We start from the raw sequence: 72,089 nt of genomic DNA, 5'->3' as shown, positions 1-72,089 counted from the left end.
CTGCTAGTCTAGGGTATTACCTTGTTAAGTTACAGTAGATAGGGTTTTGGTTTAAAACCTAAGTCCCCGATTGTGATTTAGCTTGTCACTTATCCTTATTGTTATTGATGTGATTTAGGAACCTGTAATTTGCCGAGCAGTTGTTCCACTCAGGTTGACCGGCACACCTGAATTTGAAATTGAGATAAGATTAGTATAATGTCATGCATATGTTATTACATGTTTACCGTACATGTTGTTTAAGCCTGTTAGATTACATTGATAGCAGTAATAGTATACGTAGAGTTGTACTGATTACTGATAAATGTATGTTGGCGGAAATACTGATCAATGATGTCACATCAATATGGCTAGAGTATATTGAGTATAGGCCGACATTATGGTCGATAGTATTGTCGTATGAACGTTCTAGACTCAGTACCGTGTGATACACGGGATAGGGTAATGATTGGGTGTATGGGCGCCAGGTTATAACCCAGGATATTAGTCTGTTTTATGTTATGCTTTTCTTACTGAGTCCGTCGACTCACAATGCTATTTCCATGTGTAGGGAAGGGCAAGGCTAAAGCTGGGGAGTCGTGAGATTGAGCAAGTGAAGATTGTACATGTCGGGGCGGTTAGGCCTGGAGCGTACGATCTTTAAGACATCAAGGCTTTTTGCTGTATAGTCGCTAGACGACAAAACTTTTGTTTATGAATAGCAAACTTTTGTAAATGTATTCTATAACGAGATCTCGAAATTTTATAAATGTATTACTTTAAGTTTCTAATTAAATAAGAAAATTTTAATTAATCATGTTTTTCGTTAATCTCGTTGATTAGCAACAAGCTACACAGTATATTAAAAATCACGCTAACACGTCTAAATTAGTTAGGGTGTTACAAATATGGTTAAAAATATTTATAATATTTTAAATTTAAATTTCTTTATATAAATTATTTACATAATTTTTTTAATTTTAATTCAAAGTTAAACTAATAAATTTAAAAATATGATTAAAAATATCTATAATATTTTAATTATTTTAAATTAAAATTAAAATTTCTTTATATAAAATATTTACATAATTTTAATTTTTAAATATATATATATAAAATTAACAAAGAATATTATATTAATTAATAGGATATTATGTTAAAATTAACGTAAAAATCTAAAAGGTATCGTTAAACCAAAAATTTCGTTACACAGTCACACTTTATATAGAATAGATGTGTATCCACCTTGCACTTGCTCTACAACCTTAATTCTATCACTTAATAAACTATTCAGCCAATGAATTTTTTTGTTGTAATATTATAATTTTACAATTGGTTATATATTGCAATAGTAAAATTTATAATTAAAATTGTAATTTTTCAATTTATTTTGCGAAACAAACTATTATTAATTAAGTTACTTGTGTTTGGCCTTGAATTGGAAGTGAGAAAAAGTAATAAAATTTTTACCCCTTTAGGGTGGCACTCAATTTTTCTTTTAGATAAAGTCTTATTATGCGCCCTTTTTCAAATACTCATTACCTTCCTTTTTCTCCAAATATAATTCATTAACATGTCATTGTAATTATACATTTGTATAACTTTGGCCGGAAAAAGTTGGAAAATAGCTAGTCATTTTAGCAATATTTTGGGGTTTTTGTAGCCATAAGTTTGTTATATTATTAATTAAAGTGTAAATTACAATTTCCTATTATAATGTATTAGTCAACTTTCATAGCTAAATTACGTGTTGGAGTATTTTTTTTTTTTAATTTTTTTTTATAGTTGTATTTATTATAGTTACGGTATCATCCCTGTAAATTTTTGAAATTTTTTGAATAGTTTATCAATCCAAAAATAGAGTTCTTAATATTCAAGTTTACTACGCGCTTTTAAAAAATTTCAAACTTATTTTTCACACTATAATCTATTCGAAAATTTTCAAAAATTTACAAGAATGATGTTGTAAGTATAACAAATACCGCCATAAAAAAATTGAAAAAAATATTCCAACAAGTGTTTTCGAACACGAAAATTAATTAAGAAAAATTGTAATAAAAAATTATAATTAACACTCTTCTTAATTATTTATCTTCTTCAAAATAAAACTCAATAATTATCATATTTATAAAGAAATAAATTACCACTGAGAATGCATTAATATCCAGCTAATACAAATTTACCATAATGGAAGAGAAGAATTGACTTGAGAAATAAAAACTCTCGAATTAAGAATTAAGTGTATGTTTGGCATCATAACTAAAAAAATTATTTTTTGTTTTTAAAAATAAAAAATTATTTTTTGAAAACAATTAGGCATGTTTCACCTTGCTTTTTGAAAACAGTTTTCAAAAAATAAATTAACAAAAAACAAGAATTTCGAAAACAATAAAATGTTGTTTTCTGTATTAAAAAATAATTCACTTTTGATCAATATTGTTTTTAGAAAACACTAATCAAATGTCACTTGTGTTTTGAAAACTTCAAAAACTAGTTTTTGTTCTCATTTTTTTAAACATTTTTTTTTAAAACAAAAAACCAAAAACAAGAGAACATACTCGTTTAGTACCTTATATTTTTATAAAAAAAATATATTTGGTACCTTGAGTTTTTAATAATACTTAATTGATACCTAATTTGGAATTCATAAGAATTCATAAAATTTTTTACTATTGATTGTATTGATAAAATTTTATTAAAAAAAATTAAATTTAAAGTACTAAATATGTATGATTTTAAAATACAAGTACCAAATAAGCATCGTTCCTATAGACACCCCAAAAACAATACCAAGCATGTTCTTCTAAGTCTCTGACCAGTGATAGAGATTGAACAACTCACTGAACTCTATGACTTTTGAGTTATGAACAGAAGTTATCAGAGGAAAAAACAATTCAAACAGTGACCAAAATTTATATGTGGCGTTAGGCTTCTTACCTATTCGTTGAAAAGTATTCTCAGCTATGACTTTTCTTTTCCTCTTCTCCTTGCTCCATTTGCATTCGAAACTGCTGGTAATTAAAAACATATAAATAGCGAGCTTTTCTTTGCTTTATATTATATTTAATTATTTATATATTGATCAAAATGTACATTCTACACCACTATATAGTGTAGCTTATATATTTTTGCAAGCTAGAAGAGGGCAAAAAGGAATCAATATAACATATACACTAAAAAAAACACATACATGTAGATGAAAATGTAAGAAATAAGATATAGAGAATGTTCGTGTTAATTAACAACTGAATTTTTGTTTCTGGTGTTGTTTCAGAACCCACACTTAACATAAATCCAACACCACTGGCTGTCTTTGCAGAGCGGGAAAACGTTCAAGAGCGATAACCCGAATAAAACTCAACTCAAATAAAAAAAATTAGTACATTATATATAAATATTTACACAAAATAGTACCACCCTCCACTCATAACATCTTAATTAATTAATTAATTAATTATTATTATTTCCTTTATCAGGCCACGCGGTAGTGGAGTAACATTGTATATATATATACATGCATTAAAGAAAGAAAGTAAGAAACTAACAAACAACTTGAGAGTTCAGTCAATTTATTTAAAAAAATAAATAAAAAAAAAACGTTATAACTGTGACCCAAAACACAAAAGCAAGGTATACAAAAGAAAAGGAAGGAAGGAAGAATTTGATTTGATGTACCCAAAATCAAATCCAAAAAAACACTAAAATTGGGTCCCTCACTTTTGTGTCTTTATCCAAAACTTTCTTTTTTTCTTGTCCCTGTTCTATTTTCCCGGGTCTTCTCTTCTCTTCTTGGTCTGATCTCTCTTTTCTCACACCAGCTTAATTTTCCCGTTATATATTATTATCAGTGTTATAACTATGTCTTCATCTTCATCGTCATCATCGTTATCCTCGTCGTTCAGAGGAGGAAACAATAATAATAATAATGGGAATGCTGGTGCAAGTGGTAGAAGCACAGGTGGTGGTAGTTCGAGTAGGCGAAGGGATAGAGGCTATGAAGGACCCTCTTCGTCACAGCGGCGTGAGCCCACGAACGAGGACTGGCCCGGCCATTTCGTTGAAGCTCTCGTCACCCGAGTCGCTATTGAGGCTTCTCGTTCCACTGGTCGCCGTGCTGCTGCTCCTGCTCTCGCCACTCTCTTCCAGGTGCGTTACATTTTATTGCTATTTTCTCTCTCACTCTTTCGTTTTTCATACCATTATATCGAATTGAGGTTTGAATTTTATGATTAATTTTTTTTTGGATGTTTTACTTTGGTTACTGAAGTAACAGAGTAAATTTAATGTGTGTGTATATTATTGCGTATATAATGGAGTCTGAGGATCTTAGAAGGGGGACTGTTATTTTGAAAGCAACTGTTGTTCTGTTTTTTTGTTGTGATAGGTCATATTCTTTAGTTATCAAATTTTAAAAATGTCACTTTCTCAGGATGTAGGTCTCTTCTATTTTAGGGGAAGAAAATATATTTTAGTTCCCTTTCTCAAAGTTTAAAAATGTCTATTTCGGAACCCTTTTCATTTCCATAGATCTTTTGAAAAGGGTTCTTTTGGCCTTTTAATTTTCTTTTCCCTTTATTGGCATGTATCTTTTGTAGCCTCTAATATTCCCCTACTTTTTGACTCAACTTTCTTAGCTTTCTAGAAAACCAAATATAGGGATATCATTGTTTTTGTTTTTACTTCTTATTAATTCTCAGATTCATATACAAAACGTTTGATGTGCAACGAAAATAAACCCTGAAAGCTTGTTTAAAAATAAACAGTGCCCAATTTAAGGATAGACATGATCAGTTTGCATCTTTCTAACCGCGTGTAAAACCATTTCTAAATTATAAACTAAATAAATGTTCAAGTGTCAGATCAATGTTTTTGACAGTTTTCCATAATATAATGGAGTCATACCCGTAAATAAATTCCCTTTTTATTTATTTAGTATACATATTGCCTATATAATACAATGAAATTTTAAGGCTAGTTTCTTCTAGTATATATATACTTGTACCAAGACAATAATATATAATGTACAGTAAAGTAACACATCTGCAGTTGCTTCCCCTTGTAACCCCCCAAAAATAAAAAAAAAAACTGCAGTTGCTTTCTTAGACAAACTATAAAGCATGTTTGATAGCATATGATAACAAAGCCTATTAATTATGTAATACTTTGATAGAACCTGTTAATAAAATATAAAATGAAAAAAAAAAAAAAAACATTCATATATAGATCCCTAAAGTATTAGTGCTAACAAATTTTTTTTTTTTTTTTTTGGCTTAACCAGTGCTAACAAATTCTTGAATCCTGGGATTCCAACAAGTGGACCTACATCGAAATAAAAAAATATTAAAGATAAATTATAAAAACTATTACATTTTTTTTTTTTTTTGAACATACTAAAAACTATTACATTAAATCACAAAAATTGCTCAAATAACAACATGTAGGCCAGTGATAATTCATATATACCCAAAAAATATATTACTTTATAAATACTTATTGAACAGGGTTAAAAAAAAGTGTACTGAAATGAAAAGAAGGTTGGGTTTGAGATTTTGAGCAGTTATTAATGGGTATCAGTCAAAAGGCAGCATGTGCTGGCTAAAAAGCACATGGAGCCCAATGCCTGCTTCATAAACTGATGTCTCTTTGTCAGTTGTCACCTCAAAGAGATCTGGTCATCTCTTTTGCAGCATCACTCATCCGGCGACTTCTATTTTGTTTTCTTCTGATATTCTTCTTCTTCCTCCTCCCTCTTCCAAAAAAAAAAAAAAAAAAAAAAAAAAAAAAAAAAAAAACCAAATTACACTGTTTTGTCTGTCCATTAATTTACTGCCCACTTCAAATTGTTTTCTTTCTCAATGCAATTGTTTGGTTTTCATAGTAAAACTTGTATCAGTTAAAGTTACAGTCAAATAAAACCCTTGCTTTGCATTTATATCATAAGAGAACCGACTTATTTGAAACTTTGTGTTTATATTAGATGGATATATGTGCATGTATAATATAGAAGGCTGAAGTAGAGTAATTACTATAAGCAAGAGTCAAAATTAACAAGCATATATAGATGAGGAAAAAAGGTAGGAGAGGAGTAGGCATTTTTGAGAATAAAAGATTCGTTGTTTTTAACGAGACAGGCCTTTGGCGTGCCCTTTCTTGGAAATGGAAGAAGAAAATGTGTGGGGAAGCACGCTTTGTACACCTATATTTATATGGAATTTACAAATTATATATTTGTGTGCTTCATATATATATGATTAATTGTATGGACCACATTCAATAACTATTAGTTCTAGACAACTTGTCCTCTTCCTTCTTTATATATATTTTCTCGCCTAATTAATAAGCTTTCTCTTCTTTTCAACTGCCAAAAGATTAGCCAATTAACCCACCCGTTCCCATGGAGAGAGAGCGGGTTGTTCATTCTGAAAAGAAAAATCCCGATTGAATTATTTGTAAAAATTATTTAGTCTTTTAACAGTTTCTTTTTATTTGAAAAGATTTTAACAACCACTAATCTACACACAAGTGGACCGTGGAAAACCTCAACTCGTTATTTACAACAATTTGTGATTTAGAAGTGTTCTATTGTGAGATTTCCATTTAAGAGTTCAGTGTTAAATTAGTTTTACAGAAAAGAATCGAAGAAAAATAATATAAATATAGTCTTTGCATACATTCTTTGGTGGTCCTATAGCTACAGGTGTTATCGTCGTATAGGGTAACTTGTCTGTACTTAGTATGTACCTTGCGATGGAACACTTGGAAAGGCTATTTACGATGCGAACATGCAACAAAGTGGACTTTTATTTTTATTTTTCTTTATTATATTTTTTGGGCAATATCCTAAGTTTTTATTTTCAATTTTCATTCAGAGGAAATCATAAGTTATAGAGTAGTGGATGATTATTGATGATTTATTAATTATTCAAGGGTCTAGTTTTCAACCGAATAAAAAATTGAAAAGAATTTCAGTTAAAGCAAAAAAAAAAAAAAAAAAAAAATAGCACTCCCAAGAGCTCCTGTATAATACTAATATATTAGATTTTTACAAAACTTTTACAGTATCAACGTATAAAAATAATAAAAAATTTATTTATTTTTATTTTTGATTTCTTTTACATGTTATTTAAAAAAAAAAAAAATTGGAGGGGCCACGTACGGCACCCCTAGCTCTGTCATTTTAATATTACTTTAACATATATAATGTACATATTATTTTTCATATGTTATAATTACTATATAGAGAATCCGATTTTTTTTATTTTAGGTTGTTCTATAAATTCTAATTATTATTATTCGATATAACTAATTGACTTTGGAGAAGATATTATTATTATTATCAAAATATGTAAAAAAATATTATTAAAATAAGAAATAATATTTTAGAATAGAATATTTAATTAATTTGAAGAAGTTGAGTAATGCATGGTTTGTAAAAATTCGATATATTTTAAAATATAAAGAAGAAAAGTCGTTGGTCTAGAAACTTTAGGGTTCGGATCAACGTCTTAGTGTCTTTTTTTTTTTTTTTGTTAAAAAACGTCTTAATGTCATCCCTACCAAACTTAATTTACTGTGTTCTGTGTTGTAATAAATACGTGATCAAATGATAAAGCAGCTGGAAAGATATATATAGTTTTAGTACATTCATATTTATATGGAGCATTCCTATAAGGTACCAGTGGTACTTAACATCTTCTCGACATGTTGCATTGTGATTGGCTAGCGATATTTCTTAAAAGTTATGGTATTAAATTATATGAGATTCAATATTTAATTGAACTAATAGCGATATTAACACATAAAAAATTGCTATTACTATCACCAGTGCCGTTTAGTATTTATCTTTTATATATTTGTTTGTTATCTATATAGCGTGGACTACTGACATGCTTCTTACAACTACCTATAACACTGCCCATCTTTTCCCTATTCCTCTGTCCCTCGTTGCTGACATAAGCAGGTGAAAACAGGGTTATATATATGAATATTGGTCATGCTTTCTTTTTAGAGCTAATTCGTACTACCCTATGCAGCTATACTACACACTACACTGTTCCCTAGTCCCTGGTTTTCTCTGCTACTTCTTCTAATCTATTTAGCTTTTGATCTGTCTCACACTCATTATGGCTACGCTTTCAATGTTAAAATGTATGCAGTACAGATCTGTATTGTATCTGTATCACATTGAATTTTTTAAAGCCATTGGTTTCGCATGCATGGTCTTTCACTTTTAGGATTTTTCTGTACCTTCGGTTTTTATTTTTGCTAAATAATCCAAGTTCACGGTAACGAGTATATATTTATGTTATGGGTATATCTACAATTATGTATTTATGTTACGTTAAGATGCATTGCATGGTACTATACATTTATTAAAATTAACAATGTATTATATAATATATTAGAATTCTCTTTATATTTCGTACGTACTATCACCTACGGATATATTTTTTCATTCGTTATTTAGGATTTTAATTTGCTCCTGGAACCATATTCTGTCTCGTAAAGTGATTAAAAAAATACGTATTTTCAAAAGATTATTAAATTAGCAATCAATTAATAATTAAAAAAGATAACATAAAATTAAATTAATTTTTTTTTAATTATTTTTTCAAATTAACTATACATTGATGTGGTAATTCTATAAAGAGTATTTATATTTGCTACGTGTAAGAAGCACCATATTAAATAGGTCATAATTAGAAGGCAAAAATCTTTTTCTAAGTAAGCTTTATTTATTTATTTTTTTGCAAAGTAAGCTTTGTGAATTATTCTTTTGTAGTCAATTAAGAATAGAGAAACGAGCTTGGTCTTACTAATTGAGTAAATACTTTCTATTTGTTATGATTAAATTTATTAAAGAAAAAACCTGATCATCACAAAAAGTATTTTATATCATATATCTGAATATAACATAACAATTACGATTTTTTTCATAACACAATTTGGTTAAAATAAGAAACAATTAGTTTAAAATGAAAAATGTTGATATGATAAATGGTTATTGAAAAAAAAATATATTGGAATTGCACTCTTTCAAAAAATTCCAAATTCATTAATTCAATGATGTGACCCAGAAGGAATATCCTAAACAAATACAATCCAACATTTCTTTTTTGAAAGCAATACAATTCAACGGTGTCTTCTTTATCACTTCTGTAAAAATAAATTATTTTGTTTATTTTCTTTTCTTTCATTATTCAATTTTACATGGGATAGAAATGAAAACTTGGCAACTTGTTTTTTCTTTTGCTGTACCAGGTGTGCCCCAGGTGGCGTGAAGCCTCCGGGTCGGACCATCTGTGGCATCGTCTAACTCGCCGCATCTGGGGTCGTTCCTACCTTCTCCAGAACACATGGCGTGACGAGTACATCTATTGGCATCGGACGGCAGAGAACTTTCGGTTGGCTCAGTACTCCCACACCATCCTCCCGTTCGACCCTAACGAAGAAGATGGCCCAGCCAACAGCCTCAACTGCCGATGCCTCACTCTCTCAGACACCCACCTCGCTTGCGGTTTCTCTGATGGATCCGTTCGTCTCTTCCACCTCCCCACGCGCAACCATGTCAGCACATTCCGTCCCCGCACCAGAGCTATCCTGGGACCATTCTCACACGCTATCACAGGTATCATTATCACAAACAACCGTCGCCTAGTCTTTGGGACTCTTGTTGGAGACATCCACGTGGCGCTCATCAACGACCCCTCACATACTCGTCGAGTTTTCGAGGGCAATGCGGTCGACGATGGTGTTTTGGTTGATTTCAGTGGCTGCGGTCGCTGGTGGGTGGGCCTATACGCGGGCGTACCAGACCGAGCCTTCCACATCTGGGACAGCAACACAGAGGAACTTGTTTCAGTTGGTGGGGCGTTGACGAACCCAGACTCAGTCAGGGGTTGGCAAATGCTGATTGAGGCGAGTAACGATGTGTTGGGTCGAGTCAGAGTGACGAGTCAACAATCAGCGGTGGCATGCACAGATACGAGGGCCACGGTGTTAGATTTGAGGAATCATGGGTTGGTCCTTGGTGAGGAGGAGTACGAGGGTGGTTTGATGGTGACATCGATGGACGTGAGTAACTCTACGTATATTATAGTAGACAGACAGGGGAATGCTAGTGTGCGTCGGGCGAGCACGTTAGAGGAATTGTGCAACTTTAGTGTGAGGCGTGGGGCATGGCGCAGGGAGAGAGGGTTGGTCGGGTGCATGAATCGTGGGTTCGCGCTAATGTGCACCGGGAGTGTGATTAGGGTGTGGGAGATAGAGGAGGGCCACCACATTTACAGATTGGCGGACCAGATTGGGGAGGTCAATGTTATGGCGGCTGACGAACGATATGTCATTGCATGCTCCGACGATAATACGTTGCATCTTTGGGATTTTGGTCCCCAATAAAAAATTGGAGGACATCCACTTGGATATGGTGACTGACTAAGAAAATAAATTTAACGAAAAAAAGAGGTAACAAGGGGAAGTAGTTTGTACTCTAATCATCTTTTTTCTTTTTAGTGTAATTGAGAGGGGAGTGGATGGGCGTGGCATACACTTTTTTAGGAGCCTTTTAGGACCAGATCTGGATTTGACCCTTAGACTAGAGTATAGGCTAATTTGTAATTTTAAAATAATTTTTTATTTTGTTAATTTTTGTTTGTACAGTTTAATATGAGAAGTGCTATTCAGCCCGAGTCTAGTGGCTTGAATTATATCCCGATGTGATGTGTCCTTTGCATATGTAGCCACATGTAAATAAGGTTGTTTTTATATTAAAATGTATATTTTAATATTTAATTAAGAGAAATGCTAAAGGCACTAGTGGCGCCTAACACCCTCTTATGTGTCAATATCGCTATTATCGGGTCTCATATAATTTAATATAATAGTTTTTAGGGAGTATCGCTAGCCAATCGCAACGCGACATGTTGAGAAGGTGTTGAATAAGTTATAAACGTGTTGAATTCTTCATAAACGTATTATTAGTTGACATATTTAACAAGTAAGCCTTTAAATGGAAAATGTCATTAACGTTCGGACTAAGCTTTAAAAAGTTCCAAACTCGATTTCTAACTCAAAATCACCTCAAATTCAATAAGTAAACATTAAAACTAGTCCCCTAGCTACCAAAGACCAATTATACAAAGTCAGAATCTTCATAACCACTCTAAATCACAAAGCCACTATATAAAACTAATCGCTTTTAACTTGAAACGAAATTAAACCATATCTTAAGCTTTCCTTCTTCAATGATTTACTATCTTGCTACTACTGGAGCGTGGAATACTAGGTTTCGAGTTGAAAATCAAAGAAAATGGATTAAAGGGGGAGAGGATTTTGTCGCGCAAAGGAGAAAAGAGAGTTTCGTATGTTTCAATTTATGTTTTAAAACTTATAACATATATATATAAATCGATAAGAATCGATAAGAATCGCTTATACATATCATAATAACAGTAATAATAATAATATAATATTAATAAAAACTTTATTATTAATAGCTATTTTATTAGTTTTAGCCACTAAAAAATCTTTAACTTTAGGATATTTGGTCAACTCCGAGTACCTCAAAATACCTCAATATTTTTAAAATTAACTTATCTCAATAAAATTTTAACAAAAAGCTTCGTTTCTTCTCTTTTCTCTATTCCATGGCGAAGAAAAGAAGAATGATTCGCAAGCCAGTTACTCGTGGGATTGATCCTGATTCAAGTGTTGATTAGTAAGAAGGGAAAGCAGAGAAGAAGATTCTACTTTAGCCTCTAGCCTAGACATGATTGTCGAAATTCTGAATGAGGAGGACACAAACCAGATTATCGAAAAATTTGGTTTAAAGATCAAAACGGTGAACATGAAACAAGGTAACCTGAATTGAGCTAAGGAAATGGAAGAAGAGAATGGATCAGATAAAAAACGGAAGCAGTTTCAGGATTCAACTATGAATCATTGGAAATTGTTCAAGGAGGAGAAAATCTTTTATTGAGATCCAATGTTGGCATACACAAAACCTATAGTCAAGATCAGTTTAAAAATAGCTTTAAAAATAGCTCGAGTAGACCCAGACAAAGTTAAAGAACAAGCTATTGATTGGAACACGACAGCGATATGTATGGTGCTTGGAGCCAACCTCCCATGGTTGTCTTTTAAGGCTTTATCAAAAGGATTTGGGGACACCTAGAGATTGCTCAAATTGTCAGGATGACAATGGGCTTGATTATGATCAAGTTCAACGATGAAGCAACAAGGGATCAGCTCTTAAAAGCAAAGGGTGATCCAATTCGACAAGAAACTTGTAATACTGAGACCTTGGTCTACAGATCTGAATGCCATTAAATTGATTCATTCAGTGCCTTTATGGATTCATCTACATGATCTAGATCTTCAGTATTGGGGAAAAATGCCTGAGTGCTTTACTTAGTACGATTGGGAAACCAATTATGGTGGACCAACATACTAAGGATCGCATAAGGATGCAATTTTCCAGGGTTTTAGTGGAAATGGACATAACTGATAATCCTCCTAAATCAATTCATTTTATCAATGAACACGACCAGCTAATGGAACAGAGCATTATTATGAATGGCTCCCAGTTAAATTTTAAAATTGTCTAGGGTATGGCCATATCATGGCAGACTGTCGAAAAAGGGGAGATTAAGAAGAGAAAGTAGGGCTCAAAAGTAGGTAACTCTGCTACTGAAACAAGGAGCAAGATGTTAGTGAATATAGGGACTGAGAAGATAGAAGGGAAAGTGTCTGGATAACAAGGAATGAAATCGAAGGAAAGAAGTCGATGGGGTCTCTAAGACAGAAGTTGGATGTTGGAAATATTTTACCAGCATCTAGATTTACTAACAAGTATGTTTCATTAACATCCTAATATGAATTTCTAAAACAATGAAATAAACACATATAAAGTTTAAGAAAACCTTACATTGGGTGCAGCGGAATATAATGACTCCTTCTGTTCAGATCTCTAGCCCTTCATTCCTTTCTATAGCAGAGCATTATCAAGATCTGAACCTGGATCTCTTTCTCTCCTTCTTGTTGATTGGATTCTTCACAGTCTTACATACTATGATTGAGGACCAACTTGATGTGTGTGGGCACTTACTCAATCACTAATGGCTGAAATAATTTAGTGAAGAAAGGCTATAGGTTTCAAATTGAAGAAGAAAGAAGAAGGAAGAGGTCTCATTTAGGTTTTTAGCTTTTGAAGGCATTAGTTTGGATGAAGAGACCATAGCTATCCTTTTATACTATCTTCAATAGGGTTAGGGTTGAATTATTATTGGATTAAAAAAAATATTGGGCAAAAATAACTTGTTGGACGTACACTTCAAAGGGCCAATCTCTAGTTACAATTTTGCCACTTTATTTCAACCACTTATTCTTCTTTTCAATAATATCACATTTTCCAAGTCAAACCTATAAATGCCAAAACTATTTATTTAATAATTAAAATAATTATCAAATAAAATTGTCAATTATAATATTTATTAATTAGACTCCATACAGTCTCTTAATTAATAAACCAACCCCAAAATACTATTTCTTCACAATCAAGCCATAACATAGTGAAAAAAATTCATAAACTAGACATAGCCTAATTTTAGAATTATAATTGATTAATTAAAATCAATTAACTGAGTCTTACAAGCAGTTTGTCTCAACTAGTATGGGGACCATGGGCCTATATAACCGAGCTTCCAATAAGCAGATCTAGAATTTACAAAGTAAATTCACTAACTTATTAATTCCTCATTGCATCCACCATAGAACTTGGAATTGCACTCTCAGTTACATAGAACGCTCTATATGTTCCACGATATAGATACGCTATTAATTATCCATTGTTATAATCCAATGATCCTCTATAGATGATCTACATTGCATAGGGATAAAATTACCGTTACACCCTTTCAATGTATTTTATCCTTAAAACACTTGGCCACCTATAAATAATATTTTAGTGAAATAATATAATCACTAAAATGAGATCTCAATCATTTATCTCTACTCAGCCAAGCTCGAAGGAAATCATCGTTTCACTTCTAAATACCTATAGAAGCTATATATTCCATATCTATGTTTAGCGCTCCCACTCAATTGTACTATCGTGTTCCCAAAATGTACGTATCACCCTGACCAAAAAGTAGGCTTAACTAACTAATCAAAGAACACAAATAACACTCTTGAGATCGAACCTAATCATGTCAGGATTAAGATCATTTGATCTAGGATCAACTAGGTGATATTGAATTGAATAGATATTACGGTAAATTTATCGTATCTAATCAAAGTTCAATATCGGTCCCTTCCAATGTATACTCCATACATCCGATACTGGTAAACTTTGCCAATGCCCTGGAAAGGACATAACACTTATCCAAGGTGTAAGTATACCTATCGCTGATTATCATGCCAGTCTAAATCCAATGAACTGACAAATCAGGGAATTAAGCTTTCGAACATATAATCATGATTATATTCCACTTTGTTGACAACACTATAATCATGAACAAATACATATGTTCTGGACCTAATAGAATTTATAATCATGAAATAAATCATGTGAACTATGCAACATAAAAAATAATTTCTAATCTTTATTAATTAGTAAATCTAATTATATTTAAATGTATTTTATTTAGGGCACAAAACCCAACACTGGATTACTCCCAAAAAAAAAGCCCTCAAAATTATATTAGAGTCATTTTTGAAACAACTGAGGAGGGGCAAGCTACTGGTAATAGCTTCAAGCCCTTAGAAGATTTGGAACAGGGCCAGATTAGAATAGAGGGTCCTAAAGAAGATGCTGAATTAGGTACTATCTCATTTAGTCATGGATAATTGCAATATTTTTTGCTAGAATGTTAGAGGTGTTAATAAAAAGGAGAAACAAGATGCAGTTTTGGATTTCTGAAGTGTCAATAAATTTGGTGTAGTGCCTTAGTTGAAACAAAGTTAAAGGAGAATAAAGTTAAAGAGATGATGGAGAATAAGTTTGTTAATTGGGAGTATTTCTCAAGTCCTACAATTGAAGATCGTATCCTAATTGTTTGGAGAAAAGCTTTTGTCATAAACTATAGTCATTACTGAAACCCCACAATTGGTTCATAGTTATGTTAAAATGTTTGGCCACACTAAAGCTTGTTGCATAACTTTTGTTTATGGTTTTAATACCATAGATGAGAGAAAGAATCTTTGGAGGGATCTATCGAATTTGAAACATCGAGTAAAACCCTGGCTTAGTCTAAGGGATTTTAATGCGGTGTTTAACACTGAAGATAGATCAGGAGGTAACCCCTTTTGTCTTGGTGACATGGCTGACTCTAATGACTGCATTTCCCAAGCTCATGTTGAACCTCTCAAGAGCACTAGTTCAACTTTTACTTGGACTAACAACCAAGATGGAGTTAGTAGAATTTATTCAAAAATTGCCCATGCTTTTGTTCATGAGGATTGGCATGACATGTTTGCTAATTCTACTGCTCATTTTGGCAAGGAGACAACTTCAGATCACTGCTCTTGTGTTTTTTCAACAAGAGCTGAAGTGAAAATAGGGATAAAACTCTTTCGATGTTACAATTTTTGGGTTGATCACCCTGACTTCAAGAGGCTGGTTTTATCTAGTTGGGAGAAACTGATGACAACACCTGGTTTAAACGGAATTTACCTCAAGCTTATGAGATTGAAACATAGCCTCAAGAAATTTAATCATGAGACAATAGGAGATGTGGGGAAAAACTACCAGCAAGCTAAAGACAGGTTCCTTGAAGCTAGAATGAAGGCCCAAGAGAACCCTAGGGATCATTTGTACCAGGAACAAGAGAAGACAACAACTAGCAACTTTATCTGTCATGAGAAGATGTATTTTAATTTCCTAAGACAGAGAATTAAGATCAATTGGCTGCAGAAACGAGATGATAACACAAAGTACTTCCATGCCTATATCAAGAAAAGAAAGGTTGAGAGCACAATAGCTATTTACACTAATGAACAAGGGGTTGTTATAGATAATTTTCCTCAGGTTGCTGACCATTTTTTGAGACATTTTTGAGAGTATATGGGAACAAGGAATGAAGGCTCAAGTGACCTGAACTAGCATTTTTTTTAGCAGACTATTAAACGATTTAGACCAGCAGCTGCTTCCGGTGCGGCCTTTCTCCATCAAGGAGATAAAAAAAAATCTATATTCAGCATCCTAGACACTAAATCCCCAGGCATAGATGGGTTTAGCTCTAGTTTTTTCAAGTCGTTGTGGGCTTATATTGGCAAAGAAATTTTCAAGGCTGACTCTAATTTTTTTGTGTCAGGTTATATGCCTCCTGAATTACACTCTGCAACGATTTCTCTAATCCCTAAACATGACAACCCATCTAAGGCAATAACCTATAAATCGATTGCATGTTGTTCAATCCTCTATAAGTGTGTTTCAAAGCTTCTATGTTCAAGACTGGCAAGGATGCTTCCTAACCTGATTAATCAAAACCAGGGAGCTTTTATCCTAGGTAGATCTATAGCCCATAATGTGATGATACTTCACGATCCTTTGAAGAACTATACAAGGAATTATATATTCCCTCGGTGTGCTATCAAGATAGACATAAGAAAGGCTTATGACACGATAACTTGAGATTTCCTTGAAGCCTTACTGAATGCATATAATATGCCTCAAAAGTTTGTCCAATGGGTGATGATTTGCATAAGATCTACATCTTATTCCATTATCATGAATGGAAGAGTCCAAGGGAGCTTCAATTGTGAAAAAAGACTTCGTCAAGGTGATCTTTTATCCTCTTTACTCTTTGTTCTTATAATGGAATATCTCACTAGTTACTTCAGCAGGCTGCCAATAATTCCAACTATAGATTCCATCTTATGTGTAAATCCCTTAGGATAGTTAATGTGACAGTCAGTAGTCCCGTGATCCGTAAGGGGAAACACCGGGTAAGCTGTGCAATCCCACACCGCCTGGGGAAGGTCAAGTGGGATGATTCTGAGACTGTGTAGGTATGGGACTGCACAGTTGAAGTAGGTGAAAGAAAGTTCTTGGGTCCCGAAGCTGTCCAGAAAACAAGATGCACCTTGTTGATATAGGTAGTACCAATCAATCCATTTAAGCTCTCTTCAACTGTGCAGTCCCATACCTACACAGTCTCAGAATCATCCCACTTGACCTTCCCCAGGCGGTGTGGGATTGCACGGCCACCGGTGTTTCCCCTTACGGATCACGGGACTACTGACTGTCACAATCACCCCCCCTTACGGGGTCCGACGTCCTCGTCGACCACACTTTCGGCTGGGTCAAGGCTCTGATACCATTTGTAACGTCCCCGCTTCAAGCCTCCATTGGGTCCTTACACCTACGGAATGAATGACTCTTATACACGAGTACGTCACTTTAGCTGCTTCCTGAATTGATGACTGACCCTACAGACCAACACGAGTGTTTCCAGCGTGCTTTGTCCTCACTCGCACGCTTCCTGGGAAAATTTCCCAAGAGGTCACCCATCCTGAAATTGCTCCCAGGTCAAGCACGCTTAACTAAGCACGCTGGAAACACTCGTGTTGGTCTGTAGGGTCAGTCATCAATCCAGGAAGCAGCTAAAGTGACGTACTCGTGTATAAGAGTCATTCATTCCGTAGGTGTAAGGACCCAATGGAGGCTTGAAGCGGGGACGTTACAAATGGTATCAGAGCCTTGACCCAGCCGAAAGTGTGGTCGACGAGGACGTCGGACCCCGTAAGGGGGGGTGATTGTGACGGCCGCAGTCCCGTGATCCGTAAGTGGAAACACCGGTAGCCGTGCAATCCCACACCGCCTGGGGAAGGTCAAGTGGGATGATTCTGAGACTGTGTAGGTATGGGACTGCACAGTTGAAGAGAGCTTAAATGGATTGATTGGTACTACCTATATCAACAAGGTGCATCTTGTTTTTCGGTAGCCCATCACGAAAGAATTCCACAGTTAAGCGTGCTTGACCTGGGAGCAATTTCAGGATGGGTGACCTCTTGGGAAATTTTCCCAGGAAGCGTGCGAGTGAGGACAAAGCACGCTGGAAACACTCGTGTTGGTCTGTAGGGTCAGTCATCAATCCAGGAAGCAGCTAAAGTGACGTACTCGTGTATAAGAGTCATTCATTCCGTAGGTGTAAGGACCCAATGGAGGCTTGAAGCGGGGACGTTACAGTTAACCTTTGCTTTGCTGACGATCTTACTCTAGTTAGCAAATGTACCATCCAATCAATATCTGCTCTTAAACAGGTACTCGAGGAATTTAGCAAAGCCTCAGGCTTACACATTAATTCTAAAAAATCTTAGATTTATTTTGGTGGTGTTGAACCTATAGTGAAACATAATATTCTTACTGATATTAAGCTTGCTAAAGGGTCCTTTCCTCTGAAGTACCTTGGGATACCCTTAAGGAATACTAAGTGGAAAGCTGAAGATTGTGGCATCATCATCAAGAAAATAAAACAGATGTTGTATAATTGGGCTAGTAGGCACCTGTCCTATGCTGGTAAAATGCAATTGATTCACTCAGTTTTACTTGGTCTTCGGAGCTACTGGATGAGCATCTTTGTTCTGCCTCAAAGTGTGACTAAAGAATTTGAGAGGTTATGTAGAGGCTTCCTTTGGGGTCCCAATGACAATAAAAGTAAAGTCCACATGGCTTCTTGGGAGAAAGTCTGTCTCCCAAAAGCCTATGATGGATTAGGCTTCAAAGTTTGAGTGAGATGGAATTATGCTAACCTAGCTAAGTTTGTGTGGGCTTTAGCCAGCAAGAAAGATCTTTTTTGGGTTAAATAGATTAATACCATTTATCTAAAATCAGATTCTTTTTGGTCATATGTTCTAAAGCCTAACACTAGCTGGTATTGGTGCAAATTAGGTCACCTAAGGAAGAGATTCTCAGAGATGGATATCAAGTCGGCTGGAACCTCAGGAAAAATTCAAAACTAGTTATATAACATTTCATTGCTGCAACAACAGGTCCCCTACCACAAAGCAATCTGGAGCTCTCTAAACTTACCTAAGCACCATTTTGTGCTATGGCAAGTGGTTAACTCCCAGCTATTAACTAGAGACAATATGGCCAGGTTGCAAATTCAATTAGAATCTCCCATCTGCCCAGTTTGTGAAAAGGAGAATGAATCGCATGAGCACCTTTTCTTTTCTTGTTACCTTTCCAACAGAGTGGTAGATCTGATTTTCTTTTGGTTGGGTAATCGATTTTGGCCTTTGGACTTCAAAGATTGGATTAGTTGGCTGTCTTCTGACTTGTCAAGTTAGGTGCATCGTATTCTTGTTGTGGTTTCAGCAGTTGTTTGCTACTGTATTTGAACTAATAGAAACATGTGTATATTTAAGGGTTGTTCAAGTTCAGCAAACAAAATTGTTGAAGATGTAAATAGCACAGTTCAGTAATAGATTACAATGTGTAAAGAATAAGAGAATGACTAGAATAGGGAGAGCTTTTATTTTGAATTTGCAAATGTAACAGGTTTTTATTTGTTTGTTGTTGTTCACTAGGAACTGATTCAGTTCCTTAGTGGCTGTTTTGTATTTGTTTGGTGCTTGATTAATAAAGTTATTCTTCTTGATATCTCAATAGTTCTATCAATAAAACTAAAACTAATGTGATATTTTTGGCCTCAAATTGGATCTCCAGTGTCGCCGAACTTGGAATTTTTTTAATTTCACAAATAACTTACATTATATCCACGTATTTCAATTAAATCTCCGTAATTAATAAATTACGCTTATTTATCCACTTATCGGGTCTTCAGGGTCACCGAACTTGAAAATATTTTTATTTTACAAATAACTTATATTATATCTACATATTTTAATTAGATCTCCGTAATTAATAAATTACGCTTATTTATCCACTTATAGTAAAATTTATAATTTATGCTAAATTAAGTTAGCAGGATCATAATCCTATTTCTACTAAATTAACACATAATATATAATAAATCCTAATTATTCATAATTAAGTTTTTGGGATATTACAGTCCAACACACATGTTGACACTTGGTGCTGGGCCCAGGGCCTAAGTTGACATATTTTCAACTTGGGCTTTTTCCAATCAAGTTCACCAAAAAGTGTTCTGGGCATTTTTTCCTTCATCAGAAATAATGAAGATTCAAGCAAACTCAGGGAGAAAACCACAAACCCAAGCCCCTGGAAACAGGGCCTAGCACCTAGATTGATCTGGTGCTGGGCCCAGCGCCCTGGTTGATAATCAACCTGGTGTGCTGCTTTCGATTGCTCAAATGCAAATCTGATTCGACCAATGATTCTGAAATGGTCAAAAATAGGGTAGGAGACATCGTCCTCAAGTTCAAGAACCTTGAAAGTATCAATACGAGATCTCGAGAGCTCAAGAATAGGGTACCCAACGCCCAAGTTGACAAATGGCCTGATGCGATGGGTTCTGCTTATCCATGTGACAATGCTTTTTATCGATCAAAATTATGTTTCTCTTACCCTTCAAAAAAAACCTAACAATTATGTTTCTTTTACTAGCGGTCCGTGTAATTTTATCTTAAAAAATTTACATTATAGACTAAAAATTACAAAAATACGTTAATACAGAAATATTTTTATTTTTACTCTTTGAACTTTTCAATTTACAAAAATACATCTTCAGTTAAAATAATAAACTATTTTTATATCTATTCTATATAAAATGTGGCTATATAACAGAATTCTTGGTTTCTGAGAAATTATTGGGTGACTTTTTTTTTGAATAAAATAAAAACAAATTATTAGATGTTGCCAAAGGGTCAGCATCCATGCAGTTAGTTAAACCTAAATGTAATTAATCCACCTAAAGTGTTGCAATTAATAATAAATTTGTTCATATTGTTTATTTTTTTAAAAAAAATTATTTTCAAATTTTGATATTTAGAATTAGTTAAATTTTAAATATTATTTTAAATTAAATTTGAATGTTTTGATAGTTTAACCAGATGAGCATTTTCATTAATTGCAAAGATAAATTTAGGACGAATAATAATTTTTTTTAATTACTATTACAAAGTATAATAGTAATTTTTGTTTTTATTTAAATTACTATTATGCTTTCAAATTTCAATAATTATCACTACATTGAATATTATTAATTTTAAAATTATGATATTAAAAAAAACTAAACACTAAAATAAAATTAACATACGTGACTTGACACGTAACATCTATCTAGTATATATATAGTTGTATTATAGTTATCATGAGAATATTTTTCTGATTGTTCTTTTTTTGTTTTATAATTTATTTAAATTTGTAGTGAAATTGATTTCTCAATTTTTTACTTTTTGATGAGCAAAATATATTTTAATAATTTTAAAATTTTACAAATGAAATTTTTGTAATTAAAAATTTTAAATCGTAAAATTGTAAATAAAATATAAAAGAAAAATATTTTTTAAAATTCATCAATTATCTTTATCTTCATATTATTTTCAACATCAAGTTATAATCATTTTTGCAAAGTTAAAATATAATATTTGCTTATAAAACATTTTGGAGAAAAAAAATATCATATGTACACTTTTAGGGAGTTTTGAATAATTTACTTTGCCAGAAATAAATTTCAAAGTGTTTCCCTAGCCTGTTTGCAAGAAAATATACATTGTAATTCTTTTTTATTATTATTTAACAAATCTACATGCAAAGAATAAAAACAAAGATGATAAAAACTTTTACTTAAGCATGTGCTTCAGCAGTATGACATCTAAAGTAAAATCTAAAGAAATGCTAATAACCAATCAAATTCACACAACTACATAAAGATTAGGTCACCGGATTGGATACAAAGATTACATGTCTTTAATAAGCTGAGCAATTTCGAATATACTGAACACTTGTAATTTGGATCAATTTAGGGACCGAAGGATATTTTTGTTTCATAAGGTACTAGACCATCAATCCCATAACCAAAATACAAAAAAGGCAATACGAGGCACCATGCCCTTCTTCTCTAATCAATTTAAGTTTGAGCAGCTTTATCCAGCACAACGGTTGGTTATAGAGCACCAACCGGGTTCACAGCGCTATTCAAATGCTTCATCTTATACATTATCTTATAATGTTTGGCCAAATAATCACTAGTCATGACTCATGAGCAGCATGGCTGTTACCTTATACAACAAGCAATAACTATACAAGTTCTGTAACAAAATTGAACACAAGATATGATCATGCTTGAGCTATCCCTTTCTTCACAAGCATATCATATACCCTATCAACTTTGTTGGGATCAACCTTAAACAAGTTATAGGCATCAGATTTCTTTGTTACCTTGCCATTCAACACTTCCACGGACATGATCTGTAACATGTTGAGATAATGTGAAGGTAGTATTCGGATTTCACTGCAAAGCTGTTTCTCCTGCATAGAGATTATAACAGCTAGATTAAATTTGTGTAAACTACAAGCCATTTTAAGCAATGAAAATTGTCACCGTGTTCTTACAGTTTCAGAGAGTAAATCAGCCCCCGCCAACCCAGTGATGTCCCAATGATCCAATGAGTTTGGAACCGATGGCATTGCTAAAGACGGATCCTTGGTACTAGAATGTAGATCAATGGATCCCCTAACAAGTCCCAGAGGACTACCATCAAATTCTTCTTTAATGTGACCAGGCTTATGCAAAACTTTGCCACTTGGACCAGCTTGAAAACTTTCTCTAATCCTAAGAGCACTTTCTTCGTTACTCCTCTTTTGTTGAATAAATTTATTAGCCTCAGCTGCTGTTTGGCAACCAACAGCTCGAGCTTCCTGCATAAGGTATAAATCAGAACAAGGTAAATTAAATTTTCTTTTTGATACAACAGGGCTGAGAACTCTTTCCCCCTCCTACACACACTCACACACCCAACCATGAACAAGGTAAACTATTTTATTTTAACATGGTTCACAGATTAATGCACATAAACTGATTACCGAGTTTTAGCACTTTATACATAAAGAAACCTGAGTACACCATCCCTAATTCATCAGAGAAATGCTGAAAGCACCCTAGGGTTGCCCAACACCATATACTGTTATAGGTTAAATAAATATCAGATCCTACATCTTTATACTTAAAATAATCTAATTTGAATTACCATATAACCCACTACTTAATTGCACCAATGACAATACACCACTTTGGACACCATGGTGCCTTATAGCAATGCTCAATTCATCAGGTATTTCTGGAGTCTTTTTTTTCATGACAATTAAAATATTAATGCTACTATTTTGGAAGGGACCAAGTACTGAAGATACAAAACTCACCTTAAGATCTTGTATTCTTTTTATAATTCGATGCTCCTCAATAATAATACGAAGAAATTCCTCGTGCTCTTCTTTTGAGTGGAATCGCATGAAGACCTTGAACCGCTGATATATTTCCTTTTCATCAGGTGAAAGATTCTTCTCAAATGGGTTGGGGTGAAGCAAATTTCTTTCCAGTATAAAGTCCTTCCTCCGTTTCCTCTCATCAAGCCTGTCAAGGATTTTCAATATCGATGAATAGCTTTATATAACACAGATGAAGTATACTTGAAAAATGTAAAAAAGAATTAATTCATAATATATAACCACCATCACACACATAGCTATAAGTTGTCATAAAAGACAGAGGAGAAGATGACATCTACTTTATTCTTCTCTAATTTCTTCTATTCTATTTTCATACATTTTCTCTTAACATCATAAAAGAATAAATCAAACATAATTGAGAAATTAACATATACTTTTTTGAGTAGATACGCAGTACTCGTAGTTTCAATTCACGCTCTGCCTCAGTGTCAGTATCCTTAAATTCCATATCTGCAAGCAATTGCTCTGCATCGTTATCATATTCAATTTCAAATTCATGCCTCTTGATATTATAGCCACTCAACTCTGTCAATGTAGGTCCCTCATCCCCTGATAAGCGAGGTTTCTTCTCCCCAATACTCCTATCCACTTGAGATTCTGTTAGAAATGTAAAATAAATTGATGACAACTAGAATATTTGAGTGTCACAAGCCCAACATGCATTGTCTAAGAGATTATTTGAATGACAGGGCATAAACAAACCTTCAGCTTTAATTTCATCTTTGATCATAGATTCGTTAGGAGGCTTTACTTGATCCCCTCCAACTTCTGATGTCCATGAGAAGAAAAAGCCATATTAATCAAGTAAATAAAACACATACACAAAAGAGAGAGAAAAAAAAAAAAAACGCAAAAACAAAGGAACATTTAACTATTTTACCAGTAGTTGGATGAGATGAATATGTAGAACCGGGATCTTTTTTGGTTTCTTCATATCTATTCAGCACAACAAAATGAATAAGCAAAGAGGCCTAGAGAAGGAGAACTGAATATACACACACACACACACAAACACATGTATTACACATAAACAAACACAAAATATACTTGACTATAGCAGATAAGGGAGGCTCTTCACTCGGTGGAAGCTCTATAATCATGGGGTTCTCTGCAGTTAAGAAAAAAAAAAAAGAGATGAGCAAATTTTTTTTCAGCCAACTTATCTATTTTTTTTCAAAGTTGTGAGGCAGATAGAAATTCTCTAAGATGATAATGAAGTGTATATTCACTGTGACAAAGAGTAAGTAAAAAGATGACTGAAAAAAAACAGTCTAATTAAGTAATTACAAGTTACCAAACCACAAAAATGAGCAAACAAAATGAAGAATAAAAGTGGCACCAAGTAATAACTAAGAAGCCGTAGACACCCAGAAAAGATTTATACATCCATTTGGCCAAGCTTCTACTTTTGCTTATAACTAGAAAAATAAGATAAGAATAAGCTTTGACTTATTTTTACCGTTGTTTGGATAACTATTATATGAAGATCTTTTTTTGAATGAAAAGTACCTAGCTATAAACAAAAGTAGAAGCTTAGCCAAACATGGCCAAATCCTAACTTCTTCCAAAAAAACTTTTCATTTTTTATCCAAACACTCCTAGAAGGACTTCAGAGCTTATAGAAACAGTTTAAATGGTTAAATTAAATCTATGGGGCAATTCTGATTAGCAGATAAGCATACAAGTGTATATAGTTGCGAACTGTGCAAGATCATTTTACTTTCTTAGCAAAGGTATAACATGATGAAATTGTAGGATTTATGGACTGACCTGTCTTGACTTCACCAGGTACTTTGGCCATGGCAAGGAGCTCATCTTTGCTCTTTCCCATAACATGGGATAAATCCTAAGTGGATAAATCATGGAAAACACCAGTAAAGGAAACTATACACAAACAAAAAAATAACAAAAGAAATTACATTAATAGCATTAGTCTTACAGGAAGGGGAAAACACGGGGACTTCAAGTATATAGCATCATAATGGTCAATACATTGTGCTTTGCTTTTTGTTCCAACATGTTCTGCAACTTCGTTCCAGTTCCCAAATCCATACATCCCAATACCCTAAAGAATGCAGGAGGTTCAGCCCCAAAACTCGAATTCTTTGAGATACTGTTTCATTGCAAATCACTAAAAAAATTCCGATAAATTTTTTTAAAAAAGCCAAACAAACAAGATTAATGAATAAAGAACCAATTGAAGTTTTTATCTTTACCTCCAGCAGTAATGTCTCTTCATCTGCATTCCAATCTGGACAAATCAGTGGAAAATACAAGTTGTCCTGTTGTAAACCAAAATCATATTCTTATACATTTAAATACGAAATGATCACTAACTTGATTATTTATAGAAATTTATATATTTGACAAAGTAGACACCGGTAAAAATTATAAATTCTTTAAAAAAAAAAAAAGAATATATAAACAGAATGACTAACCATAACCCTATAAGGGTGATTGGATTTGTGAGGAGTAACCTCAGCTCCAACTGAGAAGCACTCAATACAAAGATCAAAATCAGAGCAGACAACACATTTGATCCGAATTTTTCCCGAGATATCTTTGTTGCAATAATTGCAATGATATAAAGGAGCTTTCCTATCGCCATTTACTTGCCCCAAAACCACATTGTAAGCTGCGTTCTCGGCTGAATCGGAATTCAAAGCAATTCTCTTTCTTTTGGAAGATTTACTGAACATATGAAATAGAAAAAAAAAAATGAATTTCACGTAGTATCATAGTACAAAAAGCTGAAAGATAATTAGGTTAGAGTTTAGAAAAAGCTTGAATTTTAATCAAACTGAGAACCTCTGGTTGAGATCACTATCAGCAATTTTCGATACAGCTCGAGATCGACCCATATCTGGTCGAATTAGCCAAATGAATAAAAACCTAATTCGTCGTCGGTGCTTAGAAATTGGGGAAAATGGAGATGTAGAAATTTGGCTTCACGATTTTCGATTTCGAACCCGTTCGTGAAATATTAACCCAGAAAAAATTTGAAGTTTGACCTTTATAATAGGTGAAAAGACCAAAAGCCCCAAACTATAAGGGAAGGGGAATTTGATTTTAGGCTAATTAGTAATTTTTCCCCCCAAATTTTGACATGTACTAAATCGTGCCTCTAAACCTTTTTGGCGGTTAAAAATTCCCCTCGAACTATTGAGATTGTTAAATTTAAGGACTTTTATCTAATTTTAGTAAAAAAATTGTAACATAGATGAAAGTTTATGGGGCGTGATTTAGTACATATCAAAGTTTGAGGGGCGTGATTTGATAGATATCAAAGTCTGGGGAGCATGGTTTAGTACATAAACAATCACTGAACAGTAAAATTGAATGAAATTAGACAAAAGTCCTTAAACTTAACAATTTCAATAGTTCGAGGGGAATTTCTAACGGTCAAAAAAGTTCAGGGGGCACGATTTAATACATGTCAAAGTTCGGGGAGAAAAATTACTAATTAGCCTTGATTTTATATACTTAAAAGATTAAAAAAATTTAGGAAAATTTACATCTCAGTACACTTATTTCATTCATTTTATAAAAATGTGATGAGTTCAATTTTATACTAAAGTGTACCGTTTTGAGTACCGTTTTAAATTTAATTATTGAAAAAGTTGACTGAGACGTGTGTGGCGTGTGCTGACGTCATCATCACATCCATCACGTCTTCTTTCTTGCAGGCTTCAACTATTCACGCGCCCATTTTTGCAGCTCTTATTCAAATTACTGTCGGTTATTAAGTATTAGAAAAGGTTTATATTCCATATTTTCTTTATTTTTATATATTAATTATCAATTTTATATGGTTTTGAACAAGTTGAAGAGAAGGATGACGTCAGCGACAGTTGGATGGGACGTGCGTCAGGAGGTGCAGAGCACATGATCACGGTTTTCCAAATTTTCCATAATTGTTTTAATACCCCCTTCTGTAAACCTCCTTCCGTAAACCTCTTTCTGTAAACCTTCTTTGTAAACATATTTTGCAAAGCTGCCTCTTATAAATTTCAATATTTTTTGTTGCTTTCATATCAAGTTAGATGTTCACAATCAACATTATTTTAAAGTTGATATGTTTACAATTATTAATGGTGTTTATAATTTTCTTTTTATTTTCAAACTAAATATTGAATATATTCATGATATTAGTTTACAAAACTGATATACAAAAGAAAGATAGATCATACAAAGTAATTCATATAGAAAACATACTATTAGTTATGTTAATAAATCTATTAGTTTATTTTTGCATATTAAAACAAATTTTATTTTTCTTTTGTATATTGGAACAACAATTTATTTCATTTCATATAGCCTACAATATGTTAATAAACCTACTAGTTATCGTTTGTTGGAGGAATAATATTTTATTTTTTTTCAATACAGAATAAACTATAAATCAAACATATTGATATACGCCAAGAAACACATTAGTCTAATTTCCATGTATATTGGAACAACAATTCATTTTTTTGTTTCAAACACAATGTGTGAATATAAAATAACAAACTAATTAGTCTATTTTTTTTCAAGTTGAGACATCAAATCTGGTTGTATACAAAGTACATTACTGTAACATGTCTTATATAGTAAACCTGAATAACAATATATGCACTTGTCAAAGATTTGAATATGATGAAATTCCTTGCTCATAAGTTTATTAGGCATATATGAGTATAGTAGCCTTTTCATATAGCCTATCATCGGATATGCTAATAAATCTATTAGTTTATTTTAGCATGTTGAAACAAATTTTTATTTTTCTTTTCGTGTATTGGAATAATAATTCAGTTCATTTCTTATAGTATACCATTATATATGTCAATAAACTTAGTAGATTCTATTTGTTGGAACAACATTTTTTTTTTCAATACATAGTAAACTATAATCAAACATATGTCAATAAACTTATTAGTCTATTTTGATGTCGAAGTTGACGTACTTCTTCTTCCTCGAAGCAACGATCTCTGGTTTTCGTTTTTTTTTTTTGTTGTGATCAACTGATAGGTTTATTGGTCGATTGAATTGTAGATCGATTTAGAGAGATGATGATTTGCTTGTTGTATACAGCAACGTATTTGAGAGATATGATGATCGATTCTCTAATTTTCAGATCTGTCGAGGTCTCCGTCAATGGTATTTTTTCGTTCAAGTTTGGTTTGGTTTCTGTTTTTTGATTTCGTGTATTATTCTTATGGTATTTATAGCTTTCCGTTTTAATCAGGTTAACCACGCGCAGGGATGGCCGAGAAAAGTGGAGTTGTGGGCGCGTCTCCTTCATCGCCGGTGGTTCCAAAATAATCCCGGCTAATAACGGTATGGGTGATGACGTGTCACGGTATATGGATGGATTGTTTTTATATAACGTTTTTTTTTGTAATATTAATGTATATAATGTATATATATAAAAATTTCCCAAAAATTTATTCTTAAACCAAAACCTTTTAAACTAAAAAAACTATGATATTTTTTTCAAAACCCAAAAATACCCCCTCATAATTCAAACTCATTCTCTCTCCTTCCCTCAAACTCTCTCTGCATCATCTCTCTCTCTCTCTCTCTCTCTCTCTCTCTCTCTCTCTCTCTCTCTCTCTCTCTATCTCGCATCCCACAACCGCCCACCCTCACCACCACCTCCGACCACCCGCACCAACACACTCGACCCAGCCCCCCTCTCTCGGACCACCCAAACGTCGCACCCCCTCAGCCCCACTCTCTCTTCCTCTCTCTGAAATCGAAAAAAAAGAATCCCCAGAGTCCGATGGTCGGACCCCGGTCCGACCAATCGGACCCATCGGACCTGGGGGATTTTTTTTTCTTTTCGATTTTAGAGAGAGGAAGAGAGAGTGGGGTCCGATTGGTCGGACCCCATCGGACCACATGGTCCGACCATCGGACTCTGTGGGTTTTTTTTTTCGATTTCAGAGAGGAAGAAAGAGTGGGGTTGAGGGGGTGCGACGTTTGGGTGGTTCGAGAGAGGGGGGCTGGGTCGAGGGTGTTGGTGCGGGTGGTCGGAGGTGGTGGTGAGGGTGGGCGGTTGTGGGATGCGAGATAGAGAGAGAGATGATGCAGAGAGAGTTTGAAGGAAGGAGAGAGAAAGGGTTTGAATTATGAGGGGGGTATTTTTGGGGTTTTGAACAAAAAAAGTCATAGTTTTTTTAGTTTAAAAGGTTTTGGTTTAAGAATAATTTTTTTTTTTTTTAAGTATATAAAATCAAATTTCCCTAAAGGAAATACAAGAGAATAAAATTGAGCAAAATGTATGTATACTAGGTTGATGTTCATTGCAATCCACTAGGTTCAATTAATTTTTAATTTTTGAAATAACGTTTGAGATTTTAATTATTTTTTAGTAGGTAATGTATCTTATAATGTAATTTATTATATTCTTTAACAAAAATTCACATTAGTAAATTTGAGTGTCTATATAGGCTAAATTCGTAAATTTGATATAAATTTTTTTTTATTTTCAAACTTTACGAAAAATAATAATAAAGTAAAAAATATGGTTGAAAATATTTATAATATTTTAAATTTAATTTTTTTTTATTTTAATTGAAAGTTAAATCAATAAATTTAAAAATATGATTAAAAATAGGAAAATTACCTCATATAGTATTTTTTTTAATTTTTTTTTCAAATTTACAGTTTGTGTTTTTAAAGTGGTTTCTCCGGTAGTTTTTATGTGGGTTGCTATACGGATTTTGGTTGTAATTTAAGTTGTTCTGTTAGTTGCAATAGGGGTTTCTATATAGAATTTCGTAAAAATACAAAAAAAAAAATTGTTTTGAAGTGTAAAAATGAAAATATTTATATAAATTAAAATATAATGGGTCGGTGGTCATGGGTTGTCGGGTGCTTCTCGTGGGTCGTCGCAAGTCATAATGGGTCTTCTCGGTCGTGGGTCGTCTTGGTCGTGGGATGTCTTGGTCGGTCGGAGCTCGTGAACTGTCGGGGCTTGAGTGCTTCTCGTGGTCCGATGGAGTTTTGTTGATGGTCCGGTGGAGTTTTGTTGGGAATGGGTTTGGAGAGTTAGAGAAAGAGAGAGAAACGAGAGAGTTAGTGGGAGAGTGGGGTTTGAAATGAGGAGAGTATTGTTGAGATTAAAGATGTTTGGAGGGTATTATTTTTACATTTTTTTTAAGAAGCATATAAAAACAATTTATGCTTTTTTTAAGTATATAATGTCAAATTTCCCAAATATTAAGTGAGCACTAGTGGAATTTAAAAAGTAAAAGATTTGAGTATTTTTAACTTTTAAGTGTATATCTAAAATTTCTTTTGAGAAATTTGCGGCAAAAGTCCCCAAAAAGTTCACGTTGATGCTGATTAGTCCCCAAGCTCCAAAAATAGCGGCAATAGTCCTCAAGGTCACACTTTTTATTTGTCAGTTGGTCTTCAAGTTAACAGATCTGTTAAACCCAATTCAAATGTCACGTGTCGAAATATTATTGGTGGGTATTATTATTTTAATTTAAAAAAATAAAAATAAAAATAAATAATTTAAAAAAAAATTATTTTTTTCTTTTTCTTTTTTTGTTTCGTTTTTTTTTTCTTTTTCTTTCTTTTCTTCTTCGTCTTCTTCGTTTTCTTCTTCTTCAACCCAACCCTAACCTAACCAGCCACCGGAGCACCACCACGACCCCATGGCCAGCCCTAATCCCACTCCAGCCCCGATCCCACGACCCCACGGCCAGCCCTAACCCCACTCCAGCCCCATCCCCACGACCCCAACCACAACCCCCGACCAAATCTGTCGCAATACATCAAATTTACTAAAAATTTCAAAATAATCCCCTCATTCACAGATTCAAACCCACAACAATTTCAAACTTAAAAACTACAAAATCAAGAATGCAAAACAATAACCAATAAAAAAGAATCAAATCAGATGAATGGATCAAAAAAAAAAAAAAACTAACCTTTGGAATCATATTTATATTTGGGACAATCGCAGATCCCCATGGGTCTTAACGACAACGGATCAGTTAGAGGAGGAGGGTGGGGTTTCAGGAGGCGGTCAACGGTGCAATAGTGGGTCTCGACGGGGCGGAGGGTGGATCAATTTGAGAGATGCAGGTGCAACGGTGATTGGTGTTCAGCGAGGGTGGGTCTCGACGGGACGGAGGAGGGTAGGCTATCGGGTTGGGTGTCAACATGGTGGAGGTCTGGCCGTGGGGTCGTGGTGGTGGAGGTCTGGCCGTGGGGTCGTGGGGTCGTGGTGGCTATCGGGTTGGGTCTCAAAGAAGACGAAGAAGAAAAGAAAGAAAAAGAAAAAAAAAGAAAAAAAAAAAGAAAAGAAAAAAGAATTTTTTTAAAAAATTATTTATTTTTATTTTTATTTTTTTATTTTTTTAAATTAAAATAATAATACCCACTAATAATATTTCGACACGTGGCATTTTAATTGGGTTTAACAGATCTGTTAACTTGGAGACCAAAAGTGTGACCTTGAGGACTATTGACGCGCTTGGGACTAATCAGCATCAACGTGAACTTTTTTTAGAACTTTTGCCGCAAATTTCCCATTTCTTTTTATTGTCATTGTAACTTGTAAGTACATAAATATTGTGTGTTTGTTTGTTTGTTTGTTTTCTTTTTCAAAATGAATAGAATGTATATTTGCAAAAGATTTTTGTAGATGGGAGAAGAAGATTTTCTAAAACTCTACAAGGTGGAAAAAATCCTATGAAAAAACCTTGGCCGTCTTTCTCTCTCACAAACTCTCCCAAAAACCGTTCGTACCTCTTTCCGGCCTTGCTACCATTACGGCGCCTCCGCCATGTCTGTTCAGATTTCAGGCTTCTTCTTCTTGGCTTCTTTCTGCAAATATGATTGAACTCTTCTTCTTCTTCTATAAGCACCAAGTAAATGTCGTCGTTTCGGAATTCAGAAGGAGTTATCACCAGGTGACAACGTTCTTATTTCGTTGGATAAGCTTGAATTTATAACAGGCCTTATTATATGTTACATAGCACATAATAAAGGTCATCATTTTCTGTCTTTCAACAAGGTTAGTAGGTCATTATGTAAAGTTTTTTTTCTGTTAATGGAGTAAACACATTGCATTATATTAATTTTGGGATGACCGATAATTTCAATTACTAGGGACTCAAATATTTTTATGTCATGAGTAAGTTCCCATTTCGTCGGTTTTCAACTTTTCTTAATTCAACTGAGAAGGAATCTATCAGTGTTGAACCCATAATTTCTGGGATTTTGAGGGGAAGGAATTGGAATCCGATTCCATTACCCCACAGAACGATTCCTGAACCGCAAGGACAAGACCTTGATTTTGTTAATGTTGCTCATAGCCATCTAATTCATTCCGATTGGACTAAGCTTGACTCTTTATCGAATGGCTTGACCGCATTTAGGGTAAAACACCTTCTGTTGAAGATTCAGAAGGACCATGTTCTTTCACTTGAGTTTTTCAACTGGGTTGGAAGTCAAAAGCCTAGTTTGCATACCCTGGAAACCATTTCCATTATTCTCCACATTCTCACCAGAAACCGAAAATTTAAGTCCGCGGAAGCTATTTTGAGGCCTATTCTTGCCTCGAATTCTATAGACTTACCTTCCAAGCTGTTTGAATCAATAGTGTATTCGTACCGGTTATGTAATTCTTCTGCTCATGTTTTTGACTCCCTTTTCAAGACTTTTGCTCATATGAGAAAGTTTAGGAATGCCACTGACACTTTCTGTAGAATGAAGGATTATGGGTTTTTGCCAACGGTTGTGTCCTGCAATGCATATCTGAGCTCTTTGCTCGGTCTTGATAGAGTTGATATTGCTTTAGCATTCTATAGAGAAATGCGGCGCTATCGAATTTCACCAAATGTTTTTACTCTTAATATGGTGATGTGTGCGTATTGTAGAATGGGCAAGTTAGACAAGGCTGCTGAGGTTTTTGGTGAAATGGAGAATATGGGTTGTAGTCCTACTATTGCATCCTATAACACATTGATGTCTGGGTATTGTAGTAAAGGTCTTCTGAGCATGGCTACGAATCTCAAAACTTTGATGGGTAAGAATGGCGTACACCCTAATGTCATAACTTATAACACTCTTATCAATGGTTTCTGCAAAGAAGGGAAATTACATGAAGCAAATAGGCTTTTTAGCGAGATGAAGGCCATAAAGGTGGATCCTAATACTGTAACTTACAATATCTTGATAAATGGTTATGGTCAAGAGGGTAATTGTGAAATGGGTAGTAGGCTTCATGAGGAGATGTCAAGGAACCGAGTAAAGGCTGATATTCTGACATATAATGGCTTGATTTTGGGACTATGTAAGGAGGGCAAGACCAAGAAAGCTGCATATCTGGTTAAAGATCTTGATAAGGAGAACTTAGTTCCAAATGCATCTACTTTCTCTGCCCTGATTAGAGGGCAATGTGTGAGGAACAACTCTGACCGTGCCTTTCAGATATATAAAAGTATGGTCAGGGGCGGTTTCCATCCTAATGCTCATACTTTCGAAATGTTGATTTCATCCTTTTGCAAGCATGAAGATTTTGATGGTGCAGTGCTAATCTTAAAGGAAATGTTTAAAAGATCTGTGATTCCCGATTTGGTTATATTGCATAAACTTTATGAAGGGCTGTGCCAGGGTGGGAAACAAAAACTGGTCCTATTATTATGCTCTGAGATGGAAGCAAGGGGCCTTACACCTCAAGGTTTTGACAAAGATAAGATTATATATGCTCTGGGACTTAATAAGGAGAGCCAGCCATTCAGAGATTAACTTATAAGGTTACAACCTTACTTGCCTTGTATCAAATTTTTAACATAGATTTTTTTTTTTTTTTTCTTAGTGAAATTTAACATAGATCAGTACATCATGTTAGCACAATGTACATTTCATTTGACATCTGTATACCTATAGCTTAAATGTAGTATTTATGATATGCATATGTACATAATCTTTGTTTTCTTTTCTCTCTTACACCTAAAATGGTTTCGCATAATGGTTTGAGTTGTTTGTTTACAAAAACTATTTAATGGATTTAATAACCTTCTATGCTCTCTATCAGTTGCACATGAACGTTCGTTATAGTTGATTTTGCATTATCACATCTGTATATGATTGGTGTCCAAATATTAATTCTAATTTAAGAAGTGGATTGTCTTGGTACAATTACTTGAAACTCTACATAGACAACAAATGCTGCTTAATTTTCTCCCAAGGTCAATTCATTCTCAGCTGCGTTGTGAGTTAAGTACAATACAGATATGTCTAAGTTAGTTAGATGATAGTATTATAATTTTTAATTATAATGGATAATGTCATATACACCATTGCAATGTACATATCCTTGGTTATATGTTGTTTGGCAGAGCAATTGATAAAATAAATAGCATCTATAGTAAAGATATGCTCGGTACAAAAAATCAATCTTTTGCGGATATTAGTATCTTACATTGATTTGACTTAAAAAAGAAAATGGAAATTATTAGTGATAGCTCTCTCAACCTAACTCGAAAACATAACTCAATGAAAGTCTAATACACCCAAAAAAGAAAAAAAGACAATGCCATTTAAAAAATACAAAAAACAAATTTATGTTGAAAAGATGAACCACATCAGAGGGTAATAACTTGGTTGGGAGAACCACACAATAGCATAATCATTCAAAACCTTCCGTGACACTATACTCATGAGTTAGGTTCATTCAGAAATTATTAATATTACATGACTATAGCATTTATAACGACTTGGGACAAAAATGTATTATAATACTATTGTAAGCAGATTAGAAACTGGTATAGCAGAATAAAATTATAGTAGTAATAATATTAACCAAACATGCAAAAGTTTTGAGAGGCTGGATCTCTCCTATAATGCTGAAACTATTATCTAGCTCAAGCACAATCTTTCACTAAATTACTCGACATTACAATAAATAAATTGAACCAATAGCAAGCTGCCCTTGCCTTAGTGTAACCCTTTACCTCTTCCTAACATTTTGAAACACACGATGAGTCTAATAATTTATATATTTCTTGTAGAACTTTAATAGGTGAGCTCCAACACCACTGCAAAAGGGTGAAAAAGAAAACGTAAGTATCCATCTAAAGTATTTGTATGAATAGTTCATTTTATAAATAAAAATATAAATACAAACATCCACATATTATAAATGGTAAAGTAAATAGTTAATTAAGCATAACATTAACAATAGTCAATTGTATTGGTATTTTTATTATACATTTGAGTTTCATGATTATAAATGAAGCAATATTTTGTACACTATTATACAATATTTTATACATTTGAATAAGCTGGTTGGAGACTGGTTATGTTCCGAAAGATTAGTATGAGACTATGAGTCAAATCAAACATTAATATTTCCAATTACTTTTAGTTTGGATGTTACTTGTAAAAATAAATTTTTTCTTCTTATAATAAGTACAGTTTTTGGTTTTTGGCAGAAAAATATAAAGGGAAAGCAAAGCACAACCCAAGTCCATTCGGTTGTCAACAATTCTCTTTTAGTTTATCTGTTTGGTTGTCGAGGAAACGGAGGGAAAATGTGCAAACCTACAAGAAATGTCCACCATGCTTTGTAGAACCCCACAAAAGAAAATCCCAATCCATGTTCCAAAACCCATATTCTCTATTCCATGTCGCTCACTCTCTGCCATGCCACCTGCGGCGGCAGAGCTGGAACAAGTTGCTGCCATGGCCGAACTCATTCTAAAAGCTGCCCCAGAAACTCTACCCGAAACTCTTCTCAACTCCACTTTAGATTGGTCCCCGGACCTAGTTGATAAGATCCTTAAACGACTCTGGAACCATGGACCTAAAGCCCTCCAATTTTTTAGGGTCCTCGATCGCCACCCTAAGTATGCTCACTCCTCCTCTTCATTCGACCATGCAATTGACATTGCCGCCCGTTTGCGGGACTATAAGACAGTTTGGACCCTAGTTGCTCGCATGCGCTCTCGCCGGCTCGGTCCCGAACCCAAAACTTTCGCCATTATTGCCGAGAGGTATGCCGCTGCTGGTAAGCCTGATAGAGCTGTTAAGGTCTTTTTGTCTATGCACGAACATGGTTGTCCTCAAGATTTGAATTCATTCAATGCTTTTCTTGATGTGTTATGTAAGTCAAATAGGGTAGAAAAGGCTTATAATTTGTTGAAAGTTTTCAGGACTAAGTTTAAGGTTGATACCATTAGTTATAATATAATTGCAAATGGGTGGTGTTTGGTTAAGCGAACTCCCAAGGCATTGGAGATTTTGGAAGAGATGGTGAAGAGAGGATTAAACCCAAGTTTGACTACATATAACATAATGCTTAAAGGGTATCTTAGAGCTGGTCAGATTAAGGAAGCTTGGGATTTTTTTATGGAAATGAAGAGAAGGGATTGTGAAATAGATGTTGTTACCTATACCACTTTAGTTCATGGTTTTGGTGTTGTTGGTGAGATTGCAAAAGCTCGGAAAATTTTTAATGAGATGGTTGGGGAGGGTGTGCTTCCTTCAGTTGCCACTTACAATGCTTTGATTCAAGTTTTGTGTAAGAAAGATAGTGTTGAAAATGCCATAGCTGTTTTTGAGGAGATGGTGAAGAAGGGTTATGTGCCTAATTCTATAACTTATACAGTGTTGATTAGAGGACTATGTCATGCGGGTCAGATGGAGAGGGCGATGGAGTTTATGGACCGAATGAAGGGTGATGATTGTGAGCCAAATGTACAGATATACACCATTGTGCTCCGTTACTTTTGTGAGGCTGGGGAGATTGAAAAGGGGTTGAATGTGTTTGAGAAGATGAGCAGTGCGAATTGCTTGCCCAATTTGGATACCTACAATGTTTTGATAAGTGCAATGTTTGTGAGGAAGAGATCAGAAGATTTGTTGATTGCTGGGAAATTGTTAATTGAGATGGTTGATAGAGGATTTCTACCCCGTAGGTTGACGTTCCATCGAGTTTTGGATGGACTTTTGTTAACGGGTAATCAAGCTTTTGCAAGAGAAATTTTGAGATTACAGACCAAATGTGGACGCCTTCCTCGTCAATTCAAATTATAGGGCTGTTTGATGTTTCAAATTAGCTATTGAACTTGAATTGGAGTGTAAGTGGAATTCATTTATTTGATTGGGTGAATAGGTCTTGGAAAGACATTTCAAGTTATAAAAAGCAATGTTTCCGTTTGTAATCTCCATTTTTGGAGTTTTGAATTGAGTTGGTCAGCCTCTTCAAGTAAGTTTTAATACTAGTCATTGTTGCTTCTGTAAGTGGTCAACAAATGGGATTGGCTAAGGATAACCGAACTCTTTTTAATCTTGAGTCTTCCACTGGAAATGATACTTTGCAGGGCAACAATTAGATGAAGAAGAGTATCAGTTTGGTTAATTCTGAGATTCATTTGTTTCTTCTCTGGGCTATTGAAATCTCATGTTTTGGGATACCATTGTTGCCAATTTATTTCATAAAACATAAAATTTATTGTATCATCACTTTGTAATTCAAGGGGCAGTGATATACCATTACCAAATACAAAAATCTTAGATGGGCACTTGGAAGTTTTTTTTTTTGTTTAATTATGTATAGGAATGAAAGTTTCATTTAATATAATTGAAAGAGAAATTTACATGAGATGACCTTAATTTGAGTCCTACTCTAGCTCTCCCAAGGAGTTTCTCCAATATGAATCAACTTGTTATAAACACCAATCAATGCAGTGAATCACGAAGAACAATCTAAGAGACTTTGGCTCTTCATGAGCTCTTCAATCCATCATGACACCATGATCTTCAGCCAATTTCTTCAGGTCTTCGATCTTCTTACTCTCTCTCTCTCTCTCACTTGAGCTGAAAGGCTCTTTTCTCTCTCTGTCTATGTCTTATTTCTGTTGTTGAATAACAAAGACATGGAGCCTTATATAGAATTAGTTGCTGACAACACACTAATGGCTCAATAACTAATACCAATCTTAACAGAATTTTCTTTAAAGATTCAGTTACACCTATAACTGTAATAACAGTTGGAGAAATAAACTAATGTTGAGTTTTCAATGGATTACAAACCATACAGGCTTTGTAGACTCTAACTATGCAAGGGATATTGACTCAAGGAGATCACAGTCAAACTATGTTCTCCAACTAAGTGGGTGAATTATATGCTCAAAAATCAACCTACAAACTATTGTTGCCTTGTCAACAACTGAAACTGAGTACATTGCATGTACAGAAGCTGTCAAAGAAACCTTATGGCTTAAGAGCAGCTCCAAGGAGACTGCAAATTGATAGTTTAGTGTATATAATTGATCCAAAGAGGCACCAAATTGAGCAGCAAATTGTAGGATTCTCTACAGTGCACGGCATATATGCCGTGCACTGTAGACACGGCATGTTTTTTTTTTTTAAGTTTTTTTAATAATTTAATTAATATTTATATATATTTATATTATTATATTTGTAAAATTAAGAATTATTTTTTGGGAAATTTTTTAATACACATTTTTAAAAGTGATGTACGAATTTACTCCTATTTATTTCGGCACCCGACAAACTTTTTTAGTCTATTTTTTTATATAGTAGTGTATATTATAATTATTTAAGACATCCTCTAAAATTTAAAAAAATTTGGAAATATTTAATACGCCGAAAATAATGCACTTCTTTAAAAGTGGTGCACTGATTTACTCCTACCTGTTTCGACATTCGGGAGACTTGTTTAGTTTTTTTTTTATGGTCGTGTACATTATAGTTATCTAAAACATCCTGCAAAATTTTAAAAAATTTAAAAAAATTTAAAATGCCGAAAATAAAATTCAAACTTTCTGTTGCGTGACTCTTTTATTTAGAAGAATACATTGTAAAAGCACCTTATAATATTTTGTTTGTGTAAATTTAAATGTGAATATCATAAATTATTTTTTCTTTTAATTATAATTTAAGTAAAAATTTATTATATTTTTTTATTTTTTTTTAAATTAAATAATAAAAATAATTTTTAAAATTAAACACATATTATTTTTATTAATTAATATGATATTATTTTTTTATTTTATTAAAAAATTAATATAATAATAAGGAATATTTTTTTAGTGTAATTTTTGGTGTTGTGGTTGGAGTAGAAATAATTTTTGACACTAAATTTGGTGATAGTGTAACACCAAATTTGGTGTCTCCTTGGAGATGCTCTAAGGGAATCTCCATAGAAGTTGGCATAGACCAAAGATGCATAACTATCAATTGTGATAGTCAAAGTGCTTTGTATTAAGAAAAAACCAAACTTTACATGAGAGAACAAAACACATAGATGTGAGGCTGCATTTTATTGGAGACGTACTAACTGGTGGAAGAGTTCAGCTAGTCAAAGTTGCAACAGAAGACTTCAGTCATTGTTTGAGACTATTAAATGTAATAGAAGTTTAGTTCCTGCTTTTATGTGTTTGTAATCTCTATTGCACATTATTAGTCAAGGTGGAGAATTGTTAATAGTGGATGACTTTGTAATGTGCCACCTTAGCAGAACCAAGACAAACCAACTCGACAGTTAGTTTGTTAGCAGTTAGGTAGTTGTTTAGTTTCTATTCAGTGGTATTAGTGTATAAATGTGTTATTGTAACTAGAAAACTCAACCCCTTTAGTTGTAAATCTGTTTAGATATACTCAATAAAACAGTTCTTATATATTCTTTTTCAGTTGTGTGTTTATGTATTCAATTGGCATTGGAGTTTGTTTGAGCTTTGAGGATTAATTGTTCTTAGATGTTCATTGAATCATCTTGGTGTGTGAGATTGTCACTGTCATCTCTAACAACTTGTTACCAGCTGTAGCCTGTAGCTATAAAATACTACTCTTTATAATTAATAGAAAACTTCTCATTTCATTCTTGTTTCTCTTTATCATTAATAGAAAACTTCTTTTATAATTATTTTATCCAACTTTTATAACAATGGAAGGAAGAAGTAAAGGAATTAGGGTTTACTTTCTTTCCACTCAATCAATGACTTAAAAACAGAGTTTAGCTTCGGATACCTTTGTGGCCTTCTCTGTTTCTTGTCCACGGTACAGATGAGTTTTTTGTCTAAATCTACATTTGTTTTTTTTATTATTAAATACTTTTTACAGAAACTTCCAAATAAAATATTACGAACAAATTATTCTAAATAGAAAAATATAGTTTTCTAAAGACTAGGTCTCATAAGTAGATGTGAAACTTGACCACAACAAGATATGTTAAAATAAGTAAGATAAAGAATTTCTTTTTTTACTTCATTAGTACATTTTGTTACAGTCACATGATTAATTAGTATGAGTTTTCATCCCAAAGTACCCCAAAAAACAGTTAATATGACCAAAATGACCCTCGTATTGTGCAAGAACAAGACCCCAAATAAAAGATACAAGCATTTATAGCTAAATTTTGCAAACAACGAGAACATCAGATTCCATAATAGCTCACTTCTAGCTAAAAGGGCAGTTAGAGAAAGATGTCATATGTATTGATGAACTAATATAAGAACTGTGGCCGTAATTTCATTGTTTTCTTTTTCAAAGTCTTTTTCTGCTTACCTTGTACCCAGTTGTTTGTTTGTTTAGATCCAAATTGTTTTCATGCTCTTATCATTATGTGCATGCTTCAGTACTAATTAAACTTTCTATATGTCCCAAGATTTTGATCAAACAAATTGTTTGTTTATTCTTCTTGACTTTCCTAACCCCCCAAGGGAATTGGATATATATAAATTTAAATACATAAAGAATAAAATAAGAAAGAAACCAGTAAAAATGTCTTTAATTATATATTGTTGTTCACCAATCACCATGATGGACAAACACTAGAAAGTAAAAAAGCTTGGTCAGTAGTAGTACCAAATATTTCAATATTCAGAGGTAATATTAAAAAAAAAAAAAATCTTACCCTATATTATTGCATAACAATTATTTTTTTCCATGAAAGTCAAAACTAAACTAGAAACATTTAGATACATAATATTAATGTGAGGTTGAGGTATGTGTATACAAAGTTATAAATTATAATAGTATATAACTGTGACACATGCACAAGTGTAAGAGCCATTCAGTGATCTAGAAGATTTAGTTTGATAAAGTGTGTGTGTGTGTGCATACATATTAAGTCTTCGATTAAATGATTGATATTCTCTTATATTTGCAATAATACTATGTATCATCCAAGGAATATTGAAATTAATTCTCAGCAGTGTTGATAACATAAAATGAAAACTTAGCTATAGCCGTAGAAATTTTCTTTGAAATAAATGATGAACACAAGAATGAAGAATATATAATTGTTAAATGTTTACAATCAATCAAAATCAAACCACGCAAAAAGACACACATATAAGCAGAGAGTCACATGAGAATAAATAAATTCAAAAGCATCATCATACCATAGGAGCCGTGGACATTTGGCAATTTAGTGAGATTTTACACAGAATAATTATATAGATCTTCATTCCATGTATGATTAAAATTGATTTGTACATACTCTAGTAATACGGAGTATGAACAGTAACAACAAACCAAATTGTTGACCAACTTAGCACATGGCCGCTCAGATTTATTTAAGTATATACAAAATCCAAACAACAAAGTACAAAAAAAGAGTCGTTTGGTGGTGAAAAATAGAAAAGAGAAAGGTAATAAGAAAGAAAGTGAAATTAATAAATTCTTTCATTGCGTTTTCACTTGGTCACTTCACGGGTATATATATTAATGTATATATATATATATATATATCCTCGTTGATTTTAATTTTGTAAAAGCTTCCAATTATCAAATTCCTCCTAGGCAGACGTCCAAGGAACAATTCCAAAGCAATACAAAACAAGTGTCTGTCTTTATACATGGCCCCATATATAAATGATAGATGCATGGCTAGTACTGTGGGGAAGTCACCTTAGTCAGAAGTCCCACACGAAAGGGCACTTTAGAAGAAATCTAATGACAAAATTTGTAGACCCTTTCGCATGCATTAAATGCAAAGTTTTGTGACTAAAAAGGACTTGAGGGGTTTCCTTTTCTGGGCCAAAGTCCAACTCCTTGGAGACAAATCATATAGATACTATGCTTTGTTCATAATCGTAAGTCAGTCTTCTATCAATTTGGTTTGTAGCCAATGGCATATTATTATTCTTTTCTTTCCTAACCAGCTTTTGTACGAATATAATATGAATAGAGGAGAGAATTTAATTTGTGACCTTTGCTTATTTTCTTTCTTTATTATCTCATCGAACGACAGGACAATTAATGCACAAACAAAATCAATGGAGGTGATGAGAATTTTGGAACTTGGGAATTATGCAAATTAAACGAAAATTCAAACACGTGACAAAGATAGAAAGTTGGGTTTTGCTAATCGGGCATTATGTGTTATTTTTACTTAATAAATTTAAGGAAAAAAACTCATAGAAAGTCAATTTTGGATTCTATATTTTTCAACTTTTTCGTGTTGATTAATAGACAACAATACGATTCACACCATCACCCAATAAATTCAGAACTGTGGATGTTTTGTCGGATGTATACACCACGAGCTCACATTTTAGAAAATTAATTAATTAATCAGTTAATTAGGAGAGTATTTTCTTTGAAAATAGTAATCAGCAGGTGAATGAATATATATGTATTCCTATGCATTGGTCTAAATTTAGTATCAACTGTTGCTACTATTAACCAATAATGACATAAAATCTTAAGTTAAAGATTATGTCACTGTTGTAAATCTTTTATTATAAATCAATAATAGGCTAAAGGCAATATATATCTAGTGAGTGAGACAAAGGTAATAATGTTAGAGTGTAGAGGTTATAGGGAGCCGTTGTCATTGGAGCCCTGAATAAATCAAAAATGGCCTGGCTTAGGATCCTATATATATACATCACCTATGATAGGTAGATGGTCCACACCTCATTCTACCACACACACACACCATTTACATATATAATATCATGTTGATAGACTTTACAGACTATCGATGCACAATATTATGACTAAAACATTAATATATTTCAGTAAAAACTCTATATCTGTAAGAGTGTTTGTTTACATGATATAAATATGATAGTTTTTTTCTTTTTTTTTTTGTCAAAAGTAAAAAAACACTAGTCTTCAAAGTTAGCGATAAGTCACTCACAACGGCCAGCTGCTTTGCTTTCAAGTTGAAAAATATAAAAGCCGCACAGTCTTGAAGTATGCAAAAACAAGAATACAGAAACAAAAACAACAAAAACAACAAACAACAAAAACCCCTGCTTAACCCCGAATACAATATTTAATTTATAACCAACAAAAAGAAAAGCACGGCATTGGTTCATGTTATCTTCGCCTTGGAACTTACCCTTTGGCTCTTTTCTCTCTACTCTCGATACCCTACTCTCACCACCCCACCCCTCTCTATCTCTCTCTCTCTTCCTTCCAACACTAAAAAACTTTCTCACTAACCAAACAAACTAAAAATATTAATAATAATAACCAAATTTCTCTTTCTCTCCCTTCTCTTTTTCTTAGAAGTCAAATTTACTAAACCCCACTTCACTCTTTTTACTCCACTATATATAAATTAACCAAATACTCTTCATGCCTTTCTTAACACTCCCCCTCTCTCTCTCACACTCTCTCTCTAGTGTCTCAAAATCTTCTGGCTGGCAAGTGCAACCACCGTGAAAATATATACATAGAATAGAAATATCTCCAAATAAACATGCACCAAAACGACGTCGGAGTAGTAGCAGCATATAGAGATTACACAAAACGACAAGCGTTTTGCATAAACGACCACATTGACATCCTCATAGAGGTCCTGAAGCGACTAGACGGGGCCTCGCTGGGCGTGGCCGCCTGCGTGTGCCGACTCTGGTGCGCTCTCGCTCGCAACGACTCGCTATGGGAACACCTCTGCTTTCGCCACGTGTCATCTCCGCCGCCTCCTTCGGTGCGGCCCGTGGTGGTGGCGCTGGGCGGGTACAAGCGGCTCTACATGGTCTGCGTCCGTCCCGTGCTGAGTCGACTCGGCGGAGACTCGGGCGTTCTCCGTCGCCGAATCTGGACTCGGGACGAGGTCCAACTCTCTCTCTCGCTCTTCTGCGTCGACTACTACGAGAGGCTTGGTAAGCTCGGCGGCGGTGGCGGTGATGCCTCTGCTTCGTCTCTCATGTTCCTGTGCAAGCCTGTGAACGTTTGATATGTTTGACTTTTTGTCTGAACTTTGACTGTTGATGAGATGGCAATAAAAATTGGAAATGAAATAACATCGACCAATGTGGCTGGCTTGCAGTAATAGTAGTAGTGATATTATTTTTTGTTATTATATACATATATCAAATATTCTGGAAAAATAAAATATTTAATAAGGGAAAGTGATGACGTGATTATTCTTTTTTCTTCTTTTACTTATTATTGATTTATTACTTATTTTTTTTTTCGCAAATTAGATTTATTAGTTATACCTATTTTTGTTAATTTGTAAGGAAAAAAATAAGAAGTTTGGCACAGTTATATTCATTTTTGTTGTTTTTTTTTCCCTGGGTCTTGTTTCTTTTTAAGTGGTAGAAAACTGAGAGGGACGTATATGCAGGGGCGGAGCCAAAATATAAAATTAGGGGAGCGAAACTATTTTCTAAATTTAAATGATAAATATTTTAAAAATACTTTATAATTTAAATTAAAATGCAGAATTTTTTTCTTACATATCATAAAAATTATCCATAAGTGAATCTATACTAATTTTTTTTGATAATTTTTCATTTTTAATATATAATACTAGCAAACGACTACTTAAATATTCATTTTTTATCTTGTTGAAGTGTAGTTTTTACTATATTTATAGCTGAAAAAGATCATTTTATAGTAGTTATAAAAGTGTAGTTATAAGAGTTATCACTTTATACTTAATTAAAAAATTTAAAGTGGTACCTCAAAAAAAAAATGGTATGTCTTGCTAAGCAAATTAATATATATTATTAAAGAATAAATAATAAAAAATGGTATGTCTTGCTAAGTAAATCAATATTTTTAAAGAAGAAATAAATGTTTTAAAGAAAAAAATAAATAAATTTTTCATATAAAATAAATAAAGTAAATACGTATAGACACAAAGAAGTTAATATATTTTTCTCAAAAAAAAAAAAAAAGTTAATATTTATAAATTTTAGTTTGACTTTTTCAAAGAAATACAATAATTATTAAAAAAAATTCAGTTTACATATATAAATCTAAGCATATATTTATTCTAGGGGCCCATGGCCCCTATATTACATCACGTACGTCCGCCTGCGTATATGTATTATAAAAAAATTTAATTTTAGTAATTTGTGACTAAAATATCAGTCGCCAAAAATATTAGTGATAAAAATTATAATTTGGTGTGACTAAATATGTTTTTAGTCATAATACTTTTTGTAACTAAAATTAAATTAGTGACAATTTGTTTCGAAATAATATGTTTTAATTACGAATAACTTTTTATTGTGACTAAAAGTCATATTTAATCATAACAAATTTATATTGTGACTATTTTTTTATAGTAATAATATCTTAACACATTTTTGATAGAAAAATTTCAATATTGATGCATTAAAAAATTTCATTAATAAAAAATATATACAAATAAATACTTAAATTTTATAAGTTATACCAATTTTATCACTCTAACAATAAACATTCAAATTAACTTTTCTCTCTTTCTCTCTCAATTAAATTCTAAAACACAATTACCATGAAGCTGCCGAAGCCACCAATCACGTTTCGGCCATCGCACATCGGCCGTACCCAGGCCCGGCCCTGGGCATAGGCAGGCTAGGCCTGTGCCTAGGGCCCACCCAGCCCAGGGGCCCAAAATTTTTTTTTTCTCTTTTAAAATCATACATTTTTTTTACTAATTTTGAAAAATACCACATTTTTTCTAACATATGGGCTCAAAAATTTTTTTTTCCCTGTGGCCCACTTTGTTTCAGGGCCGACCCTGGTTGTACCACGTCCACCTTTGCATGTTCGCCTTTACACTAAACGTCAGTGCTCTCTTTGTAGTGTCTCTCTCCTCAACCAAAACTAAACTGTGTAAATTATAAAAATGACAGAATAACAAAAGAATCAAAACACCATTAATAAACCATTAAAAATGTGTCATAGTCGTATCAAAAATTATCATAATGACAAAAAAATATAAAAAATATATTTTAAAAAAATTATTGATAACCTATCGATAACCCATCGAAAAGCCATTCGAAATAACTTATCAAGAAGCCATCATAAGTCATCGATAACATATCGATAAGTTATCGAGAAGCCATCGAAATAACTCCTCAATTTACTTTTTAGCATAAGAACCCCAAATCAGATTAGAAAATACCATAACCACATCAATCTCAGACCTAAAAAAACACACACATACAAGTCCAAGTAACAAAACTAAACATTTGGCTTTGTTGATAAAGGTGGGGCTTCGACGGAGGGGGTAGGGTGTCGACGTCAGACTAAGTTCAGTCTTGTCAGTGTCAATCGTCTTCTCGTCACCTCTCGGATGGGTTCCTTCAAAGAGAGAGATATATTTTTTTTGGTTTTTTGTTATGAAGGGGTAGGGAAACTATAGTAAAAGTAAAAATAATTTGGTATAAAATATTTTTATATATAAAATGAGTTATCGGGTAAATATCTAAGGATGGTTATTGAAATTTCTCTTTTGATATCGTGTCAAATAATTTTAACTAAGAGAAATGATAAGGGGTACTTTAACGTGTCAAGTACCATAAGAGGTGATATATCGCTATTGATTCATTTTAATATTTGGTCCTTCACATTTTTATTTCATAAAAAATATATGAAATCGTCAACCAATTATAAAATGTCACATCGAAGTAGTAATATTCTTTAACTAATCATATTTATTTAAGATGAATCTCACTTATTAAAAGTAACTTTTATAAGTGAGTTGTGCTGGTTTATATTACACTCAGTCCAACCAAGTCTTGCTCAAAGATAGGGTTTTGGTGTGATTAAATATATCAAAAAAAAAAATTTGCGTGCTGTGTGAAAATTACGACTAAATGTACAGAATCAAATCAATGAAACTCTAAACAATTAAACGATTAGCAATGACAAGATTATCAAATCAAGAATAACAATCGGAAATAAAACAGGAGCAAGCAGAGTATGTGAAATCAGAAAACAATAAATGCAGAAAATAAAGAAATCAACACCAAGATATATACTGGTTCAAGTCCGATAGATCAATGTAATCTATGACTCTACTCTAGTTTTGGAACACCACCGAAATCCTTCGTTATTAATTGAGCAAGAATAGGTACAATACAGTCGAGACGAGATTCTCTGTTGTGTTCTCATAAAGTGTTTCAACTCTCACACTTACACCCAAGAATCTTCTTCACCTACAGAAGATTCTTCTTACAAAACCCAAACCCAATCTCTCTTTTTTCTCTGCACCTCTCTCTACCTCTCAATCTTTTCTCTCTCAAGCTCTCAATCTCATCTCTATTTCGTGTCATCTAAAATAGCTAGACAAGATGGTATTTATAAGCTTAGGATCAAGATCATAAAGTTAGTGGCTGCAAGAAACGAGATTGTTAAGTTAGTTAGAAATAACTAACTTAACCAACTTCTCTTTGAGCGAAGTCTACGCGTTGGCTTAAGAATCAGAGCCTCCAAGAGTATATACTTTCTAACTAACTTAACCAACTTCTCTTTGAGCAAAGTCTACACGTCAGCCTAAGAATTAGTGCCTCCAAGAATATATACAGGCTTCTGGACTCACAGACCAAGGACACTCGCTGATGACGCTTTCAGATAGGATAGCGCCTGCTGGAGTTAACTATCCGGAACTACCAATCTCGAAGGGACAACTAGCCAACCAGAACTCCATCTTTGAGTGAGGCTAACTACCTTGAGAACTGGACCCAGAGTGGACATGATAGTCATCTGGGAACTCCCTTCCAGACTCGACTATCATTTTGCAAGACTCCTTCTGGGATGAACAAGTTAGCTGTTCAGAAACAAGATCCAGGAGACACCTAACTTTCTAGGGACGACTTTCCAGAAATGATATTGGAGACCTTTTCATTTGGAGAAACTTTACCACACGTGTGTTTCGTTTCACATTGCTTATATGTGAGTGACTTGTATGGTTCATATTACAATCATGATAAAATCTTAATAATTTGATAAATGTAATAAATAAATTGTATATAATTTGTGTATGCACATAATTACATAAAGCACAATTTTTTGTAATAAATATATATTTTTACGTTTAAAGAAATTTCTTTTGCATTTTTAAGGTTTTTATAAAAACAACATGAAAATAAAAAGAAAAGAACATAAAGATAATATGAAAATAACAATAAAAAATAACATACAGATGACAAAAAATCAACAAAAAATTAAGAAGAGTACAACATAAAAATATCGTATTTTCTGTAAATAAAATAAAAAAAATCGTGAAAATATTTAAATTATTTAAAATTTCGTAAAACTGTATTTTTGTAATTTTATTAATTATGTGTATTTGTGAAATAATCCCTATATAATCTATTGAAATTATTGTATAGAGCCAAGCATATTCTTAGCTGGCCAAATGGGCTTTGACAGTGAGGGATCGTAGTGCCAAAATTCAGTGAATTTTATTGTCCTTTGTTTCTACTTTCAAAGATCTTTGTCCTTAGGTCATGTAGAAAACCCTTTTTATTATTGCTTTTTATTTATAATAATAATAATAATAATAATAATAATAATAATAATAATAATAATAATAATAATAATAATAATAATAGGGGTTTCTATTTCTTATTTGAAAAATATATAATAAAGTAAGATTTAACAATTTGTTTGTTTTCATATTCCAGTTGTATATGAAAGTGATTATTGTTTTTATTTAATTTTTCTCTATATGTTGCTTGGTTTTGAATGAATTCTTAATTCTTTATAATGATTCAAACTAAAAATCTTAATTCATAAATAATTTAGGTAGAGAGTCACCCTAATATTTATTAGGTATATTTAATAGATTATCAGTTTTTCAATTCAAATTAACTTCAATAAATCTTTATTCAAAAGTTTAGGCTTATGTCTTTTTGACCTCAATCAGGCCAAGAAACTATAAGACATTTACTTGGGCCAGCACAACAAATACACAAATTAGAAATCTAAAGAGAATTTAATTTTGTAAAAATGACAAAAGAGTATCTGGTTTTTGTGCTTTAAAACTTGTTATGGGCCACAAAAGTGTTGATTGAGACTTGATAAGGCTGACTCTGATCTAGCAATTACGGTGGTCCAATACAATAGCTGATCATTGACTTATTATGTGACAACTCATCATATTATTCCAAGTTTCCAACACTTCCAAACCCTAAATAGTCTCATGTTTTGCTTACATAAATTATTACTTTGGACAATTTTCTTCTTTTTATTTTCTCTTCTTAATATAAATAATAAGTAAAATCTATATCGGCAAAAACAATAGCCAATTTCAAGTCAGTCATCTCTTACAAGTTGCATATAATTGATTATAAAATTGCAACTACTAAATATATTATTATATTTATATGTATTAATGGTTGCCCAACTTTATTTTATATTTTGATAAAAAAGAAATATTATATATATATATATTTTTTTAGGGAAAGGGAGCCCGCTAGAGAGAAAGAAAACTTCTGAGGTTGCAGGGGTCATCGCCTAACCAAATTGCAACTTCGTCTAGCCCTGAAGCCCAGTGAGCCAGCTTATCTCCAAATTGCATCAGGGATATGAGACAAAGCTTCCTCAATTTGTCTAATTAGATCTCCGAACACTGATAAATCTTCTTTGGGGTGACTTGGAGAGTCCGTAATGGTTTTACAATTTATTTCTATTTCATGGACAAGGAAATGCTCGTCAATACACCAACACAGCGCCTGGAGAAGGGCTTTTGCTTCAAGGGTGGCTATTTTCCTGCCTCCTATGTACGGGGTTGCAATCACTGCTACAACGAGGCCATCACTATTTGGCATTGTTTTTTTTTTTTTTTTTAAATGGATAATATTTGCCATTGTTAAAGTCTATTTTGTATTATATACTTGTAAGTACTTGATTAATCTACATCATCCATATGTCTATGATAACCTCTATATTCGGATAAGATTAAATTAAAACAAAAATTATTATTATTATTATTATTATTTGAAAGGAAGTGTTTTATGGTTTTGAGAAAAAAAAATATATAAATTGATTTTCTTGGGGATAAATGTGAATTACACTCCAAGCATTGATAAATTGATTCCTCTTTAAAATGTGATTTTAATTTTTATTATTTAACTTGGTTCCGGTGGAGGTATTAAGCGAGCCAAGCACGGAAGACGTCGAGATAATAGATAGCTCTCCTACATGGATGACTCCTATTATCAGTTACTTACTCGACGGACAACTTCCAAATGACAAAAACGAGCCACAAAAACTATTGTATTCAGTGCCTCGCTACACAATAATTGAATGCAAACTATATAGAAGGGGGTACTCGATGCCCCTACTTCAATGTGTTCTCCCTGCAGAAGCGAATGAAATCATCAGAGAGATTCATGAAGGCTTTTGTGGCGATCATGCGGGTTGGGAAAGTCTGTCTAAAAAGATCATTAGACAAGGATAATATTGGCCAACCATCAACAAGGACACCCACGAGTTTGTCAAGAAATGTGATAAGTGTTAGAGGTTTTCACATATACCTCGCGTGCCGCCAACAGAATTAAGAATGATGACCTCGCCCTACCCATTTTCTATATGGGGAATTGACCTAATCGGGTCATCACCCACTGGGCGAGGAGGAGCTAAGTATGCGGTAGTAGCAGTCGTCTTCTTCACTAAATGGACGGAGGCTGAGCCCCTTATTTCCATAACCTCCAAGAAAGTCCTCGACTTTGTCGTTAAGAACATTGTCTGTAGGTTTGGAATTCCCATGAAGATAGTATTCGATAATGGAACCCAATTTGATGGAAACTTGTTCACTAAATTCTACGAGAGGAACAAAATTATAAAGAGCTTCTCGTCAGTATTTAGGCCTTAGGCGAATGGACAAGTGGAAGCTGTTAATAAAACCTTAAAGGATACTATCAAGAAGAAGTTAGACGCTGCCAAAGGCAGATGGGTTGACGAGCTACCTCAAGTACTCTGGGCCGACAAAACTACCGAGAAGACAGTGACGAGACACACTCCTTTCTCGTTAGCATTTGGCTCGGAAGCAATGCTGCCTATTGAGGTGAACATATCGACTCACAAAAGAGAGTTATATAATCAAGAAGAAAACTGAGAACTTCAAAAATTGTCCTCAGATCTACTTGATGAAAAATGAGCTGAGTCGCTAATCACCAACGCAACATATCAACACCGAGTTACAAGATACTTCAACAAAAAAGTCAAGAACAGACTATTCAATGTTGGAGACTTGGTGCTAAGGTGAGTATTTGCAAATACTAGAGATGCATCTGCAGGAGTGTTCAACACGAACTAGGAGGGTCCATATGTCATTGAAGCAGTAGTTGGAGTAGGAGTTTATAAATTGGCTCGACTCAACGGCTCGCTAATAAGAACTACTGGAACGTGGAACATTTGCGACCCTACTACCAGTAAATAAATGATGTAACTCGCATTATTGATGTAAAATTTAAACTTTAGTTATGAATAAAGAGAATCATTTATATTAAGTAATTACAAAGTTTTACTCTTTAAAATTACTTAAGGTATGATTAACCGAAATTCATCTGGAAATACATAGTATAATGCAAACCCACCATTTCAATTTTTTTTTTTTAAAAAATTAAAGGTTATCGACTAAACCTCTTTGACGAAAGGGGAGTCGAACTGTTATAACCACCTGACCAAACCTTTTTGACGAGAGAGGGGTTGAATTGTTATAACATCTTGATCAATCCTTTTGACGAAGAAGGGATCAAACAACTATAATTTTTTATTTAAAACCTATCTGACGGGAAAGGAAAATTAATAGTTTTAACTCGCGTATAAAACTAAATACTAACGGTTCTCGCGAGCTAGGAAAGTACTAAACGAGGCATCGCGACACCTTGATAAAAGTACTTGAACCTAGAAAATGGATAGATAATTTAACTATTCATACGAGCAAATTAAAAATATACAAAGTGGTAAAATTATTAAAGTATATTTAAGTTTGCTTAAGGCAAATCATAACTGCTATAGCGAGGCAGAACTGACAACTACTCGAAAATCAAAAAGTTTGGTAGATCACTAACTACTTAAATAGGAAGATTGCGAGCAATGGAAAAATCCAAAAGTACTGTACATTTGATCGAAATATAGTTGTTTACATTGTGAATAAAAATGCAAGCAAACACAATTGTATTAAGTTCGAATGAAAATAGTACAAGGCATTTAAGATAAGAAAAAATCCAAGTTGGGTTACAAACTTGTCTTTACAAAAATACCACTAGGGGCAAACCATTAAGTCATCTTTCTAAACAAAGGATGAGAGGGGAAGTCGATAAACTCGAGAAAGACCGTCTTCATATAGCTTAAGAAAGACCGTCTACACATAGCTTGGAGAAAGACAAGCTACACGTGGCTTGAGAAAGACCATCTACATGTAGAGAGCCTTGCTCTCTACACAGATATCATTCTCCTCATCAGAAGATCCCATTTCCTACAGCCGAGACCTTATTCCCAGCCTCAGGATATTCCTCAATACTAGAAAGAGGTTGGCGCAAAGGTCTTTTAGTGCAGGTTTAGGTCTCGGGTTAGCTAGATTCTCTTATAGAAACCTCACCAACTTCCATCCCGGATTCATCCGAAACCACGCCAACTTTCCTCCAGGATTCCTTATCAGCTTGAGGAGGACCTTTAAGATCGCTCACAGAATGTCTATTCCTGTGGAGACAAAGAATTCACAACGAATAACACTTACCCTTAAGGATTACTTTTGAGGATTGCCCATAACGAGGTATGAGATTCCCCTGGTTTGATTCGTCAGAAGCACCTCAGCCTTGGAATCCATCGTTTTTTATTCCAATTGAGGTTGGAAGATCCTGGGAACGAATGGAAAATGGTTGATGCATTCTGGTATTATGAGTTTGGGAGGATAAACTTCTAAACTTAGATGGGACATCTTAGCAAGAAGGAGACAATCCATTCTCAAGATGGATCTCACCAAAAAACCAAAAGTTTGTGAAATATGGAAAACTTGAGCCGCCCTTTTATACACAAAGTCCAGTGACAAGAAAGCCAAAGATTGGGAGATCTAACGGTTGGGAATAGGGCAAAATATGAAGAGGCGATTCATAATTACCCTTGAAACCATACAACCGTCAGAATCAAAGGATGCGTCTTTTAAAAAAGGGGATTATAACAAAAATGCCCTTTGTAATTATTAAAAAGCACGTTTTACTAAAAAAGAATTTTTTAAGGGGCAATTGTTATACCCAAGATTCAGCTGCCATCTTAGTGGAAAACATGTGTTAAGATAAAAGGGAATATGGATCGATGCAACCACTTTTTACGGAATAACTCATTAATTACATAAGCATCAGAGTATATTTGTAACCTGCTGGCTGTAAAGTTTTAGGCAAGGAAAAAATACACAGACTGTTGCCTAGTATATTAGCAAGAAACTATATGTCGTTGAATGTGAATAGCAAGGCATCAAGTACTTTACATCTAGGAAGACAAAAGCGACACATATCGACTGCGAAAACCCTTAGTGTATAATGTACAGACTAAGTGTGACAGTCGGGTTGGCTCGAGACCTAGCAAGCGAGATGCCTATCTCGCTATGGGAGGACTTCCTGTAACTTTACCCAGTTAACTTCAGACATTTTCTCAGTAAGGCTTACAATCCTGACAAAGTCAGAAGCTAACAGTCGAAACGGGCCTCAAAGAATCCATCGTAAATAATAACAGCGGTCATCACAAGACGTGCATCGTCGATCTCAAAATGGCCCCAGCTCGCTATTATGGTCACTGGAACTAAGCTTCTGTCGAGACATCCCTGGATACAACAATTAAAGATGTGTTCTAATACACGATCACTTTGACCCAATAAAAGCGAGAAAATCATAGCTGTATGATTTTCCAAATAATAACCGCATTTACACTGCGTGATATGTAATCAAACCCCATGATTTTAGGGGATGATAGTTGTAAACAGATTACAGTCAACTTTGTAATTAACTGCCCACTATATAATTATAAATAGTGGCAAGAAAGATCAAAAAAGGGACAGAAAACTCATACAAAAGAAGCCCTGAGAAAATAATTAGAAATCTGAATAAGATTGACTCATGGACTATGCAGAATTTTAACTGCAAAACCACGTAAAAAATCTTGTGTTCATACTTTTACTTTGATAGCTTTTATTTTTTCTGAGTGAAATCGTTATTGTGAGGCTCAAATTTGGTTAACAAAAAGCTGCGTTTACAATAGATATTTAGGATTTTGAAAACAAAAAATTCAAAATTAGTGAAAAAATATCACAAAAATTGAATTTTTGGTGCATAGCTGCTGCCTAGGAGGAGGCTGAATGTATCCCTCTACGCGCGTGCAATGTGGGATGTGCAGGGTCCCTAACCGAGTTTTCTCAGTCACCTACAACGTGTCATGCAGGTGGAAGCAGCATTAGGTGTCCGAGGTGCGAGTTGACCGAACATTCAGACAATTCCTGTCTGATTCTGATGAGTCCATATCTATCTTATAGATATGATAAATTTATGTATTAATATTCTTAAATTAATTCTTTAAATTACTAATTAGTGTGATTTTAATTGTTTAGGATATTTTAAAGACTAATCATCCATTTAGAGTCATTTGAAAGGATGTTAGCATATTTTTGTAGAAAATAGTGGAAGTCGGCGAGCTCAGTTTTACAAGGCAGAACTTAATTGTAAATTTTAGAAGCAGAACTGGACTTGGAGCTCAAAATAAAAGTTTTAGATCTCATTCTTAGCTTTCCAGAACATCTTGAATTGTCCAATTCTGAGTTGTATTAAAAAATTTATGGCCAAAATACTAATTAGGCGTAGAAAAAAAATTGTGTTGGGTGCTATAGCGCCCAATTCCTACGCTATAGCGCCGGTCTGGAAAAAAACACACAAAAAAATTAGCGCTGTCTTATTTTTTTTTTTTTTTAAAAAAATCCTAATTCTAAGGGGATTCATCTATCTTTTCAAGCACTATAAATAGAACCTTTTAGGCTACGAATTTTAGGATTCTAGAGCTAAATAGAGAGAGAGAGAGAGAGAGAGAGAGAGAGAGAGAGAGAGAGAGAGAGAGAGAGAGAGAGAGAGAGAGAGAGAGAGAGAGAGAGAGAGAGAGAGAGAGAGAGAGAGAGAGAGAGAGAGAGAGAGAGAGAAAGAGAGAGAGAGCAAGGAAGAGAAGGAGATCGCAGCTTCTAAATGTTCTTCATTCTAGTTCTTTTCTTTCCCTTAAAATCTTATTAAAATATTATAATTTTCATTATAATGCCTAGTTCAGAGTAGTTTTTTTTAGTTACGGGTTATTTCAAAACCCGAGACATTAATTCTTAGTTTTATTATTGAATGTTAATTTCTAGTTTCCACTATATATCAAATTGCTTCTATTCTTCTGTGTTTAATATCATAATTATTATTTTAATCTTGTTTAGGCAACCACTAAATTAGGTTTTACTTTAATCTACTGTCATCTTATGATTACTATTCACCTAACAGTCTAGGATTCTAAGTATCTTCGACAAATTACAAATTTTAATTGTGATGAATAGAACCTAGGTTAAATGAATTATATACTTTATTAATTTGTTTCCTAGATTAGTCTATCTCCATAAATCTCAAAGCTTTATCTAAGTTAAATAAATTGCATGCTTCGTGAATTTACTGCTTAGGTAAAATAATTAATTATTGAACGTTTCGCCTTGATTACATACAATGGGGAGATTGGGATAATTGACTGCTTCAGCTTTATCTGCGAGATTAATAATTTGATTGGAAACTAAAATTACATTTATTAATAGAAATTAGAAATGATTGTTGAGGGTGACGAATAACCTTTAAGTAGTTTCTCATATCGTAGTCTCTCTTTAAACTTGTTTTCTTTTTATTTTTATTATTGTTATTTTATTCTAATTATCAAAACCTCTTCTCTAATTCCAGTTACTAATTTGTGAATAATTGAATAAACATAGTCATCAGGGGATCGACCCTTACTTAAAATTATACTAAAATAATTCGAGGTATTAGAATTAAAAAAATAGTAAATTTGATATGGCATACGACATGCATCAAATTTTTGGTGTCATTGCCGGAAACTATTGTTTGATTTTATTATTCATATTTAATTTTTTCTTTACTAACTTGTTCTTCTAGTTATGGTCTTAATTTTCAGATCTTCCTTTAGAAACATGGCGATGTACAATCAACAATACTATGATCTATATTATACCTCGCCACAAGTGTATCAATATGATCCCTATTACGACACTTAAACTTACAATCAACAATGGGAAGATTATTCTAACACTTCCTACAGTGGGATCAATCAATATGTTCAACCAACTTTTTACTATCTTCCTGTAGCACCACAAGATCAAGATCATTCTCTTATTGATCTTCTTAACACTTTGGAGGCTTCTACTACTCGGATCAAACAAGCACAATTTTAACAACCTACTCATGTTGCAGTTTCAGCAAGACTTTCAAAAAATTGTGTAGAGCACCCAAAAATCTTTACAAAAATTAGAGAATCTTACGGAGCTAATGGAAACATCTATGAGTGGGTATGAAACTCAAAGTTCAAATACTTTACCTGCACAAATAAAAAGTAACTCAATGGAGAATGTCAAGGCCATACCACTCGAAAGTGGTACACAACTTGAATCACCACCACACCAAGAAGTTAATGATTTGATTTCAACTAAAGGAGTCAACAATTCATCCCTTGAAGGCTCATCTCCACCAAAGGTTGAATCTCCTACTTTAGTTGGTCACCATCATTGAAAAAGTCTTACAAACAAATTATACCAACTTATGTCACTCCTCCACCTTTTTCAAGTAGATTGAAAAAATCCAAGAAAAAAGATCCCATCAAGGAGATTACTGAAATTCTTCTGAAAGTTGAGGTAAAAATTGTATGTCTTGAGATAATCAAATGAAGAGCCTCATCGTGCTAACATTCTCAAGGTGTTATGTCCAAACAAGAAAAAGTTAAATGGCGGTGATAAAATAAGTGTGGGAGAGAATCTTTATGTTGTTCTCCAAAGAAAGTTGTTGCCTAAGTCAAGTACAATTCAATGCACAATTAGTAAAACTAGATTTAATCGTTGCATGATAAATTTAAGAGCAATTATTAACAATATGTTTTATTCCAATTTTACTTCTTTAAATCTTGATTCGTTAAGAGAAACTCATGTTTTTATTGAATTGACTAATCAAACTAATCCTTATCCCTTAGGGATAGTTGAAGATGTTTTTGTGCATGCTTATGGACTTGTCATTCTAGGTGATTTCTACATAATTAAGATGGAAGATGAGGGTTTTCCAAATCCTACTTTAACTCTATTTGGGAGACCCTTCTTACTCACTACTAAGAAGTTGCATATGAAAGCATGGATACTTATAATGGAATGATGGGGCAGTAATTAAGTATAATGTGTTAAATTCCATTGATAAATACATAAGGAATGAGTCTTTGTTAGAAGACCCAACATGAAGACCACATGAGCACAACATGCAGTCGAGCTAACGACGTTAAACAAAGCAAACTTAAGGGAATTTTTCTTACTAAACAAAGCAAACTTAGGAGAGTTTTTCTTACTCTTTTCTCTTTATTTTATATTGATTTTATTTGATTGAGTCTTGAGAACAATGCTTATATTAAATGTCGAGGGAGGGGGGAAGATTAACTGTCATGTCTATCTAGTTTTTTTTTTTCCTTATTTGTTTAGTTATTTGTTTTTTTTTTTTATTTTTAATCATTTTTATAACTTATATTATTTTTTTCTCTCTTTCTTTAATTTTAGTGAGCATGGTTGAAAAAATTTTTGTTAACAATAATTCCTCGTATTTGATATGTGTTTTACTTTGATGTCATATGCATGGTATTGTGGAAAATAATTTTATTGATGATGAAATTCTTGATTGTGTGATAGTTATAATTCTAAGAAAATGATAGATTCTCATGATTTGTGTGCTTAACTCATGATTAATTACTGCTTAAGCTTGATTTTTTTAAAAAAACTTTTGCACATCAGTTGAATTAACATATCTGCTAATGTTTATGTTATTTTAAATTGATCACATGTTGAACATAATTCCTTACCACACTACTAGACTTATTGACCATGTAGATTTAATACTCTGGTATTTGTGATTATGAATGTCTTTTGTTGATTTAAAATAATATGATTGTCATAGTTCAATATCAAATGTTAAATTGGACTGGTATGTTGAGATGCTATCACAGAACTATCATTTTTAAAGTGGCCACAAATGTTTTCCTGTTGTTCAACCCATGAGTCGTTTTCAAACAAAATTATTTTGATATATAATATATATGTATTAAAATTAATGTAGCCCAAGTGGGAGAATGTTACTTTTATTTGGGCTTACATTAACTTTTATTGGTTTTATTAAAACTTGTGTTGATTGGATAGTTCTTTGTTGTGTTAGTCCATATTATTGGTGATCAATAATTAATGGGCTTAGAATCTGAGTAAAGTCTAGGTGAAGTAGAAGTGTGGGCTTTTCTAGATAACTGAAGCCTTTGATGAACAGACCCAGTTTAACTTGGGTTATGTAGCTAAGTCTCCTCCCTAACTCTATAAATACATATTGTCTCATCACAATTGTTACATTTTGATAATTAGATAAATAAACTGCTTCTGATTTAGAGATCTAGGGAGAAAGACTTAGTTGATAGTATTGCCCTATCAAATTACGGTAATTGTTATGGATCAATCAGGTACGCATTTTCTAATTATTACATATTATTATTGTATTCTATATTGTATAGAAATTACTCTTGAGTTTACTATCGATATTTTCTAACGTTTGACTTTTAAATAATGCAATATGAAAAATAATATTTCATAAAAAAGTTATAGATTTTACAATTATCTTTCTAATGGTATCTTATAAATTACAATCAATCTCTTAAGAAAAAAATTATGAATAAAATACTAAAAATTATTTATTTATTTAAAAAGTAATTTATTAAAAGATTAACTAAAAAATATTTCGTTAAAAAATAGTAATATTATTTAAAGTTAAAAATAATAATTATTAACAGTTTAAATAATAATAATAATACAATCTGTACGTCTAGGAAAGAGAAAACCTAACGAGTCGTACATCTTAGGAGAGAGAAAAATATCGCGTCTACATCTAGGTCCAGGAACGACAATCAGTATAGGAGCGTCGTCTTCCTCTTGCTTCACGTTCGTACGTCATCGGCCAGCGTCGCCGATCAACGACGGCCACCGTCTGCAAGTCTTGTCTTTTGTGACATGGTGTGATTATTTTCTAGTCTGAAATTGTTTCTTATTTTTTAGTTTGAGATTGTTCTTGATTTTTCCATTGTTTTCTGGTTTAATAGTCTAAGTTTTCTAGTTTGAGATTGTTTATGGTTTTTTGGTTTGGGTTCGGTCTGTCGGTTCTTGTTTAAGATTGCAAGTCTTGTCTTTCGTTTGTTTTGTGATGGCTTCTAGCAGTAATAAGAGGATGGATGAAGAGGATAGGGCTACAGTTATCATTGAGGAAGAGGATGCGGTAGTATTATCCTATGATGCGAGTGTCACTACTAGTAATGATATTATGATGATTGTTGGTGTATTGTTGGTAGATTCTTGATTGAGAGATCCATAGATTTCGACGCGATGCACTATATGTTGGCTTCTCTTTGGCAACTGGGAAGGGTATGTTCGTTAAAGAATTTGATTCTAACATATACTTATTTTAATTCTATCACGAACTAGATATTCAAAGTATGATGGATCGTAGTCTTTGGACTTTTAATAAAAGGGGGGAAGATCCACGATAGATAGTGCTGAATGAAGTTGACATGTGGGTCCAACTGCATGATCTTCGATCGGAATTTAAAACGGCTACGATTGTAAAAGATATAGAAAATTATGTTGGGAAGTTTGTCGAATCAAATGAAAGAAATTTTATGGGATTATGGCAAGACTATTTACATGTCCGAGTAACTATTGATGTGACCAAGCCATTAAAGAGGCGGATGAAACTGCAGAATACGGACGGGATTGAGTTCTGGGTTAACTTCAAATATGAGCATCTACCTACGTTTTATTTTATTTGTGGGATAATGGGGCACTCAGATAAATTTTTTCCTTGTCAGTTTGATGCTGCAGAGGGAAAGATAGTCAAGCCTTATGGAGAATGGATGAGAGTGTGGCCTATGCGTAAGAATCACACCATAGGAGCAAAGTGGTTGAAATAATTCATGGTGGCTATGGAGGAGGTACCTACTGCTCCTGTAAACATGACCGCCAGTGAGGTTCGATGGTCACAGTTAGTCGGTGCTGGTGCGGGTACAGTTGGTTTTTTGAAATCTCCTATTATTGTGGAAGATAACATGGGTCAATGTGATATCCCTATTAATGTGGAGACTGATTTTATGGAGGCTGCTACTGATCAAGAATTTATTGAGAATATTGCTAAAGATAATGATTGTTTGTTGGTGGTGGACACGAAGAGAAGAAGGATGGAATCGGGCTTGTTTGATGGGCCGAATGAATTGGATGAAGATCGGGAGATTAACAAAGCTGCAATGGGTTCAAAAAATATGAGTCTAGTGGGTTCTGGTATCCAGGCCCACCGTCCATTATGAAAATATTATAATGGAATTGTCATGGGCTTGGGAACCCATGGGCTTTTCAATTCCTTAAGAATATTGTGATCCAAAAGTAACCCAAAATTGTATTCTTCGTGTTTTGTTGGGATATGATGGGATGATGGTTGCCGATGTTCATGAGAGGAGCGGAGGAATTGCATTTCTATGGAAAGAAGAAGATGAAGTTTTAGTGTTGGGGTTCTCAACAAATAACATTGACGTGAAGGTTTCAGTTGAAGGCATGGTTGTATGGAGGTTTACTGGTCTGTATGGAGAGCCAAGTAGAAGCCGTAGGATTGCTACCTGGAATCTTTTACGTTTGCTCGCTACTAATTCAAACTTGTCTTGGTGCGTCATGGGAGATTTGAACAATATTTGCTCTCACAAAGATAAAAGGGGAGGGAACGCTATCCTAAATTTTTAATTGAACGCTTTCAACAAGCTATGAATGATAGTTGTTTGCAAGATATGGAGCTGTGTGGCTATCCTTTCACATGGGAAAGAGGCAGAGGCACTTCTCATTGGGTTGAAGTTCGATTCGATAGATGTTTGGCAAATCTTTCTTGGCTGCAAGCTTTTTCATTTGCTAAATTATATAACCTCGAGCTTTCGACTTCGGATCATTCTCCCACATTGCTTGAACTCGTTAATATTGCTACGCAAAGGAGAGTAACTCGGTTTTGTTTTGAGAATGCGTGGCTTTGAGAGCCTCTGTGCTACCAAATAGTCAAAGATAGCTGGGATTGAAGTGATGTAACTGATGTGCAAGAAAAAAATCAAGTTTTGTGGGCAGCAGCTGAGTTCTTAGGGGAAGGAGGTTATGGGAAACTTTAAGGACATGATAAAGAAGTATAAAAGTGAAGTGCAATGGTGGAAATTGGGGCGTGATGAGTCTTCAGTTAGCAAGTACAAACAAGCTAAGAAGGAGTTGGCTGAAGCTTATGTACAACGAGAAGTTTTTTAGCGTCAAAGATCGAAGAAATTGTGGCTCCAAGAAGGTGTTAATAATTAGTAAATATTTTCATGCTTATGCTACTAATCGACGTCGTAATAACTTTATTGCTAAACTCAAAGATAATAATGGTAATTGGGTTGATTGGAGTTCGGGTTTGCCTCAAGTTATAGTTGATTATTTTTCTACACTTTTTTCTTCTTCAACTAATTCTTGGCTGGAAGTTACGAGTGCTGTGGACAATCGAGTTTCAGCTGACCAAAATGTTGACTTGTTACAGCCAATTACTGATGAAGAGGCTTGCAAGGCTTTGTTTCAGATGCACCCTGACAAGGCTCCGGGACCTGACGGTATGACACTAGTATTTTTCCAAAAATGCTGGTCGGTTGTGAGTAGTGATGTAATTACTTTGGTTCGAAATTTCTTTCAAATGGGGCAGCTTCCTAGAGGTTTAAATAACACTAATTTAGTGTTAATTCCTAAGAAGAAACAACCAATGGCCATGGGAGACTTAAGACCTATTGCTCTTTGTAACGTTCTTTATAAGATTGTTTCAAAGGTCATTGTGAATCGGCTTAAAGTTGTTATGCCTTCAATTATATCAGATACTCAAAGTGCGTTTCTCCGAGGTCGTTTAATATCGGATAATATTATGATTTCTTATGAGATAATGTATTATTTGAAGAGGAAGAGAAGAGGCCGGAATGGTGTTATGGCACTTAAGCTTGACATAAGCAAGGCTTACGACTGACTTGAATGGGGATATCTTCGGGCTATGCTTGAAAGAATGGGCTTCAATGGTAGATGGATTAATTTGATTATGCATTGTGTGGGCATTGTCTCGTACACGATCTCTCATGGGGGAAAGGAGTTGGGCCCTATTGTTGCACAAAGGGGGTTGCGCCAGGGTGATCCTTTATCACCATATTTGTTTATTCTCTGTCTTGAGGGTTTCTCTAATTTGTTGCGTAGTTATGAGCAAAGTGGATCAATTACATAATGTTAAAGAGTTACCGTGTACGTATGAGATTGCTTCTGGCTAAAAGATAAATTTTTCAAAGTCGTCAGTGTTCTACAGTCACAATACTAGTACCTCTCAAAGGGATATCATTTGTGAGCTGTTAAATATTTATGAGGTTGATGAGAATGGGTCATATTTGGGACTTCCATACTCGGTGGGAAAGAATAAAATTGCTATCCTTGGTTTTCTTAAAGATAAAATAAAAAAGAAAATTCAAGGATGGGAAGGGAGGATATTGTCTCGTGCGTGGAAGGAGGTGTTGCTGAAATCTATTGCGCACTAATTTCTTAGCTATGCAATGAGTGTTTTTCTGTTACCTTTGGATACTTAAAGGGAGTTGGAGCGTCTCATGGCTAAGTTCTGGTGGCAAACGGACTCTGTTCGTAGATCGAGTGTTAGTTGGATGAGTTGGGATCTCTTAAGTCGTCACAAACATGTTGGAGGTTTGAGTTTTCGAAGTCTGTGAGACTTGAATATGGCCCTGTTGGGGAAACAATGCTGGAGGTTGTTGGTTAATGATACGTCCTTGGTGAGTAAAGTTTTTAAAGCTAAATACTATGCCAATGGAACTCTTCTTTCAGCTGAATTGGGTGACAATCCGAGCTTCGTATGGAGGAGTATTTTTGAAGCAAAAGGTCTGATACAGGCTGGGGTAACCCGTACGATAGGCACAGGTGAACATACTTCAATTTTATGTGACCCTTGGCTTCCACACAACACGAATGACTATGTTATTTCTTCACATCCTGCACTTGTTAATCAGACTGTAAGCAGCCTTTTCAAAATGAATTGACGAGAGTGGGATGAAGAGGTAATTAATGATCTCTTTGATGATAGAGATCAAGAGCTGATTTTTTCTATATAATTAAGTTCTACTGCAATATCCGACTATTGGAGCTGGCGCTTCGAACGATTGGGGTACTGCTCGGTTAAGAGTGCCTATAAGTTCTTACAAGAAGAAAAAGGAGCTTGGCCTATTATTGGAGCTACTGGTGTTTGGAAGGATTTATGGAATTTAAAAGTTCCCCCTAAAGTAAGCAACTTCTTATGGAGGGCGGTTTCAAGCTCGTTACCAACTTGTGTTCAACTGGAAAAAAGACATGTTCCAGTTAACCCAACATGCCCCTTGTGTCTCACTACAGCTGAAACTATTTTTAATGCATTAGTTGAGTTTGTTCATGCTCGTGCTTGCTGGAACAGGACAAGTGTGGATGTTGGCAGTATGGATGATGATTTCAGCAATTGGTTGCTGGAGCTGCAATGCCGAGGAAGAGAAGGCGAGTTGGAGGAGGCGGCTATGGTCAGCTGGGCCATTTGGCGTGCCAGAAATGACTTTGTTTGGCAGCAAAAAAGTTGGACTGCTGCAAATGTGGTTACAGCAGCAAGAATGCTACTTGATCAGTTCGAAGACGCTCAAAAAAGAAAGGGTCTTTCTTTGTCTTCATTGTTCGACGGAGGCCGTTTGGTTGAGCATTCGAGTGCACCTTCTTCAGGATAGATCAAGGTTAATGTTGATGACACCTTATTTGAGCATGAAGGCAGGTTTGGGTGGGGTTGTGTGGCTCGCGACTGCCATGGCAATGTCGTGGAGGCTTTCAATCGGGGTCATTTGGGGAGAGCTCAACCTAAAGTTGCTGAGACGGTTGGCATCAAAGAAGCTTTAAGTTGGATTGATCGGCACAATTGGGGATAAGTAATTTTGGAATCGGACAACTTGATATGCATACAAGCTATTCAACGTAAAATATCTATGATATCTTCTTTTGGTCTTTTAGTGCAAGATGTCCGTGCGATGCTTTTATCTTTAGACAATATTGATTTGTGTTTTGTCAAACGATCTGCAAACAAGCTGACTCACTGCTTAGCCAGAGACGTTTGTTTCTCTCCAGGTCGTATGCTTCAGTTGGATGATTGTTCCTCTAAAACACATTCTATTGTTATTAACCATTTAATTAGTTGATAAAGATACCGATTTTATTCAAATAATAATAATAATAATAATAATAATAATAATAATTATTATTATTATTATTATTATTAATAATAATATTAACTATTTGTTATTTTTATAGCTACATATATGTATTTTTAAACGGGTAGCAGTCAAGTCATTATTATTTATAACAAGATTTTTAAATTTTAAATGATTTTTGGAGAAAAAAAAATAGAGATATATGTAAGAGATCGAAAAACACAACTAGAGATACACAATTTATAAAACTTGAGTATGCGATTACCAAAACAATCTTAATAACTAAATTGGTATAAACAAAGTAAAACTGAAGGGATAATTCAAAATGATTACAAGTTCACGCACACAAAGACACATAAATATATATATATAGAAGATGTTTTAATGGTTACATTTTTATTGTAACCATCATGGTTACATCTTTTTAAGTCATTGGATTAATATTAAATGGTTGTGATTAATTTAAAAATTAAATAAAAATAAATAATAAATAACTTGTAACTTGAAAGTAACCTAATAATTTATTTCCTTATAAAACTTTAATTAAGATTAATTATATTTTAAAATTAGATTATTATAATTATTAATTATTTTTTTGCAATTTATTTCTATATAAGGATCTTTTAGCAATTTATTTTTTTGCACTTAAATTATTTAAAATTTTATAGCAAAACTTTTTATAATTTAAAATTATACACATATAATTTCATAATTTAAATTTTATTATACTTGTAATCTTAATTTTAAATTATTACACTTAATTATTTAATTTTTTTTATTTAAATATTTAAAAAGTAAAAAGTGAAATAAGTTGAAGGATTTTTTAGAAAAAATGGCTGCAATTGTTATCGATTGACTAGTTTGAGGCCTCATACTTAATTTATCTAATTGTAACAAAATAATTAAATATCATTTAAAAATTTATTATAAGAAGAGAATTTTAATTTGTGTCAAAAGAAGTTTAATTTTTGTAAAAAAATAAATTTTATTGTAAATTATTAAAATAATTAGAGTTGGGATTTAAATATAAATATTAATTGCTAAAAGAGGTCTTGTCAAATATTTAATTAATTATTTTAAGAAAATAGTTAATTATAATTAATTAATTCTAAAAAAAGAATGTGTATCTATTAGTAATTTGCTATTACAAGTTAAAGAAAAATGTAACCATATGGTTACAATAAAAATGTAACCATTGAATAGTCATATATATATATATATATATATATATTGCTAAAATTCATTACACATAATTGTGTGTTTTAGCATTACTCACCCTGTCCTGTAATAAGGTTTTGTACTTGTGTTCCAAAAATGAATCCCTTGATTCTTACATTAGCTATAATAGCTGCTATATGGTAGTTGGAAGTTGGAATCGGATTAGAGGTACGTTGAGTCTTCTTGTGTTTTCTAACATTATTAGTTGCCCATACCACATGAATGAATACGTAACATACATGCATCGATCCTTAACATTTATTTAACCTATTTCGAGAAACAACAAACTACACTTCTGCATCAATCCTTAATTTACAACTTCCTAAGATATACTCACAATTCTTAATATATATTATGAAGAAACCATCATTTTGTTTAATTCTAATATGTTTTATTTATTTATTTGTGTTACATATATAGCTAGAAAGTAGACGAATTATTGGTGTCATAGTACAATTTCATGTGATGGTAACACAAGTGGTTCCAAGTGAAAAGAATAAATTGTTAAAAACTAAATTTATTTATATTATTAGAAGTCGATTGTTTAAATGTTAAATTTAAAATAGTATTTATTTATTTATGTACATATATATGGCACTCACATAAAGTAAATAACTTGAAAGGACCACTCATAATGTCCTAAAATAATAAAATTAATCTCAATTCAATGAGTGCTGTTGTGTATTGGCTTGCATTCTATGTTAAGAAAAAAAAAATTAACATAAAATCAAAAAAGGAAAACAAAGAACAAATTCAGATATCTATTTATTTTGTTCATATTAATGTCGTAATTAATTAGAAATTAAACTCTATCAAGGAATATTGTTGTGTAAGAGCTATTGGTATTAACTTGCATTTTTTTTTTTAAAAAAAAAAAAAAATCAACTACACAAAAAGTATTTGCTTCTATTTTCCAATATAGAAAAAATAAAAGAAAATTATAAAAATAATTTTCTCTTACCTAATATTATAATTGATAATAATGAGATGAGCCAATTAATTTTTTTAATAATTTTTTAATTAAACAAAACCAAGTCCATTTCTACCCACTACCAAAACATATCTCAACCCTAGAACATAAAACCAAAAAAGAAAAAGAAAAAAAAAAGAAAAGAAAAAAAAAATGATGCCCATAACGCACCACTGCGCAAAATAGCATCCTCCACCATTAAACACTATTAACACACCGTTTATTACAATTCTTCCCAGAAAATTAAAAAATAAAGAAAAAAAACCACACAATTTCTTTTTTATTACCAGTAAATTGTCTCCATTTCCGATCGGCTCAATCGACGGAATCTAGAATTCTTCGCCGCCGATTAGCCGGAATTTTTCTTTTATCCGATTCTCTGAAAATTTTGGTTCCCTAAACCCTAGAAAACCTTTACTATTTAGTACTTCCACTATAATCACATATTATTTATATATAGATATAAATTATATATAAAAAAGAAAATGCGTTTTTTTTTTCTCTGTCTGTGCTTTAGGTACAGTGAGATTTACAATTAGCTCAGCTTGATTTAGCTCGAGCTCCCAAGTACACGTGGCGATCTGGGTCTTCTTCACCTCCACTTCTGCTCAAGTTTCAGTGAGTATTTTACTATAATCTTTGTGCTACATCGTTAGTGTGTACTACTTCAGTTTTCCAGTTTTGTTTTTTGAATTGTCAGGAATGGAATTTGAGCTTTAATTTTGTAGTTTTTGGGAGATGGGTTTTCGATCTCAGCGCATTATTCTTTGGGGTTTGAGTTGAGTGGAATTCGGATCTTAGATTTAGGATATTCAGCTGATTCTTACTTATTTGGGGATTTTGAAGAATGGACTTGATTTTGATTGTGGATAGTGTTTGGTGGTTGGAAAAATCGAGGATTATGTAGGAAAAGGAAATTCTAGTTGTATTTCTTGGTTTGCATTTATGTCTTATAAATCTTAACAGTATAAAGTTCAAATCTTCGGTTATGATATTACGTTTTTTTAATTTCTTCGGTCGATCGCAAGGTCAATCATAAATCCTTGCTTCAGATTTAGACTTTTTGTGTAGCTGCTGCTGGAACGTAAACGTAAGAGATTGCGTTTCTGACTTTATTGTCATTAATACGACATGGTCAATCACAGTTCTTAGTCTTTTTCTTTATTTATTTATTTTTGAAGCGCAATACTTGATGCCCATCAACCGTCTTTATTTATATATACATATGTATTGCGATTTTAATTTGTTGCTAATTATTTGCAGAAATGAAAATGTGGGTATGCTTGAGAATTGAGCTTCTTTCGTGGTTAAGCACGTTGTCTTGGTTGTAGCTTAATTTTCAAAGTTTTGGTTTTGATGTAATTTGAATTACTACACTACATGGAAGCAAACAAGGAAGAAGCTCTGAAAGCGAAAGAGATCGCTGAGAAGCGATTTTTAGAGAAAGACTTTGCTGGTGCAAAAAATTATGCGTTAAAGGCCAAGACACTGTATCCGGGACTGGAGGGTATATCCCAAATGGTCACGACATACGACGTTTATATTGCTTCTGAGGGTAAATCCAATGGTGAAACAGATTACTATTCTATTCTCGGGTTGAAACCTTTTGCAGATAAAGATGCAGTAAAGAAACAGTACAGGAAAATGGCCGTGTTGCTTCATCCTGATAAGAACAAATGTGTGGGAGCTGATGGTGCTTTCAAACTTGTTTCTGAGGCGTGGACCTTGTTGTCAGATAATTCCAAAAAGAAGTCTTACGATCACCAGAGAAACAAACAATCCTCCACAGTTGTTAACCAGACAAATTTGTCTTCTGTTCATTCTTCTGGTGTTGTTACAGGCTATAATAATTGCTCCAATTCCTCTGCTTCTCACGGTAGACTTGACACGTTCTGGACAGTTTGCACTTCATGTAAAGTGCAGTATGAGTATCTTCGGAAGTATGTGAACAAGAGACTTTCGTGTAAAAATTGTCGGGGCGTTTTCATTGCTGTGGAAACAGGGACAGCCCCAGCAAATGGATCTTTCCCCTATACTCCTTGGTCCTATGTACCTGGCAATGGTTATGCTGGAAGTCATGGCTACGACGGGGTTACATATGTTCCCTCGAACACGACCTATTTTGCAGGAAATGGGGTCTCCGGTTATCATTCTGGACATGGATTTGAATATGTTTCCAATGTATCATTTCAGTGGAGTTCGTATTCTGGAAGTTCTGTTGGAGTTATGGGTCCTACTGGACCGTCTTCTGTAGCCCCTGATGCTATTTATCACACCCATGGAAACGTAGCTGGAGCTAAGTTAAACACCAAAGCCAATGGAAAGCGTTCCATGAAAAATGTTGGGGCTAATGGAAATTTGAATATGCCCACTGGTGGTTACGATTCATCAGGGTCAAAGGTCAACAAACTTGATAAGAGAAGAAAACTTACAGTGTCTTCCAGTTTCCGCAATGGATATGACGAAGCTGTTCCACCATCTGATTTGGAAACAAAAATGGAAAATGGGAATGCAAGTAGTGTGCCTGATCATAAACTATCTAGTCCAGTTGAAGTTCTGAATAAACGATGCTCGGCAGCACCTGCATTCGATGCTAGAAAGCTGTTGATTGAGAAGGCAAGGACAGAAATTCTGAAGAAATTGGAAGAGATTAAGTTGGATTCAACTGCGGAACCCATAGTTAAAAAGTCAAAAGCGCTATCTGAAGTTGGTCAAGCTATGGTAGCTAAAGAAATAACCGAAAAAGTGGACTCAGATGCTTCTGTTTTCCAATTAAATGGACGTAAAACTGCTCCTCTCTCTATTACTGTACCTGACCCTGATTTCCATGATTTTGACAAAGATAGATCAGAGGAATGCTTCAAGCCAAAACAAATATGGGCTCTGTATGATGACGAAGATGGTATGCCTCGTTTGTACTGTCTGATACGTGAAGTGCTCTCACTTAATCCCTTTAAGATCCTTATTACTTACTTGAGCTCGAAAACCGACAGTGAATTCGGGTTGGTGAATTGGCTGGATTGTGGATTTACCAAGTCTTGTGGAAATTTCAGGGCGTACAACTCTGATATTGTTGAACAAGTCAACATTTTCTCTCACCTTTTGAGCCGGGAAAAAGCTGGCAGGGGAGGATGTGTTCGGTTATACCCGAGGGGTGGAGATATTTGGGCTGTGTACAGGAATTGGTCACCAGATTGGGACAGATCAACGCCAGACGAAGTGAGGCACCAATACGAAATGGTGGAGGTCCTTGATGATTACTCTGAAGAGTTTGGGTGTTGTGTTTCTCCTCTCGTGAAAGTCACAGGATTCAAAACAGTATATGGCAGGAACTCTGACAAGAATGCCATACGATGGATCCCGAGGAGGGAGATGCTACGCTTTTCTCATCAGGTGCCGTCGTGGTTGCTCAAGGGAGAAGAGAATGATTTGCCAGAGAAACGTTGGGATCTGGACCCAGCGGCGACCCCAGATGATCTGCTTCATGCTGCTGGAGAGGCAGAGGCTTAACACACTAGAAGAGCAGGGGAGCACAATTTACTTGGTGGGGAATGTCATTTTAGCATTCTTTAAACAAAACTTAGGTTTAACTGTACAAATATGTCACACTTTGGGTAGAGACCATTGCAACAATTAGGCGCCGGAAGTGGTTTTAGAGGGTGTCATGTTTTTACTGAGTAAAAACTTATCATTAGATTTTATAAATTTATTGACTGCTTGTTTACATCTTATCCCTTTTCAGCTGTTGTAAGTTGTAACAGTTATTTAGTATATCAGATTGCCAAGTCAATCGTGACTTTAATTTTTTGTTTTTCCTTTACCATGATTTTTTTAAATTACTATTATTATTATTATTCCATAAAAAGCTTTGTTGTTAGACTTCGATGAACATGGCCCTTCTCGGATCTTTCGATTGCCGTGTGGCTTTGAGTTGAGACCTGTCATGGCAATATAATATTTGTCCTGTTTTGGCTCTAGTCTCTATCTAGTCTCTACATTTTTTTTTGTCTTCTCTCTATCGATTGAAAACACAACTTCATGTCTCAAATATGAGACCCCCACATCTCATGCATTAAATAATACATGATATTACTTATTCGGTGAAAGACGATCACTTGGTAGTGTATCATTACCTTTTTAATAGATGTTGAAGATTCAATGTTGTCTGAACGATTATTATATTTTATGATTCAACCGAACTAACTGCAGAGTTTAAAATAACGCCAAACATATGCACAATCAGTCACCTCAACCAAACGTGTTTTGGCTTTTGGAAACATGCTCCTCATATTCCAATCAATTTATAAGGAAACCAGCTTCACTATTTTTTCCCTTTTCCAGCTTTAACCAGCAGAGCATGAATTCGTGTTTAATAAATTACCGAGTATTTGTTTTATAACCATAAATAATTTATCAATCCATGATGAAATTGTTTTATTACCTTCAATTATCCATTGAAATTACACTAGCAAACGAAATTACTGTTTTATCTTGCTCTAGTAAAATCATATCAATAATTTAATTCCTCCAGTTGATAACTCATCACTTGTAATTTTCCATCTCCAAATTCTCAGAGAAGCATTTTAGCACTATTGAGACTTGATGATATCTCAACAATTTATGGGGAGCAAAATTTTCAGGATGAAATAGTTACCTATATTTATAATTTCGTTATAAAAATATAAATAAATAATAATAAGATTTGATGGACAGAAAGGCCAAGGTAAATATATAGAACTCTTGTATTAGTCATATATATATATGTATCACTATTAAATGATTATATTT

The 72,089-nt window shown here is 33.7% G+C and overlaps 6 protein-coding genes across 6 annotated transcripts; 5 read left to right on the top strand and 1 right to left on the bottom strand.

The window, feature by feature from the left end:
• Positions 1-3,449: 3,449 nt before the first annotated feature.
• LOC115700122 (transcriptional regulator STERILE APETALA) lies at positions 3,450-11,147 on the top strand. The gene is made up of 2 exons (XM_030627683.2): positions 3,450-4,125; positions 9,241-11,147. Exons 1-2 carry the CDS (start codon positions 3,838-3,840, stop codon positions 10,375-10,377), a joined length of 1,425 nt encoding a protein of 474 aa, XP_030483543.2. The 5' UTR covers positions 3,450-3,837; the 3' UTR covers positions 10,378-11,147.
• Positions 11,148-21,746: 10,599 nt separating this feature from the next.
• LOC115700513 (transcriptional adapter ADA2a) lies at positions 21,747-26,400 on the bottom strand. The gene is made up of 12 exons (XM_030628059.2): positions 26,162-26,400; positions 25,792-26,044; positions 25,570-25,635; positions 25,293-25,418; positions 25,124-25,199; positions 24,401-24,461; positions 24,234-24,289; positions 24,056-24,121; positions 23,728-23,950; positions 23,267-23,477; positions 22,460-22,765; positions 21,747-22,375 (listed from the first exon to the last, which is right to left on the bottom strand). Exons 1-12 carry the CDS (start codon positions 26,212-26,214, stop codon positions 22,184-22,186), a joined length of 1,689 nt encoding a protein of 562 aa, XP_030483919.2. The 5' UTR covers positions 26,215-26,400; the 3' UTR covers positions 21,747-22,183.
• A 5,544-nt stretch (positions 26,401-31,944) lies between these two features.
• On the top strand, positions 31,945-34,387 carry LOC115700692 (pentatricopeptide repeat-containing protein At4g26680, mitochondrial). Its single transcript, XM_030628317.2, has one exon. The coding sequence runs from the start codon at positions 32,486-32,488 to the stop codon at positions 34,103-34,105; it is 1,620 nt and encodes a 539-aa protein (XP_030484177.2). The 5' UTR covers positions 31,945-32,485; the 3' UTR covers positions 34,106-34,387.
• Positions 33,980-37,967, top strand: LOC115700693 (pentatricopeptide repeat-containing protein At1g74900, mitochondrial). The gene is made up of 2 exons (XM_030628318.2): positions 33,980-34,113; positions 35,794-37,967. Exon 2 carries the CDS (start codon positions 35,912-35,914, stop codon positions 37,394-37,396), a length of 1,485 nt encoding a protein of 494 aa, XP_030484178.2. The 5' UTR covers positions 33,980-34,113; positions 35,794-35,911; the 3' UTR covers positions 37,397-37,967.
• Positions 37,968-43,587: 5,620 nt separating this feature from the next.
• Positions 43,588-44,691, top strand: LOC115698964 (F-box protein SNE). The gene has a single exon (XM_030626179.2). The coding sequence runs from the start codon at positions 44,043-44,045 to the stop codon at positions 44,520-44,522; it is 480 nt and encodes a 159-aa protein (XP_030482039.2). The 5' UTR covers positions 43,588-44,042; the 3' UTR covers positions 44,523-44,691.
• A 22,668-nt stretch (positions 44,692-67,359) lies between these two features.
• On the top strand, positions 67,360-71,108 carry LOC115699077 (uncharacterized). Its single transcript, XM_030626292.2, has 2 exons — positions 67,360-67,919; positions 68,565-71,108. The coding sequence occupies exon 2, from the start codon at positions 68,682-68,684 to the stop codon at positions 70,809-70,811; it is 2,130 nt and encodes a 709-aa protein (XP_030482152.2). The 5' UTR covers positions 67,360-67,919; positions 68,565-68,681; the 3' UTR covers positions 70,812-71,108.
• Positions 71,109-72,089: the final 981 nt, after the last annotated feature.

The sequence above is a fragment of the Cannabis sativa genome, chromosome 8 (genome assembly GCF_029168945.1).
Source record: "Cannabis sativa cultivar Pink pepper isolate KNU-18-1 chromosome 8, ASM2916894v1, whole genome shotgun sequence".
NCBI lineage: Eukaryota > Viridiplantae > Streptophyta > Magnoliopsida > Rosales > Cannabaceae > Cannabis > Cannabis sativa.
This window is presented reverse-complemented; position numbering and strand designations above follow the sequence as displayed.

Excerpts from the sequence above, each read along its gene's own strand:
- LOC115700122 (XM_030627683.2), top strand. The coding sequence starts at position 3,838 with ATGTCTTCATCTTCATCGTCATCATCGTTATCCTCGTCGTTCAGAGGA. Across the intron at positions 4,126-9,240 it reads CTCTCGCCACTCTCTTCCAG|GTGTGCCCCAGGTGGCGTGA; the intron begins GTGCGTTACATT and ends TTGCTGTACCAG.
- LOC115700513 (XM_030628059.2), bottom strand. The coding sequence starts at position 26,214 with ATGGGTCGATCTCGAGCTGTATCGAAAATTGCTGATAGTGATCTCAAC. Across the intron at positions 25,636-25,791 it reads ATCACCCTTATAGGGTTATG|GACAACTTGTATTTTCCACT; the intron begins GTTAGTCATTCT and ends GGTTTACAACAG. Across the intron at positions 22,376-22,459 it reads CTGATTTACTCTCTGAAACT|GAGAAACAGCTTTGCAGTGA; the intron begins GTAAGAACACGG and ends ATCTCTATGCAG.
- LOC115700692 (XM_030628317.2), top strand. The coding sequence starts at position 32,486 with ATGAGTAAGTTCCCATTTCGTCGGTTTTCAACTTTTCTTAATTCAACT.
- LOC115700693 (XM_030628318.2), top strand. The coding sequence starts at position 35,912 with ATGTCCACCATGCTTTGTAGAACCCCACAAAAGAAAATCCCAATCCAT.
- LOC115698964 (XM_030626179.2), top strand. The coding sequence starts at position 44,043 with ATGCACCAAAACGACGTCGGAGTAGTAGCAGCATATAGAGATTACACA.
- LOC115699077 (XM_030626292.2), top strand. The coding sequence starts at position 68,682 with ATGGAAGCAAACAAGGAAGAAGCTCTGAAAGCGAAAGAGATCGCTGAG.